The following is a 72,089-nucleotide window of genomic DNA, read 5'->3' on the forward strand; positions in this document are numbered from 1 at the left end:
TAATTCACCTCAGTTTCACTTATTTTGAAGGAATTGCAACAAAAGCTTGGAAGGGAACTAAAACTTAAATTCTAAAGGGGAACTTTAAATAAAGTTTTAAATCCAAACTTCCATGGCCTTTGGAGAAATCTGGATTTGCATTGACTATTATTTCTTTGGTGGCAAACTCAGAATTCTGTTCTATCTCATAGAAAAATATATAACACTGGTGGGATTTTATTATGGTTTTTTTTTTTTTTTTTTTTTTTTCTGGTTGGTTGATTCGGATTTTTTTTGTCTTTTTGTTTAATTTTGTTTTGTTTCTTCAATTGTATTATCTAAGATGTGTCTAATTTCTGGGGGCTTTCTTTCCTGGTTCTTCAAAAAGATTTCCAATCTACTTTCTTGAGTTTCCATTTAAAGCAATGTAAGTATTAAGACAATAGAAATCTGTTGACATTACTGAAATAACTTGAAGACTGGAAAAATTAGTGTTTTACTTCATGTTCTTTCAGACAAGGAGTGTATTTCTTTCTCAGTTCAGTGGGAAGGCCTAAAAAGACTTCATTTTCCCAGGATGGAGGCAGGGTTTTTGCTGTGATCAGATTTTTCTCACTGTTCTCCAACATTTTTTCGTATTTAGGTAAAGCTGTCAGTAGTCATTTAAACTCTTCCAGGTGACTTTTCATTAGAGAAAATGAGAAATTATTGCACAATTCTTATGGCTCATGATATGTGGCATTTTGATGTGTTTCTGTCCCTCAGGTGAGGATGGTAACAAACACCTGGGGGTAAAAACAGCTCCGTAGTTTTTGCCATTTATTGCTCCAACTGGAGATAGAATGCATAAATAGCAAACTGTGACTTGTGGTGCAAGACTAGTGGGTGGACATTTTTTATTAACAAAACACTGATGCTCGTTAAGTTCACAAGTTCACATGTGTTCTGCTTGTGCTATAGGTATTAGTGAAAGTGTTTCAGGTTTTTGGATTTTTTTTAAACAACCAAGCACTTTTGTTTATGATTTTAGTGTTACTAAGGTGATAAAAGATTTATTACAGGATAACTGCTATATATGTAAGAAAATTGAGAGCTTTGATGCTGAAAAATTACTAAACATGAGAATTTCTTAAAATATCTTTTATAAACTACAGATCAAATAATGAGGAAATTGATTTATTTTTTTGCATCCAGGATAATTTCTAACCCATTTTAAACCCAAACATTTTTATCATTTGTTTCAACTCGTAATTAATTGTGCTCTAGCCTAGTGTGAATTAAAGTCACAGATGTAACCAACAGGATGTAAATTGCGGCCACAGATATGGGACTTTAAAGTGCTAAGCACCACAGGCATGCTCCTAACTTGTTATAACATTTTTAATTTTAAACAGAGAGAGGAATGAAAACCATCCATTTGACTGTCAGGACTGGATTTGGAGTATTTTGCAGATTTCATGTCTCAGCCCTCAGACTGCATGCATTATGTTGTAAAAACAGGAAAAGTACTTTTTCTGGTAAAATGTGCACATTGCAGTGTGCTTTATGCTGTAGTGCAGTTACCCAGGATGGGAATGCATGTGACAGTTCTGCTTATGGCTTTACTGTACCTTGTCAATAAAGGCATGCTGTTTGTTTATTTGGTCTTAAACCTTTCCATTATAAAGTTCTCAAGTAACTAAACACAGACTGCATAGTACTGAAATCGTGTTGAAGGTTACTTGTGTAATAAATAGCAAACCTGTTAAAAGAATTAGAAATTATTCTACATTCCACCACACATGCCATCCAGTAACTCTAGTTCTGGTTATAGGTACCATGTTTGCCCTTGAATAAGTGGGAAGGTCTTTTTTGCTATTGAACAGTTGCAATTTCCTCATCAAACTACCTCATCCAATCCCTCAGCTTTTCCCTGCCTAAGAGATCCAGGGTTTTGTGGTTTTTAACTTTCTTCAACTTACCCATAACTTCTTCATCACTTCTATTTGCACTTGGAGCATGGTAATAACATAACCTCTGGTATGAAATGTATTTGGATTAATTGTTTAGGCTAGTGAAGGGTAAAGGGAGCAGTCTGGGTACTCTTTTGTTACACTCTTTCCTACCTTAAAGAGACATCCTTGGGAAGGGCCATTCACTAGCAACATGAGATGCATGCATTACTGTTTCTTTGTAATAAATAACATCTGGTTGTGTTATAGAAAGGATGCAGAATTAACCTCCTACTTTAGTTTTTTTTAAAAGGCATGGCTGACTTGATGACTAATATTTGTCCAGTAGTTCATATGTAAGCCAAGCTAAGTGAGCTATAATTCATACTAGAAATATTGCCCAAAAAGTGGTGTGAATACCTGGTGAAAATCACAGTAGCATCAGCTATGGTCACTAAGCTTGAGAAATTGCAAATTTCTGTGGTGGTAATATTCATGCTATTGATACATGTTGAGAAAAATTTCAGTATACTTTTCAGAATGCCTTTGGTTCTTCTACCAAGGAAAGGTGAAGAATTTGTACAAGAAGGAGTGGATGGCAGCCAAAGTCCCTGGGGTCTGTAGCTACTTCCCAGGAAAAAAACAACAGCCATGGGCTACTCTGATCTCTTGTCAAGCAGACAGAAAAGAACAAGCCTTGACTCAAAGAAATGTAGAAAGCTTGCATTGGCTCCTCCTCAAATTCCCTGGGTTAAAAATGAAATGTTCTAAAGCTTGATAGTTTTTGGTTTTCTTTTTAAATAATTTTTCAAAGTTTATGGTCATTTGAGAAATCCTAAGTTTACTCACTACATTGACTTTTTTTAATCATAGACTCATTAAGGTCCCCCTAACCCTCCTTTTCTCCAGGCTAAACACCCCCAGCTCCCTCAGCTGCTTCTTACAGGATCTGTACTCCACACCCTTCTACAGTTACATTGCTCTTCTCAGGACTTACTACTGTTTCTAACGGAAAATACATTTGTTGTGTGTAATTTTGTTTGCATTAGTTTTTTTGTTTTTTTTTTTTTGTTTGTTTGCTTTTCTGCTTCCTAGCTCTGAACTGTCACTCTGAATTGGACAGCTATTCCCCAGGGAAAGTTATTCGTCTCAAGTAAACAGCATTTGTACTTGACCCGTAAGTGTTATTTTCTTCACTGTGAAAATGAGTAAGAAAAAGAAGTAATTCATAGCTATTTCATTATTTATTTTTGGAGTTGTAGCAGAAATGCAAATTGCATTTCTGAACACAACATTTTAAAAATACTGTAGAATATAGAATACAGCTGTGACGACTTTTTTTTTTTTTCACATGCAGTTGTGCATTTTACCTCAGAACGCAGATTTATACAAAGCAAACATGGTAACATATCTAGGGTTGGGTGCCTGTTTTCAAAAAAATTCCTACACTGATTAACTAACCATTCTTATTTCTGAAATAAATCACTCAAGTCACTGTAGCAAATAATTGGAACAGTTTAGCAGCATTCTTTGAAGTACTATTTCATCAAGCATGTAAAGCTAATGATTCTGTCTCCTAAAAAATACATTTGTAGTGGCTGGGGGAGCACCACTTGGGTTTTTTAAACTTTTTTCTGCTCTGCAATTGATATTTTCCAGGCTAATGGTACCAGCAAGTGAATAGCTGAGTTTCTAGTGTGTTCAAACAATCTTAAGGTCTAAAGATCACAAGAAAAGCAAGTATCACAACTTTTATAATTACAATTTCACAGACGGGCAGGTTTTTTTTTTTTGTATTGGGTGCATCTTAGAACTAACCTTTGTAATTTTCCTTGAATTAGTGTTTTGATAAGCTTGGAAACTGAATATCCAGATTTATTCATAGGAAGAGTTATCCTGCTGTCTTTTACTGCTAACTTTGGAGGAAAGAGCATCCTTTGATTCTTGAATTGATTTCTGTTCACAAATGTGCTGTGATGTGTGGGGGGATAGAATAGAGATGGTATGGAAGGAAATCTTACCCCTAAGGAGTTGCATCTGGGCCAATTATCAAAAATGAGGAGAAGGCCTAACTTAACAGGCCACAGCTGTAACTAATAAGAACACCAAGAGCTATAAAAGAGTGGGTTGGTTTGTTAAGAGGACATGCCCCAAAGTAGGAGCAGAACTGGAGTCAGCTGGTTACCTGGTGAGAGAGAGAGGGTGTGCTCAGAGGAGCTGCTCACCAGAAAACACCGAAAAGGTACAAAACTTTTATAATAAAGAGATGATAGTATAAAATTCTGTTGGAACCCAGAATGTCCCTCAGACATTCTTGGATGGTCCAGGCCCAGGTCAGAAGCATTTGAGACCCTGGCATGCAGCCAGAAACCCCTGTAGCTTTGAATCTGACCCATGGAACAATTTACCAACCTTGCAGGAAGAACAAGAAGTCACAAAAGTTTAGGTATTGTAGTAGAAGTAGTCACAAGGTGAAGGGAAGAGTTTTTGATTGCTGTACAGGGGTGTTTTGGGCCTTGTACACAGGGGTCCAAGTTTTGTACATGGGGGTCAGAGGTTATAAGATGGAGGAATTTGTGTGTGCCCTGTCCTCCTTCTTTCTCCTTCCTAACCTCCATGTTCATGGTGATGTTGGCACTCACAGATTGGTTTAGAGTAGAAAGTCACCAGTCAATATAGGTAAATAGGCATTGGGGAAAATCCATAAACATTTGATATGTAATGTATGATATAAAAGATGGCACCAGCCCCCTGGGAGGGCAGTGTGCCTTTGTCTGAGCTGCTGAACAGACTGCAGCAGCTCAGGAAGAAAATCTTTTAGATAACTTACAATAAACTACCTTGAGACTGGACGACTGAAGACTACTGAGTCCTTCTTTGAAGGCATGGGTTGGAGGAGAGACTTTTCCATCTTTCGGGGTCATCCCAACTAGGGGTGAGCCCTGAAAAAATCCTTGTTACATATAGGCATATATGGCAACAGTGATGTGATGGCAGATGACCAAATCAAAATCATCATAAAATTAAGACATAATGTACAATAGCTCAACAAAAATGTACAGATTTATTCCATGTAATAAGTATGTAGCTGCTAACCCTTCGGTAAACCCAGCTGGTCTCAAGCAAAACAACACCTAGAAACTTATAGGCAAATCTACATATGAATCATCTGAATGAAAAAGCAGAACATTTTGCAAAGATTGCATTTGCAAAAAATCCACCAAAACCCAAAAAAACCAAAAAACCCCAGTAGAGAGTACAAAATGTATGTGGAATGTATGTCAAGTCACAGCTGTAAAGTAGACTCTATGTGTGGTCTGAGTTGAAGTAGAAACACAAAATACAGTGACAAAGAAGGCAACATTGCTTTGCGTTTATTTTTTAATCCTTCCAAAACTTCTGAATGTGTAGCAATGCTAAAGATTAGCGGCTGCTAGAGTATCTCTTGAGATGACTCAAAAGACATAGCATGGAATTTTAGATGCAAAACAGAAACAGGGGAAAACCTGAGCTTCCTTCTCACATCCTTGTCTCCTCCAGTGGTCTGTTCATGAAATCTTGGATTGCCTGGTGTAGGGGTAGCCATTTATTAATTGAAGCTTTCAAAGCTGTAATCCACCTAGAAGAAACGAAAGACCAACAATTGTCCCTTTTCAAGTGTTATGTGTGCATTTCTCTGCCCTTTGAGACACACCTTTAATAAGTGGAATTCAATTCTGTTACTATGTGTACTCATAATCAGTGGATTGGAGAGATGCAGAAGGTGGAGAAGTTGGCTACAAAACCAATATTGCCTAACAGCAAATTTCCAACGTACTGAAAAGCTTTGTCTTCTGTTCATTAAATTAAAGGCCAGGTAGTGTAATTAATAGGCTTTAGGTAAAAACTCCCACAGATGTGGGAATTTGACTGGATTATGGTGAGGGAATTTACCTTCAGAATGTGTTTCAATTGTCCAATTTGCTTAAATTAATTAAATTACAATGGCCATTGTTCAAAGTCAATAATTCTTGGGAATGAGAAGGATATACACTCTACTTTCATTAATGAGAAGTGCCACAGCTTTTGTGTTCAGTATAATCACCCACACATAATTGTGAAAGACACCTTATCCAGGTTGATTTCCAAACCTCTGCAAGTTGGCCCTGCTGTTCCAGCATTGAAAAGAACAGAACTGATGACTCACATGTTACAGGTTATGTTTTACTGCAGTTTGACGAAGGCTACTGCTAAAGGGAAATCTAGGGGGAAAAGTAAAAACAGGCTGCAAAGATCACTAGATCTTCCCAAGCTACAGAGTTCCTGGTCTCCTAAAGTCTGGTAAATAAACTGGAAAAAAAAAAGACAAATTAAAAATACTCGATTTACCTTTTGTTTTCATTTACATTCTCTGCACATAAGTAAAAAGTTTTAAATTCTTCAGATGGAGGTTTGAGTTCAATGACAGATCTCTTGGACCCCAGGGACTGTTCACTCACAATATAGCCCTGCAGGTAAAGGCCACCTGGATAGAATAAAATAGTATGCATTATGTATATTGCAGATATCATTTATAGAATTACTGCCAATTACAAGCATACCAACAAATCTGGCAGATTGGATTTTCAGATTGGTGTCTTCACAGAGTTTTATATACTTTATCTTTAAAAATCTGAAAGTTCTGTTTCTTTTATGAAAATTGATTTCAACAATGTTAAACAGGATTCCTATCTATCAAATGATGACCAATAAAGATTTATTTGGCTTTTCATTAAATAAGACATGGCAAAATATTTTTCCTAGTTTTTGACTGACATTAATGAGGCTGCCTCTAGCTACTGTAAAGTTCTTTGGAAGGGGGGCTCTTGTCACTGATACTTTCTTTTTCATTCCTTTAAAAACTAAAGGGATATGAATTTCACCATGAAAAAAAAAGCCTAAAATCAGGTTTGGTTACTATTGCTGCTGTTAGTTCCTGAAGTGTCACTGCAGGCCACATTACCCAGCTGTGAAGGAGAGGTATTAGACAGAATTTGATCTTCTGGACATTTTGATTTTACCTGTTTTTTGTTTTGTTCTTCTTATTTATTTTTTTCCTTTAGACTTTACTTCAGTGCAACTTAAGGTGTAAGTTCACTTTATACATACATGGTGAATAGTCAGAAAGATCTGCAGAACAGGGTCTTTATTTTTGGGGAGTCTCACATTTAGGCACAACAGCACCAAATTAATGTTCTAGAATTGAGAATGATATAACAAAATGAGAATATGTGGTGAAAATGGAAAAGAAATGCACTAGGAAAAGAAAAAATACTAACATGTAGAAGAATTTTTATATGGTAGGATATTTAAACACCAAAATAATATATTTGGCAGTAGGAACATAAGCTCCAGAGTCATAAATCCATAAAACTTAATTTCTGGATTTCTGATAATTCATTGTTTTTCTCCATGAAAACCTTAGCTTTGGTTTAATGTCAAGAGGAAATCCTTAGTCATTTTGTAAGTATGGCCTTTGGCAGATGAAGAGTGTTATGCAAATGATAGAAAGTGGAGTACCTTCTGCCTGATCATAATAGCATAAGTGCTAAGAAAAGTTTTTCCCTTTTGGTCTGAAGACTGGCTAGCAAGTAAAAAGAAAAGTATTTTTTTTTCTGGTTCTTCTGACTGCCACCTCCCTTAGCACAGGGAGGAAGCACTTGCAGGTCCTCATCCATCCCCTCTGTGTGTGTGAAGTGAGCTCTGATTCCAACTGACCCCAGTAGCATCATTTTGCTGCTTTGAGAGTAGGCAGCCACCCTCTCCTGCTGTGGCAGGAGAGATGGCAGCTTTAGCTGCAAATGACTGTGGCCACATCCTTGACCACAGGCTCTCCAGCACTAGGAAACATCTGCATATTGAGAGATGGAAGCGCTTTAACAACATCATGTGAAAACCTGGTAGTTTCAGGGCAGTCAGTCAGAGCTCATGATATCTGTGGATACTTCCTAACATGCAGGATTTGACAGCTTTCAGGAGACTGCCATCAGTGGGACTGCCTCAACCCATCATAAAGAAGGGTGGATCTTGTTTCTGATAACTGCTCCTAAGGTAATGTGTGCAGAATAACTCCATTTCAGACAGAAAAAATAAAAATGTAGGAGGAAAAGGAAAAAATACTAGGGTTAGGAATTAGGTGGCTAGTGAATACATAGAGACTGAGTCTGGTTTTCCTTCATTCACCTTCATGGAACAGCATGAATTTCCTTATAAGAAACTCCCATTAATGGTAAAAGTTCTACTTGGAAACTGCAGTGAAACATTTCTACTTCAATAATAAATCAAAATCTAGTAGCCATCCCTACCTTGGGCAGGTGTAGACCGGAGAGTGGCATAAAAGTACAAACATCCATCCTTCAGAATGCAGTAGTGCTGAATCCAGGCATCTTTACTCCTGTCCAGCTGGTGGAGAAGCCCCAGGCACTCAGGGTTCTTGATAGCCAGTGGTGGGAGTGCAGTGTTATGCAGTGTGACATCTACCCAAACATGGTTCTGTAAAGTAAGTATGTAATGAAATGTTCTGGTAAGAAATTAAGGAGGACATGCCAGTATGAAAAGACAGAAGCTCTAGTCTTCTGCTAAGAAATAAGCTTTTGCTGTGAAAATCTTCTGAAAAGTTGTGCTGGCTTTTGCTGGAATAGAGTTAATTTTCTTCACAGTAGCTAGTATGGGCTGTGTTTGGGTTTTGTGCTGAAAACAGTGTTGACAACATGGGGATGTTTTAGTTATTGCTGAGGAGGGCTTGAATGGAGCCAAGGGCTTTCTGCCCTTCACCTCACCAGTGAGGAGGCGGGGGATGCACAAGGAGTAGGGAGGGAACTCAGCTAGGACAGGTGACCCTAACCAACCACAAGGATATCCTAGAACTTACAACATGCTCAGCATATGAAACCTGGGGAAGAACAAGGAATTGGGGTAACTTTTGAGTGGTGGTTATTCTTTTCCTGAGTACTCCTTACATGTGATGAGGCCCTACTCTCCTGGGGATGGCTGAACACCTGTCCAGCCATGGAAAGGGGTGAATGAATCCCTTGGTTTGCTCTTCCTCTGTGTGTGGGTTTTGCTTTATTTGTTAAAATGCCCTTATCTCAACCCACTAGTCTTCTCACTTTCAGTCTTCTGATTCTTTCCCCCTCTCACACTGCGAGCTAGTGAGTGGGCAGCTGTCTGGGGCTGAACTGCTACTGGGGTTAAGTTACAACAAAATTCAATGCTGAAAATGAAATTACATAACTGTGTATGTGATAGAAAATATCCAAATGTCTACTCTCCTCTTAAAACAATGATTTGTCTTTTCTGCACCTATTTTATTTTTCAGTACATGTTTTGTAGGTACAAACAGGACTACTTCACAGCTGTATGAAGTTTTTTTAAAAAAAATTTCAGTGTTGATTGCTTGACCTCAGTAGGTATTGATTGCGTGACCTTCACTCTATATAATCTGGCAAGAGAAAACTCACCATCTGCTCTCTGGGTTTCAGAGAAAATGTTGTGATGTCTGTCAGTGGGATACTGCATTCAGACTTCGATGGACGCACTACCACACACAAAATGTTTCCCTTCCCTCCCCTTCCCTTCCCTTCCCTTCCCTTCCCTTCCCTTCCCTTCCCTTCCCTTCCCTTCCCTTCCCTTCCCTTCCCTTCCCTTCCCTTCCCTTCCCTTCCCTTCCCTTCCCTTCCCTTCCCTTCCCTTCCCTTCCCTTCCCTTCCCTTCCCTTCCCTTCCCTTCCCTTCCCTTCCCTTCCCTTCCCTTTTTTTTACTGTGTTGTTAATGGATGAATGCATGAATGATTTTTCTGCACATCTAATGTTGGAAATTTTATATAACGGGTTTATGCATGTTACACTAAAGATTGACTCTTTTGATGTGTTTTGTCTATGTAAGCCTTTATTATCATTTTTGGCTCAGGTTGTTATATTGTTTCTTTAGGTTAGGATAGATACTTTCAAAATTATTTGATCTATTTTTGCTGTTTTCAAGTGTGTGGATTCCTTCATATTCTGTTGAGAAGTGCTCAGGAAGAATGTACTTGGAAACAAGTTTGGTTTTGCACTTATAACCTCATGTGAAAGCTAAAGCCGAAATAAATATATGTTTGATCAATTTTACTTCAGTGCAAAAGGTATTAAAGCAACAAGAAACACTATTCACTGTTTTTAAACCTATCATTAAACACTGCTGAAGGAATCACTCATATAATTTTTTTCACTCATTAATGAAGGTTTTAATTTGCACCTTGCAATTTTCATATTTTTATAAAGGTGGTCTGTCTATAGCAGGAGAGGAAAGAGCAGACTAAAATGTCTTTGACCTCTATGGTTCAAAGTCTGGAAACACTAAAATTAGCTTTTCAATTCCCAGTTCAGGGGTCAGTGACCATTGATACTGAATTATGCTGGGCTGAGTAAGGTCTCCAAGTAGCAGCTCAAGATCAATTATGGCTGTATTTTTCCCAGCCACAGAGGCCAGCAAAGAACATAACAGTGAAAAGAGACAGTTAAGTCAATTTTTATCAACATACATACTTTATCTCTGAAAACACAGAAAATAAGAACTCAGCAATCATGTCTCATTGCCACCCCATATTCTGTTGGACAAAGTGGGTTGCCTGCAATCAAGGCAGCACTGTGGGGAATGCTTAGGAAGATATGGCCCTTTTCTTCTTTTACTCCGAACAGTACTACCTAAGGCTTAACACAAGCTTGTGAGAGTCATCTCTACCCTTGCTTTCTGCCTGCTACACTAATTTCATGTTATGTTTCCAAACCAGCCTAAAGCTGCTCATATCTGGAGAGGAAGCGTTTTGATTAATTCCACCATATCGCAGCAAAGCATATAAGCTGAGTCATAATTCTGTATATGGCTCTTAGATTGGGAGTGCTTCACAGCCTAACAGAACAGAAGTGTGCAGCTTCCATTTTGTTGTCTGCATCTGACCATGTACAAACACAGCTACTCTCTCTCTCTCAGTCTTCTGCACAATCTGCTGTACACATGCTTTTCACCTACATACAGCATTACCTGATGAATGGGATGCACTGCTTTATCCATAGCTTCCAGCCACCTGTAATATGACAAAAAGTGAGAATAGATTAGTTTGGTAGATCAGAACAAATATGCTTCACTGCCTCTTCTAATTCTTGCTGACATACAGCATCTAAAGGGATGCACAATTTTCAGAACATATTTAAGGCTTTAAGTCAGAAAACTAATGGATTAAATCTAAATAAACATTGCTCTCAAAAATTTAAGTCTCAGAGCTTGCTGTATAACACATTGTAATAAAAAAAGGCAATATTGCAGACAAGGGAATCTATATATCAAAATGTATAGTTCAAATATAGTTCAGCTTGTCAGGCTAAATGATTACTCTCCTTGTCTTTGTTATAATGCAGACAATGAATTAGTGGGAAACGTAAAAACCCCTTACAAGGGAAACTACAGAATATAGCTATTTGTTGCTAATATAAGCTATTTGTTGGCAAAGTTATTCTGTTGGGCTATGGATGATACAAAATTTGGCAATGGAAAATGCTTTGCTATTACAATGGTGGGTTATGTTAAGTAGTAAGATGATATTAAAAAATGGGTGTATGAATACCAAATTATCAACTTAATTCACAGCTTTATTTTTCTGACAATTCACAATAAAACAAAGAGGAAAATAAGACTTGATTTTAGTTCTTTTTGAAAGTAATTACTCCATTGCTTGTATTACGGGTGATTTTAGTCTCTTTTTGTCACCTGTCATCTTTGGGAAAAGCAAAACATTATTTTAAAATTCTAACTCTGTGTCAAACCTGAAGACATTGCCTCTTATCAGAACCAACATGTTTTTGTGGCACATTTGCATTTCAAAATACTAAAATGAAAATGCAACAGAAAGACAGAAAAGGAGATGAAGATGGGATTGTATTTATTCCTAGTGCTATCCTTGTTGGGCAGAAGAGAGACTGATAAGCAAGTTTACATCCACAAGAAAATTTACATTTCCATTTGATATAAAAGTGGGAGAGAAGGCATGAGAATAGAGGTGAAGTTTTTGTTCTCAGGATAAATCAAGGAATCAGGATGGTAAAAAAACAGGAACGTTAAAGATTTTATTTAAAGAAAAAAGCAATGAAACTGAAAAATAATTTTTGAAGCTTCTGCAATTTACAAATAGAAACATTATCTTTCTTTAAGTTGCTGATAGATTTTTAATTTTTTCCCCTAAGGATCAAGGTAGGTATTGCAAACATCCTCCAAAGATTCAACCTCCTTCTTCCCATGCTGGAGTAACAAAACAGAAGCCATTAAAATGAAAGATACTTACCTCTTCATTTCTTGATTGGAAGTTGCACAGAAGTAGAAAATCCTGTTTCCAGCTTGAGGTATACATTTAAAAACAAATGGTTTACCCAGACTGGTGTCGACACCAATTTCTGCTCCTTCCAGTTTTGTTACTTCCAGGGGTCTGCACTTCCCTTCATCCTGCAATTAGAAAGAAAGAGTGCCCAAAGTTCAGAGCAAATATGAAACTAATCAAACACCCTCTAAACTTGCGTCTCTGTTTTTGCTCTCTTAATTGATTTTGGTTCATCAGAAGCCATATCTGCATGCAAATAAAGTTTCTAGGTATATGAATATATTCCAAACATTGAGGGTGCAGCTGAGTGACACCAGGATTTTCAAAGTGCACTTAAGAATTTAGGATCCTGGGTCTCTCTGATAATAAGTGCAGTGGTTGCAGTTTGGTTTATGCAGAAACACTCACCTTACATGCATAGATACAGGCAAAAAATGCTTATATTTGAAAATAGTGAGCATAATTTCAGTTCCTTTCAGTTCCTTGCTGTAAATATCATTATGTTCATAAACCTTCCCACACAATTCAGACAACCTTCAATGCAGAGCCCTTCAAAACCCTTTTGCTCGTTTCTGATTGTATCAAAGCTCTTTGAGACTGAAGAGCACTGCAAATGTCTTCCCCTGTGGTTAGCAATCAAGAGCCATTCAGCTCCTTCATGCACATGGGTAGGTGAAGGAGTTTATTCCCACAATTCCCCAGCCCAGCTCTCCTTAAATACATGTCATAACTAAAAACAAAGGTGCACACATCTGGATAGTGAACTCTGTCTGTGTTTTAAAAAATATTCTCAGCCCCTTTTCCTTGATGACCTGTGACTGGCGTTATAACAATTGGATAGTGAACTCTGTCTGTGTTTTAAAAAATATTCTCAGCCCCTTTTCCTTGACGACCTGTGACTGGAGTTATAACAATTGCATCAAATTTGGTGAGAATAAAATGAAAAAAGAAAGTTAATGCTGGGGCCTCTGAAGAGCATGAGTGCAATCTGCAAAATACACAGATGGCAGAGTCTCATAGAATAAAACTGGTTGATTGTTGGGAATTAATTAAATTTAGTCAGAAGGAGCTGAACTGTGTTTGCCTCATGTAATTTTTTCTCAGCCTAAAAATAAACATAAAGAGCTTTTCATGAAAAAAAAAATGCACTTGTGGGAAGTAAATAGTTAAATACTTGATTGTATTATCACTGGCACATGTAATTATCACTTTGTTACACATAATTCTTCTGTAGGAACAAAACAGTCCCTAATAATGACAACAGTCATTTTGCCTTTTATTAAACCTTTTTGTTTCCAACACTGCAACAGAAGCCATCCTGCTGATTTTTATGCCTCCAAGGGTAGCTGAGCTGTCTTGGATGTGTTACTGGCCTCCTAGAGTTTATTAGACCTGGCTCAAGGAGGCTACTATAACACAGTGTGACTGCTTTACTTATAATGCCTTCAGACACAAAATAACATTGCAAAGACAGCATAACCACAATGTGTATTAAGGTTCCAATCCTGTTCCTACAGGGAAGCACAGCCTGTGCTGCAACGAGGAGGCATTATTCAGTAGGATCCTGTCCATGGTCCTGAAGGCAATGGTCTCTTTGTATACCGAAATGACTGATCACTATTACTGCACATTCCTATAAACCTATTTTGTAAAAACTTTCTGTGGTGGCTAGAATGAATGTAAATAGAAGTTTTGTGGCACCAAGAAATATTTATGTCCACTGTGTTTCAAATACAACGAGGAATGGACTAAGATGGATTGGAGGCATTTAAAGGGAGACCAAATTCCCTTCACTGAATGATAGAGAGCTGCGCTCCCCTAATTCTGATGATCTAGACCAGAAAATCATAGAATTTTTAAGCTTGGAAAAGACCTTAATAATGATCATGTCAAACCATTAGCCCAGCATCACCTTGTTCCCAGCTAACACCATGTCTGTGTGTCACATCCACGTGTTTGTAAGGGGTGTTTTTTCACTCATGTGGCTTTCATGAATAAGAGATCATTCCTTTGGAAAATATCCCTTTGCTGCAAGAAGTGCCAAAGGTATATTGCCAAAAAAAAAAAAAAATTGTAGAAGTAATTTCTTACACCTGAGACTTAAGTTCAACCCATTGATGATACTGCCATTATGGAACCTCATATACCTATGTGATGCTGCCTGAGATGATCATATATTTGGTACAGATTTTAAATGAACTAACTCAGATTTTAGCTACTACTGTTCCATCCTGTGTAAACTATGTTTTTTTTTCTTTCCTCAAGGTTGTGGTCATCTAGTTTATGAATTCTAGGCAGTCTTAAGTATCAAACATGGATGAAGTTTTCTAGGTTGAAGGCAGGAAGCAGGTGCTTCTTTGGTACATGCTATTCTGTGAACCGGAGAAACACCTGAAGTAACTGTTCCTATACTGCTGGTTTTCCTAAGATGGTCTGAGTTTTAGGTTAAATGTTTCTGCAAAAAAAAAACAACTTAGAGTACTGGACAATGTATAATGATGAGAAACTGAAATCAGAAAGAAATAAAAACAGAAAGTTAGGTGTTTCCTTCCTATATTGTATCAAATGCTCATTAAGGTAGTACATGTAGTGCCATTTAATTTGGTACAAGTAACTCCAGAATTCCAATTAATGCCATTCATAGTATTTCCTGAGTGATTCACTACATTCAAACTTTGTTCAAGCACAGTTAGTTTCTTCATGTATCATTAAGAAGTAGCTGAGAAAATATATGCACATTTCATGCTATTAGCAGTAAAAAAACATAAAAAGTAATGACGCAAGTAACTATGAAATGAACTTGAAAGTAATATACAAAATACTCTGCAGCTACTAGTAAGAGGGAATGAAAGTAACTTTACAGAAAACAGTATCAAATCCTAGAAGGAATCTGAAAGACAATGTGAAAACTGAGCGGAGCTAGAAAGCAGGAAAGGAAATCTTCGCTAGCCTGGCAGTAGGAAGTGTGAGGCAGTTGCCCTGAGGTCAGTGGTTCAGATTAGTTTCAGGTCAGTAGTGGCATGACCAAATTTTGACTGTCTTTCAAAAATATCTTCCTGGATGTCCCTCAGTGTTCTTAAAACAGACATCTCTTAACTGAGACAGGAAACTGAACTTGTTTTTTTTGCTTATTTCTTATTTGCCTAGCTTTCACCATCATAGCTGACATGTCCCCAACCCTCCCTGGAATTTTCACCATCTATTATTTTCTGGTTTTCTCTGACCAGCTTCTCCTTGAGGTTTGGTGCTGCTTGCTTAGTGTATCACTAAAATCTTCTTCTCCCTATGTCTTTTTTTCTAATCACTGTATTTGTGGTAGGCTCATTTTTTGTTTCTTTAGGGAAACTACAGCTGAAATTTGTTTACACTTACTCCTTCTTTGAGCTGGGCACATCAATGCAGAGAAAAGACTAATTTTTTTAATGTCTTTTTTCCTTACATCTATTTCCTTTGTCCTTGAGCAAAGGGCTTGTGTATGTCAGTGAACAGGGAGCTCTAGACTCCAGAACAGTTTGTATGGCATTTTTTGCCAATAGAGATAATTTTACGTAGTTTTTAATTTTGTTTTGCTTTAAATAATTTACGTATTATCTAAAGAGAACAGAAATATACTGAAGAACAAAACAATATGGAAAAACATTTAAAAGCTTCTCTGATTTGAAGCACCTAATTATCCTACACCAACCAGTACTATCTGTCTGATGCAGTACAATCAAACGGTCTCATGGAATGGTTAATCTTCTCATTCCAGTTGGTCCAGTTGGTTCTTTCTTGAGGTTGAGTAATTTGTTGCAATTAATTCCACAAAAGGTAATGAACAGTTTTCAAGCCCAAGTCTCACAGAAAGAAATATTCAGTTAAAATTTTGAACTTGAATCAGATCAAATAATGTATCTGTGTATGACCTTCTCTTGGTCAGGGTATGCAATCTTTTAAGCCAAAATTAACATGTATATCATCAGCTAGCATTATTTCTAATTTCTCAATAGAAATAATACAGAGGATGTATTGGAGACAATGGATTCATCAGGTTCTTAAATGTCAACTGAAAAACATATTCTAGAGCCATGGGACTCATGGTAAATGTTAAGAAATTAGATTATACACAGGCTCTATATAAAGTGGCACCTTCCAGACTATGGTGATACAGCTCCAAGCAAGAATGAAGAACAAATAGAAGTGATACCTCTATAAGCAATGCCTTAGACCTAAATCTATTTCTATCTAAGCCACTTATATAAAGTGATTAGGCTTAGCAATGAACACACAGGCTTGTTCAAGAGAACAAAGGACTGAATATTTGTCATAGATTGAAATGCTCTGAACGCTCTGCACATGACAGGCAGGGAATTTTTTTCTTGGTGTAATAATTCGACTCCATATACTACAGAAATGAAAATAATTTAAAAGCATTTTTTCCCTTCTCTATTCTATTCTAATGGAAACAGGCATAAGACCTAACATCTAATGATTTAAGTGATGTAATAGCTATTTACCAGGTTGGGGTGTAATTGTTTTGGATGATAAGAAATGCATGCCTTTGTTATCACTGACCTCCCCTCAGCTTTGAGATACTTTGTCTCAGTCACTCACACTATGCCTAAGGGCTTCCTAGAGGCATTAAACTTGGGAGCTTAAGAAATGCAAATCACAATTCTCTTTTTAAAAGTGACATTATTATATATGATTACAAAAAAGCACATTCCTGTCCTTCAATGCTGGCACAGGAAGAGTGCTTTTCAAGAGTATATTTTGTAGTTTTCTTATAACATATTTTAGAGCATTACCAGCATGAACTATCATGAAGGCCATTTCTCTGAGACTTGGGGCTACACAGGAAAGATGGTTTTCTCTTTATTCACAGTTCAGTCTCTCACTACAGCTGAATCTCTAAAGCATGCTATTTTCTATTGTCAGGGCAATAGTTTCCAACTTGACTAGTCCTTCCAATGTAACTGCTCCTACTTCCTTCCTATTACAGCTTCTTCTTTTGACTTTCCTACTTGGAGTCCATACAAAATGCTGGCAACAAACCCATATTCTTTAGATCTTTATTTCTAACTACTATAGCTCTACATCATTCTTAGCTGAGGGAATTGGACAGTGAAATGGAATAAATTACAGAAGTAATACAAGGACTTGATAGAGCTGGTTTGACTAGAATTAATCAATCTCTGACATCTGGAAAGGGAGTCTACATGGAGATATATTGATAAAGCTTTCCTGTTGCAGAGACTTCTTTAGAGCTTCTCCTAGACGATAACCACAATTATATTTACTTCTTCATTACCTTTGAGGGGCTAGATTAGTTATCTGTCTCACTATCCTCTTTACCAGGGTCTACCTATGTCCAAAGACTGAAAACAATTCCTAGAAACACTGCAAGATAAAAACCAGATAGAAGCTTGTTATAAATGTTTTTTTAGGAAATTCTCACTTTCACTGGCACTTTTAGCAGTTTTGTAAAAACCAGTAGTAAATTTGTTGAACTCCTTACATGACAGATATTTGTAATGAGGAATTTTAGGAAACAAGTTTTTGACTATAATGCCTTCTTAATCCTTGTGTTTTCCTATTAAGCCTCAAACACTGTTAGCATTCTAGCAGATATTTTCCCATGATAAATGAATGCATCCTCCACAGTCTTTAAATTCCTTAATGACCCATTTGTTCCTGGGTCCTGGAAACTATATTCTTTTTCTTTAATGAAGTCACAAGACCACTATTTTTTTATCCTGAAGACTGCTACCAATTTTAAGGTTTTCAAGCTAGCTGTCATGTTCTAAAAGTGACTTGCTGATGATAGCTCAGAGATGTTGAAGTGATGCTCTGCTGCTGTGAGGTAGATTGTTTTTTCTATCTTATTGGTCTCATGTAAAGCTGATTAAGACTTATTTTTCCCATACTGAAGTCTTCACTACAAACATTTTGTGGTGACTTTGCAGCCCCTTTGCTGTGATGAGCAGCAAATGGTACTTTTAAAGGAGCAAACTTTGCCGTCTGTAAAGAAAGTGTGTGACTATATTGGTGTGTTTTCAGCTTTCCCTGAAAAAATGTGTTAAGTTCAAGCACAAGAAACTTGTTTGCTTGTACTTGCCTTAGGGAAGGATTTAAGTGTACATTCATGTCTGTCTCCTCATAATTTCCAGATATCTTTCCTTTAAGAGAAAAACCGGGCATGTTGAGAAATAAGGATTTAGCATGTTTAAGAAGATCCAGTGTTCTGGACAACCGAGGATCAGATCTGTAGAATATATAGTGGAACTCCATGATTGCCAAGTATAGGCAAAAGTATTATAAATAATTTATTTCTGCAGATCTCAGTAATTTACCAAAACCAAGGTTCTAACACAAAAATATCTTGGCTCAGAGGTGGCAAACACAGCTACAATCACTGAGGTGAAAAATATGTTTTAGCTATTGATACGGATTGCAGAGTCAAGGATATCTGTTGGCAGCATCTGTTTGAGGGAAAAGAAAGTAACCTTTTGTGGGAAGTGACTGAATATTTTCCAACAGCTATCACTTCACCACTGTGTGACTGGCTAGAGATGACTCAAAAAGAGCAGCAATTACATGGGAGAGTCAAATGTAAAAAACTCTAGGAATCTTCTTTTTAAGGTAGGCTGGAAGAGAAAAATTCAAGATGGATAATTTCTATCTGTAGGTTACAATGATGAGGAAATCTAGCTCCCTGTGGTTTTTTGATATGGACTGAAGCAGAGATGAATCACCCTTTCCTTTCTTCACTACAAAACATTATATGCTGCATTTCAGGCTTAAATAAAAAGCCAAGTTGTCTTCTTACACAACTGGAGAGCAGGCATGGCCTTGCTGGAGTCACTGGAAATACACCAATGTAAGCTGATGTTCTTAACAATAGAATGAAGATGAGTAAATTGATTACCCTGGCTATTTTACTGGATAGTGACAGCTTTTCCTGAAGTTTTTTTATTCCTGAATTATTCTTGCTTTTAATTAACTATTTCAAAGAACTTCCTAGATACAGCAAGCGAATTTTTTTTCCTCCAGAATAAGGCAAGACCAGGAACATAATCTTGCCAATTTAATCATGCAGCTGGCATAAAATATAAAAAGTTGTGTTAAACGAAAAATATAATTTGTGCTTCCTGTAAAAAAAAAAAAGTGGGATGAGCAGTCCTCTTTCCACATCCTGAGAGAAATCATACCAAAAGAAAGAAGTGCCAATGAATACACTTGAGATCCCTCTGATTTCATTTGGACATTAGATCTCTCAGTAGTGAAGAACTGCATTTATTTTAAGTATCTTGCTCTCTCTCTCTCTCTTACTAATTGACTCTTCAGAACATCCTGTAAGCACATGAGGCAGTAAAGAAAATCCTTGTGTTTTCATCTGCTAAAATAGCACCTCAATATTTCAGTATTCTGAAATGTATTCTTTGCAATCCAGGGACAGTTAGCAAAAAACGAGCATGAAATAATTTAAAAAGTAATTGAAGGGCATTAGTCTTGGATAACGCAAGAAAATTAGCAGTAGTTAGCTACTTCTATAAAATATTTATGCAATGCTTTAAATGTATTTACTCTTTTTAAGAAAAAAGCAAATGCACGTAGTTTGCATGATTGAAATATTTATTTTCTTAGTGCAACAAGTAAGGTAGTTGAGGAACAAATGAATTAAAAGAAACCTACTAGTTAAAAGGAAGAAGTAAAAATGTAATTAAATCTTAGTGAATGTAAGATTATGGGGCACCTTCTAATCCTCACTTGAATTTATCTAACAGTCTGTGGTATTTAATTGATCAAAACTGGAAAGTGTTTAAAAGTATAACTAGATATGCATTTTTACATTTCAAGAGTTTGATGATGGATCTGGTTATGATAAAATGAAATCTCTTCAAAAGAATGTTTCCTACATGTTTGCATCTTTTTAGTGTGAAGTTTTTTACTTGGTTTTGTTTTGACAAATAGCTAGTGCTGAAATAAAGCACTGGCCAGACTGTTTTGTTGCATACCCAGAGGTTCTGCAGCATATTCATGATTAGATGGCTCATGTGTCTACCATGACAGATGCAAAGAAACAAGACTACCAGCTATTCTGCTGGAAATATAAGATGCATAGAGAACTGTGTAGGAATCCAGGATGTCTCTCTGATGTTCCTGGATGATTTGAGCCCTGGCCAGGGGCGTCGGAGACCCTGACGTGCAGCCAAAGACCCCTGTGGCTTTGAGTGTGACCCATGGAATCAGCTACCAACTTTACATGAATAATTGCAAGTCACAAAGGTTTAGATAGCACAGTAGTAATGATCACAGGGTGAAGGGAAAAACTAAGATTTTGTACATGTGGGTTTGGGACTTTGTACATGGGGGTCTGAGGCTCCAAGATGGAGGAATTAGGGCATGCCCTGTGCTTCTTCCTTCTTCTTCATAGCCTCCATGATTTGGGTGATGTTGGCACTTTCAGATTGGTCTAGAGTAGAAAGTCACTGTCTAACATAGGTGATAGGTATTGGACTATAATAGTAAATATCAAATACGTAGCTTATAGTATAAAAGACAACAGTGGCCTCTTGGGCAGGCAGTGTGCCTCCAAGTGACCTGCTGAACAGATCACGGCAGGCCAGACAGAAAATGTTCGGGATAACAATTAATAAACAACCCTGAGAACAACAGCCAAAGACTTCTGAATCCTTCTTGGACAGACGAGTTGGAAAAAGGACTTTTGCAACACAATCTCAGGATCACTCTGATAGCAGCGACTGGCACAAATTGTAGAAGAACACTCAACAAGCCTCCTTTATACACTTCATGCAAAACCCTGTAGCATTGAGGTTATGCTCCAAATACCATAAGTCACGATAATGATCTGTAAATTTGAATACAGAACTGCTACACTTCATAATTCAGGACACAGTCTGACTCCTCACCAGCCACTCTCCTTACCTTCTTGTGTTTGTAATACTGTAGGTAACCATTATGTTTCAGCACAAACCACCTCTTTCTCCAGCCCTTCAGTATTGCTGATTGTGTTCGTTTGTGCAGATATCCTCGGCAGGTAGGTTTGGGGGTGTTGGGGTAACGGCTGATGTCTGATCCCACTATCATAGTCAGGATATCCGGACCTAAAATATTACATGTGAAAACATAAGTCAAAACTATAAATGTGTCAATATTTCTGAATACCCATGTAGGGTAGGGAGAAGGAAGGCGGTATTCTATACCACGCCCATGTCCTCCCAATGTATCTTCCAGAAGTAAAAAGAAACAGAGCAGCCAAGGAAGCATATTAAATCAAGTGATATTTGGCCTTCTTTTAATACAAATTCAGGAATTAAACTAATTTTGTGTTGAGAACTAGTAGTGGAGCCAGCTATCTGAAGACACATCTAAAAAAATTTTTGTGACCTATCTTTGCAAGCAGCATCTTTGGCACTTGTCTATTTTATCAGTTAGGAGAAGTAATTGAATTTCATTGCTCAAATGGGTGTACATAAATTGAAGTTTAATGAAAAATTGCTGAAAATGCTCTTAGGGGCACCTTCAATCTCTGTCATTTTACATATGCTCTTGAGAATTCTTCATTTTCCATGCCTTGGATTATTGTAACCTTTTCTGTGCCCCTCACTGAGGAGGGCGGCTGTTGGAAACTAACCTGTGCTAAAGCATCTAGTTATCATTTGCAAAAGGTAAGCGCTCGGAAGAGATGATAGGTTGCAAGATTAAAGAAAAAATGTTATCTTCATCATCAATGAGATGCAACACCACAATATTTGCTGACAGTATCAATACATCTACGATTTTGAACCTAAAGGCCTGAAATTCTGATTGTATCAACACTAAAGAGCAGGTGGTAATGCCTGAAAGCAGATTGAGAAATGTGACTGTGACACAATTTCATCTGCAAAACATTTGCTGGGTTTCTTTTTGGGGGACGCTTGACTCTGGAAATGCTGTTGGTGTGCCAAGATTCAATCCGGGGGGTGTTCTCTGAGGAGTTGAAAATACCAATAATCAGAGATTTATCTGCTAAAACACTCAACATTCTCTTAAATACAACAGTATGAATGGCAGCTCTATAGTTAAAGAACATGGTATGTGTCAAGTCAAATTTGTCATTACCTTGTAAAAGTATTTTAATTTACTGAATTTTCCATGATCATTTGTCAAAGTTTTTTTTTGGGATAAATAAGGGAATAACAGTAAATTACTTTTCAGCATGTAAACATGGCTATCTTTGGGTTTCAGTCATCACAATTCTGGGAAGGATGTACTGGACTAATGTCCCTGACTGTTTCTGTGGTGGTGCAAAAGAATGCCTAATGAAATTAACTCTCTGATCTCCCGACTAGACTTCAGATCTTGGCAACAGAGAAACAGAAGGAAGATGTGAAGTCTCTCCCTGAGGAAGTATAAGGCATAAATAAGGCATTTGTGTCTCTCCAGTCACTTTCAGGACTTTCTGAGTCACTTTCGTTGTAACAGGAGAGCCAAAACCATTACAGTTACATGCTCCTTGGGGAATAATTTTCTAAAGTGTCTAAAAAACAAAGTCTAGATACAAAAATTATCTCGGCAATACTACTGTATGAAATAGTAAAGCATTAAACTATTAATTGAGATTTCTGTTGCATACATCACCCCATTTCTCTGGATATACTTGGAGCATTCAGCAGAAAACCTGACCCATTCATTTAATTTATTGTGATCTCAGAATTACCTTTTCTTGCCAGATTTGCAGCTTCTGAATGTGGCATACTGGTAACATCAGTTCCATTTACTGCTATCAGAATATCCCCAACTTGAAGCCCTGCTTCTTCAGCTGCACTGTCTGGAAGAAAAAGAAAAACAAAAGAAAAAGAAAAAGAAAAAGAGAAAAAAAGAAAAAGAGAAAAAAAGAAAAAGAAAAAAGAAATAAAACCAAAGACAAACAAAAGAAAACCACCAAAACCAAAAAAACAAGCACAAAAAATTATTTAGTGCTAAGATATCAAGCATGCCTATATGATCATGCTTTTCTAGCTAAACAAGTATCTCTTCAACCAACCAAGGAGTATGTTTTAAGGCATTCATGATGCCAACTTGGATGTGGAACAAGTTTTACTGACCAACCTGTTACTCATCTGTTAATGAAGTTTCAGGATTTGGATACGGGTGCAACTCTAGTTAATCACTTGCAATGGAGAAATTCCATTTAAAATACCATTAGGATTTAAATGCTTTAACATTCAATTAGACATTTCAGTATCTGAGAGTTTTTTGGACTGAAGTGCAAAGAAAGATCTGATGCACTGCTCAATAAAGTCACTAAAAAAAAAAATCTGTTATTCTGATAAACTTTGAATTTAACCCCAAAGAGTACCTTCTGTACTGATATTTATCTTTGCTGGTTAATAGAATTTGGATATAGCATTTTGAGGATTTTTGGTTTTAGGAAGAAATTACATGTTAAGTTGAAAAGGTCCCAGTGAAGGAAAAACTGAATCCGATTTTTAATGCATCACCTTTTGTTTATTTGTTAACCATTGTAAAGCACGTGCATTCGTAATAAAAACCCTGCTCAGGCACATGCCAGCCAGGAATGGAAACAAACTAGGGAGGTGATAAATATGCTCTATTTATGGGCACCAATACACAGTTACTTAAATCCCAGTAACAAATTTCTCAGACACAGTATTTATCTTCTCATTTATAAATAAGCGTTCCTAATGTACTGTGAAATAATAGTTTTAGAAAATATTATTTCATGTACTTAACTGTACGTGACTGTACATTTACTGTGTGCTTTTAAAGACTTTGCACCCTATGATGCAGTAAATGTGATCCTTCAGTGTATTTCTGAGAATGCTTAGAAATTGTAGGGATAAGATTAGGAAAAGCTTAATAATAAACAGGCACAATAAAGCCCCGGTCCACCCTCATGTGTATTAAAAACAATTTGTAAATGTCATAACATTTTGTCATAACATTTTGAGCATGCCATACCAGACTTTACGACCTTAAGTGGACTGTAAAATTATTACTAAAATATTCATTATAGAACATAGAATGATTTCAGCTGAAAGGGACCATAAAGATCACCTAGTTCTAATCCCTTTCCACTAGACCAAGTTGTTCAAAGTCCCATTTAACCCTGCCTTGAACTTTTGAAGGGATGTGGCATCCACAGCCTCGCTGGACAACCTGTGTGAGTGCCTCACCACTTTCACAGGGAAGAATTTTTTCCCAATGAAATGAGTTATATTTGGAGAAAACATAATTTTACTACAAGCTTATCTGAAAAATCTCTATTTTTTAATGTTGCCACTGTTTTAAAGCAACTGCATTTGAAAACAACATACAAATAAAAGAGTGATATAAAATGTGAGTTGTTATACCTAATTTTAACTAGTAGGGATAAACTGGTAAGTATCAGAGCTAATGTATGTAAGATGTATGATTTTATTTGTACTTAGGTAAAGAACTTACAAACTCACAGGCTCCTGAATTCACAGGCTTTCTCAGTGTTGTCAGGATGATGGACAATCTAATACATAAGGCTGGTAATAGTGACAGAGCTATTCTCAGATGCCATGCCAGAAGGCATGCATGAGCCTTTTCTGTATGGGATGACATTTTGCATAGTATCTGCTATTTTTAGTAAGGATCTATCATAGTCTCCTGTATCTTCTGCTCTTTTCCTAATTCTACTGTGCCTGTCCTGAGATGCAGAGCAGTAGAGCAAGCAGCGCTCTAGATTTGGATGAGCCAAGGTCTTAGGCAGCAGTAAAACGACAAACTGCCTGCTTCTCATTCTCTCTGCTGTTACTGACTGAGTCAACTTTTAGCCAGATTTCTAAGTTGACATTAGGCACAGAGCCAATGACTTCAGAGACCTTACAGTGGTGACTCCCAAGATCTCATTCCTGAGCGCAAGTGCCAACACCATTATTAAGGCATGGTACAGCTAGGTCTTTCTTCTATAGAGGAAGTATCTTACATTTCATCTTTGCTGAAAATCATCTGCCATTCTTTGCTCACTCACTTGGGTTTTGGAGTTTCTTTTGGAGTTTCTTTTCTTACAATCATCATAATTCCCAGAAGAAGTTAACAATCCACGCATCAAGACCAACAGATGGCTCGATGGATCCAAGCAGAAGTGTCCCTAGCCAATAAGATTTTTGGAAATACTAGAAGGATCACCGTATCCTCATTTTAATTTTTAATGACCTATTGTCATTCATTGATGTCAACCCACAAAAGTTTTAGACTTTACATCTTGAGGGAAGCAAAATGCAGGCACTTGCACAAGGTATGAACTGACATGGAAGAAGACAGGGCAGTGGGGTTTGATTTACTGCTAGGGATAGTGGAGCTCTAAGACAGTTGCTTATGAGCAGTTTTTGCTCTCAAACACCTTGCATTCACTAATTATGGAAATTATTGTGCACATCAATATTATAAATTAATATAAAACATGTTCAATACTATGTAGATCATATTATATAATGTAGATATATATATAAAATCATTATATCAGTGTATCTAATATTATGTATTTATTTCTTATTTATTTCCACAGGAGAAATTAACTAGTACAAACACAACTTACTTGTGTCAACTTCAGTCACAAGGATAGGCTTTGAGAACTGGATCCTGAAACCCCAAGGGTAATTGCCAGTTCCTTTAGCGATCTTCACTGTTCTTTCTCGAACTGGAAGTAGGAAGAAAGAGACCTTTTTTCTTGACACAGTCAATTTAATAAGCAGCAGTCTGTTTTTAAAACTTTTTGTAGGTACTGAGCATTACTGATTTTACAAATGATTGGGGTGCTTTCCCTATCACTCCTGGCTGTTTAGTGCTGGTCCTAAGGCGGTGACACTACTCACACTGCAACAAATCAAGTTTCATTCATATTAGCGCAAAGGCAGACAGTAATTTAAATTACAAGCCTGGACTTTGTAATGAAGAGCTGAAGTATTCAGGTATTCCACTTTACTGATGGTGTTTTGGGAGAGAAAAAACACTCATGCCCTCTGAGTCAAACCTCTATGCTGCAAATACAAAATACACTCTAATTTCTCAAATGAGTTTAAATCTGTTGCTTGTAGTTTCGTTCTTTTTATATTTCAGAAGGCCTCTATCTTTTGGATAGTTGTTTCTTCTTCTTTTGTTTTTCTTTCCTCTCCACACTCTCAGAATGCCTCCCAGTCCCGTAGTCCAGCCTCCCCAACCACAGTGGGCCCCTTTGTGCCAAGGGGGGTTTAAATATCTTTCAACTCATCAAAATTTAACACTTACAGAAGGGATCAGCCTCCGTAAAAAGGAAGATCAGGGTCTAATTGCCTACTTCCATCTTTTTCTTAGGATCTATTAGTATTATTATTCTGACTTAAATGGCCTGGCTCTTTAGCAAATATGCTTAAGAATGATTTCGGTGTAAATTTGATTTCTTGGAGTGTCTGGTTTTGATCATTTGACTACCTTACTGTGTTTTTTTTCTTAATGGAGGCCAATTCAATAGTAATTTATGACAGTTGTTTTGTCTTCAAATTGCATACTACTTGGAAGACAGAAATTGCTTTCATGGTTACTTTAATAGCAGGCCAATTGATGTTATTTGTCCAAAATAGATACTTCAATACTGACTTTAACAATAATGCTGAAGTTCTGAGCTCTCCCCTGGGAGAAGAAGCAACCAAAATGGTTTTCCAGAGTATTCTCATCTGTGTTAAGGGAAATTTTTCATATGAGAAGATTTATAGTGGACATTTGTTTTCTCTTATATTCTGCATGATTTATGAGCTCCAACAAAGGACAATTTCCTGGAAAGCTATAGGGGTGTTTCAGCTTGTCTTACTTCTTTGAACTCTGTTACTTTTGAGTGACTTAACATCTAAGAACAGAAGGAAAACCTCCCCTCCCACAGAAAAACTTGTTCACTATATTTGTTTGCACAGATTTAAACTACAAATAGAACAATCCTCCATACACCTAGCAAATGACTATTTTCTTTCTGGATAAACTATGCCTGAAAGTTTGATGTAAAACAGATTTTATGTCCATTATAATACTTTATGACCATAGATATCTCTATGATTTTGTCATGCTTGAAGAAGTCATGGCATTTGCCTCTACCCTCATCTCATGAGGTTTAGTTATGAACTTTAACCAGTTTATCAAGTAATGATGATATTTTGCAAGACAATAGCAAAATAAGAATTATTTATTTTTTAACTAAGCTTTTAGATTCTTGGGTTGCTCCTTTTCCTGTCTTTAGCATAAAAGACCAGCATCTGCTCCAAAATGTCATTCCCCTGAAATTCTCAGAGTGCCCAAAATGAATAAATTTTTATGACATTTATTACCTGTTGCTCTAGCCAACTTACTTGCCACTGGTCTAGGTCTTTTGCTGAGACATCTAGGACTGTTATCTGGAGAGACATCATCTCCTCTGAAAACCCAGGAAGCAGAATGAAAGTTTTCTGTATAAAAACCTCCATCTTCATTTTCAGAACACAGTCCCAGATCTACTGATCGAGCATCCTCTGAATTTACTGTCATGATGATAAAACAAGTAAAAGTTATGTCAGGAGGGAAAATGTATGAAGAATAAGAGACCTCAGCCACCCAGCATACAAGAAGTGCCACAAACTCCTTAATTAACTGTTTGTAATGTTTGTACTGAGTTCCTCAATTTTGTTGCTGTTAAAGGAGAAGTCTACAAGGATTTCCAAATATAAGATCATAATACTGGAGGCTAATGCACGTTGGACTTGAGTAAGAAGTGAAGTCTTAATGCAAGTGGTCAAAACGGGAGCTGCAACTCTTTAAGACAAATCTGGCTTTAGCTAGTTCTTAAGCTATCTAATGTGACCTATTTGATTAGGAAATCAAACAAATCTAGAAATTTAGTATGAGTTCAGTTCCTATCAGAAGACAAAAGGGAAAAGTATCTTCCATGACAGGGGCATTGATGACCATATTTTCTGTTTGCTTACTCTTAGCTCTTCAAGACATTAAGTTTTTTTAAAAAGGAGGTGAGGAAGTAATAGTTTGATAGTGGTTTTTTTTTTCTTTTACCACAGAATTCCTGGCTAGTTCCTTCATTGGCTGTTGAATATGTGTATGATGTGTTATCCTGAGGATTTTCAGATTCATACTTTAAAATAATTTACATTCACAATGTCTTGCAATGAGTTCACATGGAGATGGAGGAGAACTCTAGTTCTCTGCTAAAGCTGAGGCTCTCAAGGCAATAGGATGTCAGGCAGCTGATTGTGACAGGTCATAAATAGCAAGTTGAATGTAAATAAATAGTCTAACAACATCACAAGCAGACCAGGAGCTGGAGCTTCAAAGTTAAGACTGGATGGTGAAAGTCATATATAAGTATACATCATCAGATGTTCTGCTAATGTATAGGCTGAAAATATAAATTTTCTGAGAGGAAAAAACCATCACATACCTTTCAGTATGAAATGCCTGGTATAATGAACCTAGATTTAATGCAGCTGGATGAATGATCTGTTTGCTTTGTTTATCCTGTGTTTGATGTAAAATGATTCCCAGTTTAAAAACAGAGAAGATAAAAATATACCTTTATTTAAAGTTTTATTTTTTCAGGAAGTCACTTCCTCAATACATCCAAGTGGCAGTCCTTTCTACTCTTAGAAAATGTGCTCATTTTCTAAGAAATGTCTATCTAGACAAATACTCCAGGTCCACTGGCTCCTCTCTTATTATGCAGAAAGTGTGAGATTACATGCTTAACTGTTTAAGAAGCTACTAGCAAATAGACAAATAAATAAATATTACTATGCTGATATGTTTAAAGATCATTTTACCTTGAATCCATAAATTAAAACCTAGACTAGCACCAAACAACTCAGAACAGCATAGTATTTTGCCAGTTTAGTGCTGAATTTTTATAATTTTAGTAGAGTTAGAGTAGGTTAAAATGTCACAAATAGGCAAAACTATATACACTGCCATGCTGACAGTATGGAATTATGCCAAAACATTTCCTTTCTCTTCTCCTTGAGTTTTTGGAACAGATGTCAAATTGGAAAGTCAAACAAACAAGAACACTTAATTTATTCCCAGATGCTGGAAATAAGAATGTAAGGAGCTGCTGCTTCCATATGTCAATCAGAGTTGTCTGCCAACAGAGGGTAACAGTCAAGCTACCAAACCAAAAGGGACAGAAGTCTCAGGCCTGTGGCATATTATCCAAAATGATTAAATGTGAGAATCTGTGACAGAATTGTCTGCCCAGTCACCTGTTCTTGAGACTACTCTGGGTCTATGCCATATGCTACACAAAACCTTGTCTCAGGGAAAGCAATTCTAGTTCTTCCAACTTGCTCTTTTTTGACTTGTTTGATTTCTTAAAGATATATATATATATGTTTTCTCTATGAAACCAATACATGCCCAACTTAGTAAAATTTATGGTCCAGTTTTATATTCAAGAGACATCACTGTTGAAATCAAAGAATAGTTTAGCCTGGTGTGTATAGCGTCTGGTAAGTTTTTTTGAGTGCAGGTGGTTTGACATGGTAACTTTCTAGTCGATGGCATAGAACTTGTTTTAGGGGCAAGCAATGAAAATTGCCACCAATAAAGACCCTCTTTATTTCCATGTGAAATGTTAGTCATGCCTTCTCCTTGGTTAACAGGCATTAAAACCTTAGGGATTGGCTCAATTACCTGAACAGAGGTGGCTTGTACGATATTAGATACCTCAGGGTATCCTGCTTGCTCTTCAATTACTACTTCAAAAAGGCTTGGGTTCCCTTCTGGTTCACATATCTCAGGTCCCTCTTGGTAACCCACCTGGCAACTGAAATCTATGTATGAGCAGTGAATTAATGTGGGATTTAACTCTTTGGTAAGGGCATGCAACATATTTATAGTTTATTATCTATTGGTCTTGCACTGAAAACTCAGAGTTCAGAGTCTTCTATATGCTCATATTTTCCATTCTTCAAAGAGGAGGCTATACACCTAGAAATGAAATTTCATGCACCAAAAGTACTCATAGCACAAAATATTTCCACAGAGAAGTGCCCATTTCTTCATTCCCACAAAGTATTTTTTTATATTACTAAAATAGCAAAACAGGAGGTAAGGCAGTGTAAAGTAAGAAGTACCACATATCCACATATGTTCTCCCTAGACTGTGCAATCCTTACTTGGTGGCTCCATCTGCATGCAATGCAAATTTACTAAGCAGTTCATCTTAAAAATTCCTTCCCATGAAGTTTAAGCTGATGAATTTGCATGTGGCAAGGTGACAGATTTCTTAAAGAGACGGTTATGAGTCACAGTGAATAACAATCTAGGCAACAAGGGTAGATTAAATTTGGAGCAGGTGGTTACCTTTGTGAGGAGGAAAGACTTCCAGCTCAGCATGCTTTGACATAAGTAGATATCAGGATGATGATTTTTGTTATAACCTCAAACCTGCTGCCATGTAATTACATGTTTTTGCCTAAAGTTTGTCTTAATATTATTTGTGCATATTATTAGAACATGTCATACTATGAACATGCATGGTAGAATCAACTTTTTTTTAGTAAGATTGTTTGCTTAACCAAGGAGAAAGGATGTTTCATGTTACTCATGACAATGACTAACACAGACACTAATTCAGATAGTGAACTGGAGATCAATTTCCTTAGCTGAAAAGCCTGAAAGCCTGTCATATTACCAATTACACAAACAGGAAAGATACCGAGTGTAATACTAATGCACTCACTTGATCCCTCAGTGATTGTGCTGTTTATGGAGCTTCCTCCAGTTGAACTGCACTTTTTGCTGTCTTTGAACTGTTTCCGTCTTCTGGCCCACTGATCTATTGCATCTTCCTGGGAACTGTCACTTGCTCTGGTGTCTTTCTTCAAAGGCAATTTTCTGGTTTTATTCATTTCTGATTTCAAGTCTAAGTTATAACCAGATGTTGTTTGTGAGAAATATGTGACACAACTTGTATAAGTAATTTTATGTGTAATATTTCCACATTCTAAACACAAGAATAATCTAACCAATATATAAATGAAAATATCAAATAATACTGAAAATATTCTGAAAATGCACATTTTAGACTAATTGAGGCCTATATGCAGCAAGAAGTAGAAGTATCTCTAGTTAAATACTCTCATAGCATAGTACATCACTATTTTAATGCAGAAACTTGTAAATTGCTCAGGAATCTTGTTAACATCATACATTTCTGAAGTGGCCAATAGGTAGCTATATAACCTCCTATTTGAATACTAATAATCTTGCAAGATATGCATTGAGATTTTCCTGGTTTAGACTTCTTTTTAGCCAAGGCAGAATAAACATAATATTTGCATTATTATTTCAGATAAAACAACAATGGTAAAACAGATCTTGTATTATATTCTGTATTGAAAATGTGACTGTGGCCACTGGCAAGGACAGACAGGGAGAAAGTCCAATCTTCACAGGCTCCCTGGAGGAATGTGTAGATACACTCATGGCTGTACAGCCTTTTTCTGGCTTCAGCCAGATCTTCATCACATGTAACTCAGCAAGGGCATTTCAGGGCACTATTCCAGACCTTGCTGAGACTCAGGAAACCTATCTCTTGCAATGCCCTTCTAGCGCCATTTGCAGGGGTCTTTTCCTCTATGATACAATCATGAAGTCCCCAGAACACTAGAGACTCCTAGATTGCCTTTCCCTCATCCTATTTACCACAGTGGCATCTCCTCTCCTCTGTTGAAGATGTTCTCATTCTTTGCTGAAAAATGACATTTGCTTTCCAGTGTCACTGGATTACTAAGCTCCGTAAGTCCCACACTGCCCAATGTCTTGGCAAAGTAGGCTGTAAAATTTATTCTGGGTGTACACATTCATTCATTTAAGGGAGGACCTCCACAGCATTGCTGGTACTGAAGGAAAATCAAAATATGACTCTGGATCAAAAGAGGGCCAAAGCAAGATGACAGGTATGAGAAAGAACACACGTAGATAATTCTTAGCAAGGGGCAAAAGGGAAGAGAGAATAAATGAAGAGAAAAGAAAATAAAAATGAAAAACATAGCTATATCTCACTTCTGTGTTGTGTCCTTAACCATTTAGGTCTAATGTCTGAGAAGTCAAGGATTTTGGCATGCAGTTTCCTCAAGTATCTTAATTCTATACCTTGCTCTATAGAGATTTCCATTTCATCAGTTCTCTGGTATTGAGATACTGATCTTGAGATACTAGTCTATACAGCAATATGAATCAATGTAGTATATCTATATAGTGTCTAAAATACTTCAGTTTTTTTTTTTTTATATCCATTACAATGCTAAACAAGACAGCCATGGAGGTCATGCCAGTCTTTCTACAGGTATAGTGAACTAAAAAAATTTTTTAAAACTTCAGCTGCTTTGAATTAGGATTATATAAGACATTTTCCATAAGAAAATGTATATTTTTCAATGATATAAAACTCTTAGCCTCCAAATCTGCTGGAAACATCATCTTCTGGAGAGGTAAAACTGAGATATATTTGCATATAACCTGATTAATATTTAAAAAATAAAATGAAAGTGTTTGGAGTGATATTTTAACAACACATACACACATATTCATAATGTAAAATGCTCACATTGTAGTGTGCAATATCCCAGGATGGCTTAAAATTTTTATACTTCAAAACACTCATTTTAGAAGAACAGTTATGGATATGGGTAGATGGATTACAAAAAGGAAGACAAGAAATTTTGTAAAATACTAGCTATTAAAAACAAGCCTTTTTCATATGCAGTTTCTTCAAACATATAAAAGAGAGGAGAAAAGCAGGTTAAAGGATCCCTTATGGTCATTTTATGAAAATATTCTGCCAGAATTAAGACCAATATGCATTCATACATACAGTATTCATGTCAATCACATGGACTTGAAAGCCAGATTTATGTGGTTTTAAACACAGACTTGCACTCTGAGCTCATATTACATGGCAACTGCTTTTACTATCACTTCCTGCAATGCTATTTTCTTCTCTCACTAGATGTACACAATAGGGGGCAGATTAATGTAGGAAAACTGCTTCTTGATCAAAGCTGCATTAATTTTTTTTTGTGTTTTTTTTTTTTTTTTTAATTTAGATTTCTTGGCTCTGCAAGATGGTTCCTAGAATCCTCAGCAGAATAACTGCATATTATAACCCCATGGCCAAACATATACCATAATAATATCATTGTAAACTATAAATATACATTTACGTTCCAAGAAAACAGATGTCACAAAAGCTCATAAGCAGAAGATGTGTAAGTGATATTACCTTGAAAAGCCTTGTAACACCTACCTTTCTGACTAATGTGTCTTACTGATGATGACATATCTGCAGTCTCATAATTATATTCTTTAATTTCAAAATTTGATTTAATTTCTTCAAAGTTGGACTTGACTAACAGAGGTAGTTGATTTACTCCAGGCTCTCTCCTTAAACTGTCATCAATTGACTGTTTACTGTGAAAGTTCTCCAAGCTTTGCTTAATGTTTAAATATTCTGTGAAATTATCTTTCTTTTCTGTGCACAGTGAAGAGGTAGATAAAATGGAGACCTGTGCTGAATTATTATGGCAATCAGATTCAACAAGGACATCTCCAGATACATCCTGTACCTCAGAAAGGCTTTCCAATGCTTTATTCATGTCATTCTCTTTGCGATCTAACAACAAGGATGACAGCAAGGATTTTTCTTGTATACTGCAGGTAAGGTTAGGTTCTTTCTTTACTGCAGAGCCAAAATATTCAGGTATCAATGTAGTGTTGCCTTGGACAAGTCTTCCTTCTACTTCTCCAGTTATCACTGGAGGGTCAGTCAGTACTGACTCTCTCCTTTTATTTGTAACCTCAGACTCTGCATAAGGTGGGTGAACATTTAACTGTAAAACTGAACATTGTTTTGGGATGCTTTCTGTAGATGCATAATTAGTATTTTCTTTATCATTAATGAATTCACCTGAAGGGCTTGTAGAAAGTGGAGAGGCTTGTACCAGGTGAGCTTTGTTTTGCCATTCAACATGCTTTTCTACAGAGTTGTACTCTGATTTCTCTTTATCTAAAGCTTCAGTAGACTCTGAGTCTTCTTCCCACATGGATAAGTTTCCCAGAGGCTCTTCATGGTCATTTTCTCTTTTGTCAGGTACAGTACCACTGGAAGGAAGACTCTCCATTAATGTTTCTTCTGTTTCTTCATCTTGCCCCACACAGTCTGCACAGTCTTTCAGTAAACAAGTGCCATCTAGACAGACACCTTCTTCAGGCTCAGATGGATAAATGGTAATATTATGATCAAATGATGTGAAAGCATACTGATACGAGGACTTAAGACTTCTCAAATTCCTCAAATTCCTTAGAGAGGAGGTCAAGTTGGGATACTTGCAAAGCTCTGTCAGAGAGGAGGTCAAGTCAGGATACTTACAAAGTTCCTTATATTTGATAGGAATATGTGAGTTCCTGCTATGGATATCTCCTGCTTTGGTCTCCTTAAGCAATACGTTTAAGGATGGCAGTGAGTAAAAGCCAGAATCCCTTCTAGGGTGAACTGGTGATGGTACCTCCAGGGTAGTATCCGGGAAAGACTTTCTTCTTGCTGTTTTTGGCCCTCTGTCTCTGTGTTTGTCACAGTTATTTCTTTCTTGACATAATACATTGCTTTTACTAACACATTCTTTCCCATTGTTTGGATTATGCAAGGTATTAATAGCTACAAGACAATTAGTATTATTTATTTTTGAGAAAAGTATTTTATCCTTAGAAAAGTCTTCCTTTTCATTCGAATGGTCTTCATAGTCCTCTGTGTCAAGTTTACAGAAATAATTTTCGTCCTCCCAAATACTCAAGGCTGTAGTGAGTCCGTCAGATTTCTTTCTGCTATTAACAGGGTACGAAGATATGCCTTCTGCAATTGTATCCAGGTGCATTCTGTCACAGTCAGCAAATTCTTTAGGTGGAGGAAGAAGTGTATATCCATCTGGGAATGTATAATCTGCATTTTCATGAAAGCTAAACAATGACTCACAGTCTGTGTTACACAGTGCCTCTGTGACAGGATAATCTGTTTCACTCCAGTACGTATCTTCACGTTCCCTGTTGAGTGGTCTGCTCTGTGCCTGCTCACCAGCTTTAATGTTAACTTTCAGATTTTTATTTCTATTGGTATATTCCACCTGAATGTCTTTCGTTTCAATGTTCATTTCCAGGGAGGGACTTTCATTGATGGCAGTTTGAATTTTATGTATAGAGGATCCCTTATATTTCCCCCTGTGTTCTGATGAATGTTCAGTTAAAGGGCACTCGTACTTCGAACATTTTGAACAATGACTTTTCTGGCATTGTCTTTCATGACGTTTCTTGTTCTTTGAACTCTTCCTTTTTTCATCCCCAACTTTTGTTCCAGAATCAAACAAAGAAATATTCTTAATTTCTACTTCAATATTAAAAGAGCCATATTTTACTTCTGCAGAAATTTTTCCAGTGGCCAAGCTAACAGAGTTTGAAGTATCTGGCTTGCCCCTCAGTGTAATTTTTCCTTTGGATGAGCCCTCTGACTCACCAAAAGTTACTGTAGCTAGGATTTGATCTTGCTGAGGTGAGATCATTTTAGGAGTACAGTTCTTTTCCTTCTTCCCTTCTTTTTCAATGTCTGATACATTATCAAAGTCTCTGTCTTCAGAAGCATCTGAGCTATTCTGATTCTTGTTTTCATGATCTTTTCCAGCTTCTTCAGCACCCTTTACATCCAGTGGCTCTGTGAAGTGAGACAGAGCCTCATGTGCTTTATTTTCAAGGCTTCCTACACTGTGCTGGCATTTACAAATGGGTGACAACTGTGCATCTAATTTAAGGTTAAAAAAAGAAAGAAAAAACATTTTCCCATGATTTGGTAAGCAGGATCACAAATACATTATTAGCTTTGAGACAGTTTTCATAGAAAATGCCTACACTATCTTTAAGATCTAGTGTATTTTCCACATTATTATTTTTTAATTTCAGTATTAACTAGTTTTGTCATAGTTATCTGATAAGTAATGTGAAATAAGATAATGGGGGGGGGGCACATTAATTCACTCTGATCTGAGAAATTAAATATATTGGCAAATTTTTAAAATAAATTTTTGTTTTTGTTTGGGGATATTCTATTTGCTTATAATAAGAGCTACATTTTAAATTTTATTACTCCTCCTGATGTTTACTTTGTTGCTGTGAACACACTGAGTCAATCAACATTCCACTGCCTGCTTGCAGTCTGGGAAAACTCTATGGAAGTTGGCTTTTATAATCCTTTTACAGATGAGCAAACAAAGGGATTAATTAATGCAATCACACAGCAGGTCAGTGCACATTGCCAGGAGATGTGAGTCACAGCTACCTAATTTAAGTAGAATAAAATAATGTTTCCTGGCTGTACTAGGCAAGATTTCATGGCATTCACACAATGACATAAAATTCTACATTGCTTTGGTTTTTTGTTTTTTTTTTTAGAAAAGGTCATGTGCACTACAGGGTAACAGTTTAATAGTGACATCTACTTAAACAGGATTAGAACAAGCTATTAAACTAAGACAACATTGAGATTTACACCAAGAATGATGACATTTTGAGGCAACTGAACAACAATATATTTGGAAAGTTTTTGCCAGAAATAAACAGGATAGCAGCTTAACTAAAATAAAAGAAATAGCCTCACCATTATGTAACACATTACCTGTATGTATCCACACTAAAGTGTAAATATTTTCAATCTGACAAACAGCTATGGGCAGAAAAAGTGAATTTTCGTCTTGATGAGTAAATTAAGAATAGCCACATATGTTTCTGTTGATTTATTTTATATTAAATATTTCTGTAAACTTACATTCTCTGGAATCTGAGGTCTTTCTGCTCTTGCAGCTTTTTCTTTTCTTTCTTCTCATTTCTAAGAACCAAGGGCATCTGTGTTCTAGTTTTCTGTGTGGGAGGGAAAACATTGGATAATGAGAAAGATTCTCTGGAATAGTTTTGCCCTCTAACTCTCAGGTTTACTAACTTGTTTTATTATAACTTGTTATACTAAAAAATAGAAAAGTTCTAGAGCAGGTACTAATGCATTTATTTCTTCTTTTAGTTATTTAGGAACAGCTTTTGAAGATGTTCAAATACTATCTTAAAATCAAGATCACATTGTCTCAGTTATAGGGCCTGAACCTACATCCTTTAAAATCTGTGGAATTTTTGAGCAGTGGGTGATCTTTTACAGTCTATGATTTTATCTGATTCAGATTTTTAGAGATTAATACTTTGTTTAAGCAATCATTTTAAAATCAATCTTATTTATATGTGTAACAAAATACTTAATAATAATTGTATTCTTGAGAAGGGAATCTTTGAAGTGAGAAGTATTTGAACAACTAATACATCATAGGCATGGTCTGGGAAATCCAGATAGTTATTGTTGGGAAAAATCAACTAATGACAAGTGTTATTAGTCATAATAGTCTTTTGATGTTTGTTTATCAGAACATGCAATACATCATCGTGGAAGGAGTGTGAGTGAATTTTTAAGGCCACAAACTTACCTGGAATAATGAGAATATATGAATCTTACAAGGATACAAGGATAAAACTTTTAAAATAATTACACTGACATTTTAAAACTCATGTTACATGTCACCGTATGCCATGAAGCATTGCTAGCCAAACAACTGGCATGAAATTTTTTCAAGACACAGTCATTTCTACTTCTGAAAAATGTTAAGTTTGCGTGAGGCTGGAATGACTGAATATGCCAGTATACATTCATTAACTGGCTGCAAAATGCAGGCAATTCTCCTCTTTCTGGAAGACACTACAGGCAGACTGTGAAAATGGTGTACTCATTTTACAGCAGGCACTTTGGAATGTTTACACTGTTTCAATTTGAAGATATACCTGTTTTTTTTTCCAGGAATTTTTAGTCTTTAGTCTTTTGGCTTGAAGGCCAAACCCACCAACTGAGCTCTGTTCTCAGAAGGAAGAATGAGCTTAAAATCAAATACAAGGCTTTAAAGGACACAGAGGCAAGAACAAGGACTGGCACCTACAATAGGTGGTACCTATTTGTAGTGTAGCACAGGAGGGAGTTCCCACCAGTTTCAGATAAAAGTCAATATTGTCTTTTAGAGTTACATATGCAAGTATGCCATTAGTAGCAACCTCATATTTGAGGAGTCATATGTAAGATCTGCAGATGACACACATATTCATGACCTTAGGAACTAAGAGAACCCTAATGTGACTTTGACAGCTGAGGTTTCAGTTATATTTCATTAAGGTGAAACTGGGAAAATGTCTTTACGTCTAGGAACTTCCTCAATTCAGCTAAAGGAAGATGTTACACACTCAATTCCTTCCCTTCACCTTCCTGACCTTAATGGTTATATTTCCAAAATACTTGCATTTGCTATACTACTTTCACTTGTTCCCCGGGAATTCCATTTCATGGAATTCCATTCATGGGGTTTTTTTTCCCTGTTCTATAGTAAGTAATGAAATGGTTAACCTCAATATAGGAAACATGATGTGTCATTACTAAAACGATGTTAAAAACTGTCTGCAGATCAAAAACAGCTGCCTTTCTCTTTATATTTGATGGTTACTTTTACAGTTGTATGCACCACAGTTTACTCTTTAAACAAATTCTGAATTATACTAAATGCTGAATGCAAGATAAGGCCAGAGACACATTTTAATATGAAGTGTTTAAGGCCTCATTTTTAGGAAAGAATAATAGGCATATCTGTAATCAGTTAGCAACGAATTTGAATTATGATGGCTTTGGGGATGAGGTTTGCTTGGTTGAAGATGGATTGAAGAATAAAAAAGTACCTGAAGTACCCAAAATAATCTGCAAGAAAGATGCTTGAATATTAAGGAGATAGGAATCCTCAGGGATTGTGGATCAGTTATGAAGAAAATCATATTCATTTCAGTTTCTCCTCATAGTTGAAATGTCCAGTTTTGCCAGGTTTTGTAATGATAAAATATAATTTGACTTTGCAGAACAAATTCTGTGTCTGAGATGATCAACGGTTCTACTACGACTCAAATTTATGTGTATTTGGTGTCATGGGACACTCTGAAAGTACTGAAGGCAGATAGTGCTGATTCTCTGCATGTCAGGGTTTTGGGAAATGGTCTGATACCTTCTAAAATTTAAAACTCTGAGCAAGCAGCTGTGAAATCAGCAGTAGAAACAGCCACAGGTCACAGTTGTTTACAAAGATAGGATTACAGATTTTGCCTTATTGTTGAAAATGAGATTTATGATACAAGTTAACAGGATGATGAGGCTGTATTTTTTTAAATAATTTTTGTATTTGGCAGTAAGCAGATAAAAATTTTAATAATTATTTGCACTGTTCACTTGTGATTAGTTTCACCAACTCTAATGTTTTTATTATTCAGTGTATCAGCTCTTGGATATTAATTATGGAATTTACATATTACTTTTATTGTACCTGCAGTGTGTTAAATTGTTGATACTTAAATTTAAAAAAAACACTGGAAAGAACTTCATGATGCAAATAGTTTTGCTGCACATACTACATTTCCGTATGTTAATTTATCCTTTCTTCTCTAAGGCCTACCATATCAGAAGAGGCTCCCATTCTTTGCTTTTTGTTTATTCTACCCATGTGTTGTCTTGGTCTATTTTTGTCTCATTGGTGCTGGGGCTGAGATGTATTAAGAGAATTAAGAATCTCATCAACTTGAATCCTACTCATGAGTAGACCTATCGACTTGAGCAAGGATTAGTTGTATGCATCAGGACTGCAGGGTAAAACCTTGTCTTAGGAACTGTTTTGTCCTCTGCTGGACACTAGATGAACAAGAGACAAATTAGCTTAACTGGGAATAGAGGCATTCAGCATTTGCCTGGATGGAAGCCAAAGTCCATTGACACAGTTTCTTACATGATAGGTTACTCTTACTACATAGATTAGTGCTTGGGTTAGCTCAAAATAACAACATCCTAATTTCAAGTAAAAGATCAATCTAGAAATGTTTGTACTTATATCTATATACCACTATAAATACAAGTAAATCTCTGTCTAGAACGTATTTATTTTCATTGTTGATAACATCCGTAATGCTGTTTCCTTCAGTTTAATGCAGATGATGACGAGCTCTGTGATAATGAAAGCAAAAAAAAAAAAACCCTACAAACCAAAGCCAATGGAATGAGTCACTTTGAGTTCATCTTGTTATGCAGGAAAAGTTGCCTTAAAAACACTGATTGGAAGTAAATTTGAAAACACAGGAGCTATTTTACTTGAGTTCTTTCAGGATAATATAAACTATCCTTTGAGGCTGTAACTCTCTTTCTTATAATTCAGAATCTTATGCTATCCATAGCCAAAACCTTCAGAGGTTTTGGCTATGAATAATTTAGTGGCACCTCACTGAATACCTCCCTACTGGATTCTACAGTGGTCACAGACTTCAGAACAATGATGTCACAGCATACCAAAACAAGCTTTTCTCAAACAAGAGTATTTTACTTCTCTTTCCTTCTGTGTTTCAACATTAAACCCTTCTTTCTGTTTCCTCCCTTTTGATACAGAATCATAATTTTTGTTCTTGTTTCCCTAGATGAACTTAGTAACAGTGAATTTAATTCCCATTTATTTCCATTGTGTCTCTTTGTATTTCACAATATTCTTCTATTCTATACTAATCATTGCTTTGACTTTGCTTCTCAAGTTACTAGCTATGTGTGGTCCAGTCTCTCACTGCTTAGTTCCTCTTCACTAAAGTTAGAATTTTCCAGTGTGAATTAGACAATCACAGTATGGCTCAGGCTGGAAGGGAACTTAAAGATCATCTCATCCCAACACCGGTGCCATGGACAGGGACATCTTCCACTAGACCAGGTTGCTCAAAGCTCCATCCAGTTTGGCCTTGAACACCTCCAGGGATGGGGCATCCCCAGCTTCTCTGAGTGACCTGTTTCAGCGCCTCACAGTGAAGTAACTGATCCAGTTAAAACCATGGAAACTTTAAACAGAACTATCCAAAGCCATCTGAGATTCTCAAATATGTCAGGCAAATGCTGAAGTTTAGTACTTGATTTCTTCTTTTTATTTTCTGTACTGATTGTGGTTTGTGGCGTTTTCCCGACTTTAGATTTCATACACTGGGGTAGATGCTCCACATATAATTTACAATGTCATTAGAATGAGTAGTATAGGAGAATCTTGAGTTCCACTGCGAGTAGGCAAAAAGATTTTACCTTTTACTTATCTCATTGAAACACATCTTATTGAACTACGTTCCAGTTTTGATTTTTTCTCTTTATCAAGCTTCCACTAGAATTTTTTTTGAATAATTTTTCAACACACATTTCTGAAGTACTGTAGAACATATTTCATTTCAAAGAACGTTTATGTCACACACATACAAAATGTGTCATCAAAAATGACTGTCTTAGCAATGTTTCTCACTCTTTGCCTCAGGTGGAATGGATTCTGTCTTCACTTGCTTAGTTTCACCTGTGTATTTTCCTGAAAAAACTAACCTTTTCAAAAGTGTCTGCAAAATGTCTAGGAAAAAGGAAGAAGGCAGCCATTTACAGGGACCATAACAATACCATATAGCACTTTGTAAAATTAATAAAAACGTGAACTCCATGTCTGAAAATAATCAGGTTTCAATCAAATGGAACTCAGTGGGTATATGGCAGTATCCACTTAGCTCTTGAGAATGGAGCATCCAAAGGAAACACACAAAAACACGGATCATTGAGTGAACTCAATCTGCAACAGGTTTTGTACTGGGACCCACAGATCAATCATTTTATGCCATGAACTGTACTGTTGTTGAGTGTGCCCAAAAAACATTAAAATCCTTGCTTGAAAAACAAAGAGGGGGTGAGTTGGGGTGCCCTCATGAGCTAAAGCCCTGTAGGTTCTCAATTTTTAAAATCGTTATGAGACAGGACAAACTGCATGTGAAAGACAGTATCCTTTTGACACAAAGGCTCATCTAAAACCTCCTGTGATGGCAAAGGACTTAGTGACTGCAGAATGGTAAGGACCTCTGGACTTGTTGACATAGGGGAGGGGCAATGCCTGCATCTCCACAGGCCAACATGTGGAGTGGATTCCATCATGGTGTGTGTGGCTTTTTGTCACGCCATCCCGAATTAATGTGTATGTAGTTACTATGTTATAAGCCTATGTTACAGTTTTTCAAAAGTTGTTATAGTTATTATTGTTGTCACTGTTATTAATGCCTTACGAGTCGTTTAGGTTTTTCCTAGTAGGTTTTCGTTGCTTAATAAAAAAATAAAAGATTTTATGGGGTTATATATTTTTATGGACTAATATAGGATATGGGGTTATAATTATTAAGTTGCTAAGACTTATGTTCACCAGAAGGCCCATGGGAAAGGCACAGCTGCAGGCTGGACAGATGGAAGTTGGTTGAGAGGCGAGAGGTAGTAGTTATGAGTGAGGAGAGAGTCAGCTGGAAGTGAGATTGCGATTGGCTGGAGGAATGCGTGGACAGTGTATGAGCAGGAAGATGATTGGCTGGAGGAATACACGGACAGCTTATGAGCAGGAAGATGATTGGATGATAGGATGCATGGACAGCCGCACTGCAGCTGAGCCAGCCAATGGGTGCCTTCTTTCTGTTAAGTCTCGGTTTGGGTACAGTTATGTCAGGTAGAGACTAAAAGCATAAAAAGGGTGTGATTTTTTACAATGAAGGGAGCTCCTTTGGATGCATAAGGGGGTCTGTAAGAACCGTGTCTCTGGACGGGCTGTTTGGATTCAATCTTTAGTGCAATACAACAGGGGTCCCTTTGTTGCTCACTGCTACAGTGGTACTTTAATGAGCACACCAAATCAGGATCCTTTTTTTTTTCAGACCACAAAAAGATTGCAAAAACCAGTCAGTCTATCTTCAGTTCTGATTCAGATGGAAGGTTACTGTCTAAACAACTAAGACTATCACATACGCCATAAATCCACACATTTAGGAAACCCAAACCCCATGTAATCAGATTTTGCATTATTTTTGACTTTTCTGCAGGCAGAAATGGACACAATATAATTGGCTGAATAGATTTTGACCAATATTTTGAAAAGAAATTATATTTTTCTCACCAATATATTAAAACTGTCTCCCTGCAGGCTCTTGACTTTAGATTCAGAAAATGCTACTACAATTGCAGTCAGTCAAATGTTTTCAAGATTATTTTAACTCAGCACTAAGAATGCAAGTGCCAGCAAAGTTGTAGTGAAATACAGATTAGTAATCATGGGCTATATATACCCAGGCCTTTCTGCTTTTTTTATGGAAAAGTGAAGTCAGTTGTTTTTCTTTTTTTTTTTAATTCTGCTAAATCATATGTAAAACTCATGTCCTGTAAAGCTCAGGTCTACTTATTAAGTAATCTTACTTTTTGATTAATTATTTTGAGCTTCTGCAACAAAAGACAAAATAATGTATTAACAAAGATAAGCATTTATTTTAAATGTTGGAGATATTTAATTTCTGCAACAGCATTTTTCATTTTTACCTTCATTTAAAAATGTGCACTGCCTTACACTGCAACAGTCTACTAGGTAGCCTCTGTGCTGTAAATGGTCTATTAAACATTCCATCATGATTTTAACACAATTACTAATAATTATTATTTCTACACTTTACTACAATGGATGTTCATGTATTCATTATCATATAAGCAAAAACATATTTATAAATAGAGAACAGAATTTGCTGTGCATGACCTGTCTTTTCTACTGCATAAAATAACTTCCCTTCATCAAAAGCTCTGAAAATGTGTTTTAAAAATCACATAAACTGCCATTTCTGTTTACATTGTTGGACATCTGCTATTCCTGTTTTAGAGACCAAAGGAAAACCTCCTAAACTGAGTATCAGCTGGATTAGCCTGTTCATGTCAGTGAGTTTGTCATCCTGATATTTAGAGCGCTATCTAGGGAATTCATCCTTTGTCAGCACCAAAAATGACTGCAGGTATGGGAAATACTCTCCAGATGTGCTGCAACAATTGATAGTGAAAGCAGCAGCAATCTCACTATAACATAAATGAACAATAACAACTATGACAACCATTTCCGATAATGAAATGTAGTTTCTATACTGAAAGATGTTACTGTCAGTGTAATACTATAATTCTTTCTCAGTCTCTGAATTACTCAAATTTATTTGAGCTACAGAATTCCTCGTCCCTCTTAACAGAAATCAGGTCAATTTAAAGTATTTGCTTATACTTGAAACTTAGCCCACCAAAAAAACCCTGCAGAGTAACTGCACACTATAAAAAATTTATCTGAAAATTAGGTGGGGTTTTTTTTTATTATTTTCGAAATGTCTGGGAGTATAAAATATAAATTATCGTGACGTATGAAAAATATTCCAATGTTCATAGAATGCAATATGGGCAAAATCTGTCACCCTATCCTAACTCCTAGGATTTGATTTCTGGTGTCTAAAATGGGAACAATATTTTCTAACCATGCAGTTTCCAGGGTCACTTTCTCCAGACAAGCAATTCACACAAAATAAGTAAGGAGCAATTTACACTTAAGAGTGACAAAAGAATTTGAGACGCTTATTTCATACACTCTTTTTTAGCTTTAGCAGAGGTCTTGAGAAAATACCTACATTTCTTAGGTGAATGTTAGAATGCTTCTCTCCTTAGAAAGAAACAGGGATGTACTTTACCAAAGCTAGCTTAGTTTGCAGGACGATGAAATTACAGGAGGAAAAAAATTACAGGATGATGAAATTATTGCAGGAGGAAAAAAATTACTATCCAGCTTATTAAAGTGCTGAAAAATTAAAATGCAAAATCAACAGCATCTTCTTCTCTCAACTCAACTCTCAATATTCCTTCTTGACTACTAATTCTGTAGTCTCTCCATAGCACTCCTCATATTCCAATGTGAAATGTTGGTTGCAGAAAGGGAATACTTCTAATAAATGCAAGTTCATACAAATAGGCTATAATTTCCGAAATTATATACCACTGAAAGTACTAATAGTACTTATATGCTAAAATAAGATAACCAATACAGATTTAGGAATCAAATATCCATCTTAAAAATCTATCATTTAGGAAAACAGTCCTATTTTATTACTGTGAAAAAAATCTGCCAAATTCCTATATAACAAAATCTATGATGAATTGTAACAATTAGTAACTACAGAATACTAACTGAAATAGTCTAATTTACTGGGAAAAGTTTATACTTACCATTGCCAAGAGCCAATATTCATTTTTCTCAGATACTTGCTGTTACAGACTGTCTGTGAACAGTTTGCTTTTCTAAGCTCATGAAGGATGGGTTGGCTGTCTTGCTAAGGCTTAACAGGATAACAAGCAAAATTTTTTCCTTTACACTTACCCCCGTCAGTACCATCAAACCCAGTCAGCCATGATATACAGTATATCCATATCCTTCAAATCAATGAAGCAATAAAGGACTACCACTCATTTAACTCTTTACAGCTAAAGCAGTTGTTATAAAAATAACAACTAAACTACCCAGCAGCTACAAAACGCCAGCTCCATCTGAAAAGTCTTAATCAATTAGATTACCTAATTAAAATGAAAGATAAAAGAGGGAGCAATGCTCACAGCCTTGTTCCACTTCTTTTTCTATTTCTGTCTGCTAAGCTCAGAATCTGATTAGTATATTTAATTCCATGAAGCATCATGACTGGTCTACCTTTAATCAGCCTGTTGACATCCACCCATTTTTCCCTCACATCTTGCAGACTTCAATGTAATCATATACTGACTTGCCAATGCTCCTATAGAAAATATAATGTTCAAATTATAGAATCAACACTGGAATGATTCTACTTTTCATGTGTTTACATATATCCAGAATAAAAAATGAGTTAAAAGAATTATGTTTATTAGGACAAATGCAAAGTCTGTAAAAATATCATAACCAGTATTATACATACATAAAATGTCATTACATTGCATGAGATTACAGTTTCATTAGAAGTATCAATTTGGTTTGTGTTCAAAGACCTAATTATCTCTTCCTGCTTTATTAAGCTAATATTTCTATTATCTGTAAATTATTATAAAAATAGATAAAATACGTAATATTTTCAAATTATGTAATGAATAGAAGGTAGTTCTCTTTAGTACACAGGCAAACTGGGATAAAAGGCATCTCCAGAATTTTCTGCCTCTGATATCATGAGTCTGATACCACTTTTGGTCTGATACCATTGTACAAGCAAGGGAGAAGAGAGATCATTACTCACAGTGCAGAAAAAAACCCACTCTTTTTAGTAAGTAACACTATTCTCTTAATCTACCGCATTAACTTCGTGGCAAGAAACAGCCTGCTTCCAAAGCTGCTGCTGTCTTTTGATTAAGTTGAACTACTGAGATCTTCTGGAGGGGTTGCCTATGCAATACTCCAGTCAGAACCTGTTCAACTACACTCTGTTCAACTGCATCTAAATTTAATTTGGCACTTTCTTGAACTGCTGTAGTTGCCAGAAAATCACAGCATTTGACTCTTCAATGTGACGTTTTCTATGTAAACTGCAAACAGTAACTGTCCTTCAAAAAATGTACAGGTAATTTTGAAATAAATTCACACCCTGACCTACAAATAGGGCAAATTAAGCAATAAAAAGCCAAGAAAAATATTTTCTTAAATAGATTAAATTTATCTAGCTAATTTTCTTTGATTTGTCTTCTTTCCTGCAAATGGAATTCTTCTCTTGGTAAGGAAAAAAGGAAAAGCAAGCTTCAAAACCTTTTTCAAAAGCTTGGCTTAGATTTTGAAAACCTATAAAGACTAAAAATCATTGACACACTTAAGTAACTAGACTTGAAAGATCATTAAAAGATTACTCTCAAAATAAGAGATTACTTAAGTGTTGTTCCTTTTGTCATGTAATTATTTTTTCTGTTTTTCTTCATACAGAAAAGTACACAATTTCAATTTACTTATCAGCATTGTAACTGCACATATATACTTGTATATAGATTCTCAAAAAACAATTAGGCAGATTATTAACATCAGTATTGGTTAGGGATACTGTGTTTGGAGTTTCACTTTTAGAAGCACATCTCTATAGCCTCTCACCATAATTTTCTACACAAGAAACTATTCCAATAGTTCCAAAAGTATTCCTATGGGTCTTAGTCATGTACATTTAGCTACCTCAAAGCCATAAACTACTTATTTTTATGCTACCTATATTTGCTTTACGCTTTATCCTCCCTCTTCCATCTGGCTCCTCATTCCTTTGTTGTTCATCTGTCTGAATGTAATCGCCACAGCACTAGTTGAAACTTCCTTCCATTGCTTAGCTTCCGCCACTTTCTGCATACCTTCCAATATTCTCCTTTACTCTATGAGCAACTTGCAACTGATAATTGCCATTACCATGCCGTTACCATGCAGTCTTGCTGGTCTGTGTCACCTAAGACAGCTTTCCATAACTTGCTTTCTCTGTAAAAGCAATTTTTAAGGGAAGCAGTTTATTTTTTCCTTCTCCTTGCCAGGCAAGTGATAACCTGTATTTATTTTTACGTATGGCTAAAACAAGGAAGAGAATGAAGCAACATAATATGTCAAATACTCCAAATCTGTCAGGAAGGCTTCTTGCTTTAAAGTTTCTTAGGTACTGCCTTACAAAAAAAACATGAAAACTGATGAGCATAGTGTGATATGGATGGGGAAAACAAAGAACAATCAGGATTTTTACAACAGTTTTACTGATTCCAGGTTGCTGAGAATTTTGGAAAAAATGTGACACCATTCACTGTTAAAAACAACTTAAATTACTCCAGATAAACAAATCATAAAATATTAAGTTTACATTTATCACTACAATTTCCTCGGGTCATTTGCATTTCTTTTGATATCATGCAATGACTGCAGAATGACAGACTCTGAACTATTACATAATGAAATTAATATTAAACCAGTAAACTTTTATTTTTAGAATACCAACACTATCTTAAATAACTTGATAATTTAAGGCACAAATCTAAACTGTAGCATTAAAAACACATTAATGTTTTAATTAACATATAGCTATCCCTGCAGTCTTATAGCTGCAGTTAATATACTTCTTCCAACTATAAGATTCTTAATAGCAGTAACAATCTTAGCATCTCTATTTCCATATGAACTTTGTGCATATTTTGAGATATGTCTTGTTCCTCCTTCTCCATTATTCTATAATTTCATTTCTAACTATCAGAGAATGAAATTACTCACTACCTAGCATCAATAAGTACATCATTATCTTATAAAAACACTAATACTTAGGCATTCGGGGATGGCTCTCCAACGCCTTGATCAAAAACCAAGTATTGTGTTATGCCTTTAAATTCAGGCTGACATACAATTGGGTAAGTGCAGGACAGGTCAGAATAGACGTAAATAGAGGTAAATGCTCTGCTTTGAGTAATACCATAAATCAGGTTATTAATGTAAAAGGTAAAAAGTACCACATATTCACTAGTTACATATGCTATTAACTTTTAACATAACCATACTTGGTAAGGCTTTCAGCATTGAAGTTAGATTTTTGTGACAGGTCAAATTAAAAAAAGGGAGATAGGCAAAAAATGAGAAAGAAACAATTAAGGCCAAAAAGGAGGATGTAAGTAGAGAATTTAAACAGCGGGCAAGGTCAGACAGCCCTCTTTGAAATGCTGTGACTCCTTCCAGTGGGGGAAGACCAAATAAAACATAAAAAGTGTAACGAAAAAGGCATAATAATTTCATTCCAGAACAAGAAACACCACAGCCTGTACTCAACAAGGTACCAATTCTACTTATTTGGAGCTTGCTTGCTTGGGATAATTATTGGGTTTTGTCCAAATCTAATTCAGGTCTGAAAACACCTACAAAGATTTGCATAGTTTAGCTCTGGAACCAACTAAAGGCTCAGAAAACCACTTAGTTACACTTTCACTAGACAAACAGTTCTAATTTATTCCTAATTAAGTACTCAATAGAAGAAGTAACCTAAAGAAACCAATGATTTGAACTAAAGATTAGCATTCATTCCAATCCAATGTTTCATCAACTGGTGTGCAATAGCTCGACTTGGTGGCACAAAGAATGAACGCTGGTTTCCTTTAATGAGAACTTCCACAACCTGCAATAAAAGCAGATTTTTTTTTTATCTTGAGAAGATAGCACTACAAACTACATAGAATCTAATATTGTATTAATGCAGAAATTATCTTCCTATAATGATCAGCAATCTGCCATTGCTACACCTATTAAAGAGCTACTAAGAGATTCCCCAAGGTAAATGCAGAGAAAGTCCAGTATTGTGTGAATTATGACATTTTTGAGCTTAATGTACTCCAAAGGATACCTTCTTCCTAACAGAATTGTGGAGACCACTAGTATACTATTTAAGGTGTCTGTGAAGCCTTTTAGTGGCAAGGACCACCAGATGGTGCTCTACACTATGACAAAAATAATTCTTTTTATGCTTACATGTGGTGCCACAGAGATGTGTTTTCTCAGACTTCTGAAGCAGTTGCAAGTAACATGTGAATACACTTTCAGAACATTTTTGAAGCATATTTCCAGCTATACGCCAATCTGCATGTGACCAGTTGTATTCAGAACTGATACTCCTCTAAAATAATGCTCCCAGTGTTAACAGAAACACACTGAAATTGTAGGTGACTAACTTTACCTTCAAGGTGACTTACAGTCAAAATGCTTTGAACTGCTAGGCAGATGTGCAGTGTTATTAAAAGCTTAGCTCCTAAGTTGCCTATAGGAGAACCTGTGAAACCTAAGTTGTGCAAGCAATCTTTCCTTTTACTCATGAACTGAAATACTTCTGTGAAAGTCTTTTCTGCCTCACTTTTATTTGACTATATTTTACCTACTGATGGAAGCTAAGTGTAAGATGTCTTATTAATGCAGAGTAAGCTGCATTTAATAACAAAGTATTAAAAGAGTACTGCATGAAAAAAAAGATATTCAATCTAATGAATTCCCAGAGTCCTTACTTTAACTTCCACCCTCACAGCAAATCTGGTAGCATGCCTGTTTGGAGAAACTGTAATGAATAATGCTATTAAATACTACTACTGCATGAAAAGCACAGGCTTGCAAAGGACATGGGCTAAAATAACTTGACTATCTCACAGAAGGGAAAGGTGAAGAGCAAACTGGCAAAAATGTCATAAAATGAGCTTGCAAGTAACTCAGACATTACTGTGAATACCTGTCTTTTTCTGGTTGGTCTAACCTACAATGACAATATAATGCAACTGCAGTATGATAAAATGAAGAGTACACATGCTTATTTGACTTGCTGAAAAAGCAAGTGTCTGTTGTATGACAGAACCAATACAGTCACAGACTAATCAATAGAAGAAGAAAACGAAATTGAACTTTACCTCTTCTCTAGTGAACCAGCGGGCATCCTCTATTTCATTCTTGTCAACTTTAATTTCTGTGGACACAGCAACAGCTAAGCAGCCAATCATTAGGGAGGAGGGCATTGGCCACGGCTGACAAGAGACGTACTGAACATGGGCAACTTTGACTCCAGCCTCCTCCTCTACTTCTCTTCGAACAGCATTTTCTATGGTTTCACCTAATCAAAAAGGGCAAAGAACAAGCAGCTCATGAAAATACTCCCAAGCAATGATCACATGCTGTGCTTTGAACTGACTCAAAAGATTTGAAACTGCCCAAGGCAATTATCTATAAGATCTAGTTCACAGATCAGGGCAAGGACCTCAGCACAAGACACATAAGGTAAAACAGCCACAAAAGCAAAATGGAATTTTGAAAATAAAGTGTAATAATATTTATTTCCTGAATTCATTATACACAGAAACCATTATCACTATACCTAAAATGTCAAAAATTAAGTAGAAAATACATCATTCCTATAATTATTCTTGAAATATTCATTTGTAACCAGCACTGTGTTAATTTCTGGATTTTCAGTATGATTTCAACAGCATGTACTACAAGTTGAAAAATCAGTATTCAGAATTACAATAGTAAGAAAACAGATACAGAATACTTGCTCACATTTCTACATTGTATTATTCCCATTGCCTGATTCATTCTTCATTGTCTCAACACACGCAGACAATACCGTAAATTGAAACTGCAACGGAAAGCTTTGCTTCCATATCCATAGACAACCATAGATGCATGTGTGTGGAATGCTGATGGTCACCAGCCTACATAGGCACACTTGTACTGTGCTGTAACCACTGATTACAGGTTCATTAAAGGACACGGTCCATCCATCAGAAATAAGTATCTTGACTTCTTTCAAATGATACCTAAATAACCTTGTTCATGCTGTCACTGTATGTCAACCTGCACATGTTTACTGAATATATTTATTCACTATAATTTCACTGGTGATAAAAATCTATTCACAATACAAGAATATTTTACAAGTTGTTCAGCAGGTACTTATAATTGTAACTAATTTCAACTATTATTGCTTGACATAGCTATTGGAAAATCTCTTTATCTTTCTTTCAGAATTATGTAATTTCTACTTATCTTCCATAGAATCAATCAGGCCCCAATCACGTAAGTATATACCTAACTTCATGTTAGCTTTAACTTACACTTTAACACTTACTTTTTCTATTCTAAAATCCTTTGCTAAATATCACCAGCCAAGGTGATGTATTTTGAATTTTTTTTATTTAAGTAGTGATTTAAGACTACATAATTAGAAAACTGTTCAGTATTTTTATTTACTCAAGTTGCTCTTTGCTTTTTTTTAAATAAATCAGCAGCTGCAAGGTACAGAATGAGTGCATTTATTGTAACAACTCATCTATCAGGAAGCAAAAAACCTTCAATTTGAGATAACACAAATTATATTTCTCTGTAATTGTAACAGTATAATACTTTCATTGAGAAAATACATTTGGTGAAGGAAAACGAAATTACTCACCAGGTTCTACAAATCCAGCAAGGCAGGTAAACATTCCTGGGGGAAACCTCTTCTGCCTACCTAAAAGGCAATGGTTGCCATCTGGATGGATGACTTGCATTATCACAACAGGATCTGCAAAGGACATGAAATTAATATATTTCAACATTTGAGAGACTTAATGCAGTAGTCGATTGCATACCAATGCATATAAAGACAGAAATTATATTGAAATCATAATTGTGTCTGTGCCCAGAGTAAGCTGTTATTTCATTTCACTTAGGGGTTACCCTCCATGCAAGACACCTCTTCATCTGGTTGTGCAACATACATGCTTAGTAGAAGCAGCTTACCCACCAAGGCTTGAAATGCAGGACAGAAATTACTACCTACCAAAGGACACAATCTGCTAAGAGTATTAGCAGTACTAACCTTTGCATTCAGCATAAATCAACAGTTTCTGCAACAAACTCATTTATTATCATCTTCTCTTCACCACAGAAGTCTGAAGAATGTCTTTTTGACTAAACACCAAATAACTAGACACTTTGCTGACAACGTTAATACTGACTAAATACTGACTACTTTCAACCTTTGACTTTGTTTACTCTTTGCTATCAGTTTCTCATATGATGTTGCACTTTGACAAATTTTCTCACTTCAGGTGATTGCATCTGTCTTTTTCTTTCTAACTTAATATTTTCTCCTATTGGTCTAAGCAACTCTATCAACTTGTGACCTTTTCTCCTATTTACTATCATCTAATTTTAAGTAAAAAATTAAAATGTGACCCTTTATACTGCCGATATCTCATTTATACTGCTGGAACTTCTAACTGGTATTACTTGTTGAAGTAAGGTTTGCATTGTCACAGCAATTCTGTGACAATTCTGTATCACAGACTAGTGCAAGAAAGAGAACTTGAACTACTTAATCCTAAATAGAGCTGAGACACACATTGTCTGTGGAAAAACAAGTATGGAAGACCTAGGACAGAAGGAAGCAGCTGAAATAACTAGAAATAAATTGATATATATGCATAGCAATTTACAAGCAACTGATTTACAAGCAAGCCACTTTTGAGTGAGTAGTCTCACCAACTCTTGGATATGATGTGTTGTGAACCCCTTGGAGACTGGGACAATCTTCTTTTAAGCAAGTTTTCTTGTAACCCCCTTCTTCAATCTTGGTTGCGCTCCCACATGTCGGGCAGAATCGGTAACGGTGGTGCCATGCTAGAACAGATCTTGCCTGGGCTATTACTCCTTTAAAACAATACATTGAGGATACACAAAATCAAGTAGTAATTCATGTTAAGCTTTTAGCATCATAGCAAAATCAAGTACTGAGGTTTAACACAAAAAATCAGAGTGTGGCTTGAATCACAATCATAGCTACAAGAGAAGTTGAGCCGTATGAGTTATGCAGACCTTTTTCTTTGCAGCACAGCAAATGCAAAAGAACATAGTACTAAAGAGCTACAGGGCAATTTGCACACATTCAGAAACAAATTCATCCAGATCAATATACCCTGTTTCTCACAGAATTCACTTTGTGTAGGCAAACTGCCAAAATTACATGCATCAAGTCTTTTTCAGATGACCATTTTAGGGCTACAGCAGGTATTGACACAATAATGCATTGTTCCATTTAAACTTAAGGTTCGAGTAGAGCTTTCCTTTTATCCTTATGTAAAAACAAAACTGCTACAACAGCAGTCATAAACAACATTTGTTGTTAATGTCCTTACTAACACTAATTCACTTTGGCATCCTGACTTTTCAACACTTCCTTGTCATATGAGTATCCAACACACTGTTATGAAGGACTTAGGTTCTCATTTCTTGTAATTAATAATTTTGCAATTATTAATTTTAATTAACAATTTCATTACTGAAAACTCAGTAATGACACATTTTTTCCTTTATGTTTATAATGTTTGCACATTAATAGTTAAATAGTACTGCTTAAAACCCATGATGATCAATAGGTTTTACAGTCTAATATTGTCATTGCAGAAATTAGTCCTTTGCAAATGCACATGTTCTTACATACAAAATTCTTCACAAAACCACTACCATTTCTAAAGCCACTGCAAACACAATTTCTTTGCAGTGTTTTGTCTTTTCTTTGAATTATACCTCAGGGAATACCAAAGTGTATCTTTATGATTACATTTTGTACTTGCTGCATTTTATGCATCTTACCGGCTTCTTTTTCAGGTAACTGTAATAGTGCTGGCATCGGTGGGTGAAGAAAGTAACAGTCCTCATGCTTCTGTTTAAATTTTTCAGCAGAAGCAGAATCTATGCTAAGAGCAAACCAAGCAACTAACCCATCTTCTTCATCTTCTTGCTGAACTCTTCCATTGCAAGCAGCCATCAGGTTCGTGTCAAACTGAAGGTCCACTCCAAGAAAAATCAAGGTACATTCTCCAGTTTGGTTCATGCACTGTTCCACATCCTTGTGGTGCAACCTGCAAAGCTTTACTTCTGGTTGCTGTGAGCTCTCTCTTCCCCCACCCAAAGTAACCAAGGGACTTAGATTTGAGAAGAGGATGTACACTGTAGCTGGATGGCTTTGTTTTTCACTTAGCCACTTAGAATCTGTTCTTTTATCACTCCTTCTGTCCAGAAGTGTCGCGCCAAAATAATTTTCATATTCTTTCACATCATTTGACAAAAAATTCGGTTTCTGATCACCTTTCACATTAGCCAACAAATTAGCTATGTGTTTGTATCCCCAAAATTTAGCAATGTCCAGAGCTGTCTGCCTTGATTTATTAACGATGGATCTGTCACACCTGAATAAAGAGAAAAGAACTGAGGTTATCAGAGTAAATATGCTTAGGAAGAGTCCTGTTGCTGTATTATTCTTACAGCATATGCATCTGACACTATCAAGGTACAAGAACTTCTAGACACTCTGTCTCCACTGGGATAATCTTTAGGCAAAATGTTTAGCATCATGGTAATAAAATATAATTTACTTCTTCTTCTTCTTTTGCCGAAGCTGTATTTCACATTTTGTTGATCCTTTCTTGTTGATCCTTTCCAGATTATCATTCACCAAAATTCATTAAGTAGTACAAAGGCAGTGAATTTACTGAAATTCCACATACTGTATCATTAAAAAAAAGGCTCAAAACCAGAGCTTCGAAAGTCAGGCTATAGGTCTGTTTCTCATAATCAGTAATCAAAATGGGAAAAAAAAAAGAAAAAAGGAAGCCTAACAAGCATTACTTTCTAGAAGCTACTGGAAGCAGCAACAAAACATTTACAATAAAATATTTTATTGAAGTTAATTGGCTTGTTCGGCCTGGAGAAAAGAAGACTGAGGACAGACCTCACTGGAGTGTCCAACATCCTCACAAGGGAAAGCAGAGGTGCAGGTACTAATCTTTCCACTCTGATGAGTGTCTTTTCACTCTGACCAGTGACAGGACACAAAGCCAGAGTTCAAGGAATGTTTAGACAATGCTCTCAAACACATGGGCACATGGCGGGATTCTTGGGATGACCTGCGCAGCTGCAGGAGTTGATCCTTGTGGGTCCCTTCTAACTCTGGATGATTTACAATAAAATTAGAATTAAGAATACAGCCTCTCATTAGTGACAAAAGCTGGTCCCTGCAGGGATCTTTTAGTTACCCAGATGTCCGTAAAGGGAAACAGGTAAGGGAATGTTGTCTCATCACATACATTAAATCCTAAAACCAAAAAGACACCCAAACTTTAAATAGGTTGAGGTTGACTGGGAGGTCAAAATAGTATTAATTTCATTATTTGCTAATCTTAAATTGATAAATAAAACAGAAATGACACTGTAAACTACAAATTATGTAATAAATACTAGATTCATCAGTTTTTAAAACCAGAAGATGCCAGTAATATTAATGTTGCTGATACACATTTAACTGTACCACAGGCAAGATCATTCTGAGATTTTATATTAAACTCAGTAGTTTTTGAGGGAGTTTGAGTATACTGTTTAGAAAACTATTCAAAACTTAAATTACAAGTTTTTGCTGCCAAACCAACTCCTCGCATGACCAGTAACAGGACTCATGTGAATGACATTAATCTCTCTCAGGAGAGGATTCGGTTGGCTATCAGGAAAATGTTCTTCACCCAGAAGAACAGGGCACTGGAACAGACTCCCCAGGGCAGTGCTCACAGCACCAAGGCTGACAGAGTTCAAGAAGTGTTTGGACAATGCACTCAGGCACATGGTGTGATCCTTGGAGACAGTGCTGTGCAGGACTATGAGTTGGACTTAATCCTTGTCGGTCCCTTTCAACTTAGGACGTTCTATGATGCTACAATTCCGTGAGAAAAAAACAACTGACTGGATTTCTAGAATTATTCTCTGTAATGTTATGAAATACTATCTTCATAAACATTCATGTTTGTATAACCAGCAACTATGACTGTCAAAATAATTACTCTAAGCATTAACTAAAAGAAGACCAATAAGGATACAGCATCATCTCATAAACTATATTCAACTGCCTAACAAAGCAACCACGAAAAGGACGCTTAAAAGCGATATTCCCTTTTTTTTTTTTGTTAAAGAAAAGTTTAAGTTAAAAAACTGTTATCCTATTTACCAACTGATAAATTTCCCAGCATCTCAAAAGATTCCTCAATACACAAAATCTTGCATCAAGATACCCTCTAAATACTGGAATGTACCGATTATAGTAGAAACCAGTGGTTCATTTAATGCCCCACTCTGAGCCCCAGCAGAGGCTACAGGTCTTGGATATGACTGAAAAAAAAAAAAATCAAGAATGGGTGGGATGATTACTGGAGGATGTGGAATGTTGTGCCTGAAGTTAGTAATTAACTACAGAATGAACTAAACTTGCTTTTTGTTCTGTAACTAGGAGTTCAGAACACAACAGCCTGGGCTTGATTAATGTTAAACTCAGCTAAAGGCATTTGATTCTAACTTAGTTTTAAAGCATTTTCCACTTGACGTAACTTTGGAAAAGGTGAATCTGTGATGTCCTACTGAAGAGTCAGCAAACATTCTACATTAACAAAGATTCAAGTGGTTTACAAGTCGAGTTTAGAGAAAAAATTTAAGTGGAACAATCAAATACACCCAATTTATGTTCAATACAGTGGTTGGAATTAGGGTGCAAACTCTGTTCTATTCTGTTGGCCTCTGTGAAAAGTGACGACATATCCTTGAATATCAAAGGAGTCACTTTAGAGATGCCTGTAACTTTTACACTTTCTTAGCAAATATGAAAAGTGTGATGCAACAGCAGAACCCAGTCATAAACTGACACAGAATACATTTTCCTCAGTTTCAGCCCTGAAAATTCTGCCATTACCTGTCTGGTAAATTTACTTCTGAGACAAAACTGATTAGGGCAAAAAGGGGGTGCAAAACAGAGCTCTTGAATGGGGTCTACTAAACAGCTTACCCCTCTTGAAGAAGAACCTGCACAACCTCGAGGTGTCCATTTCTAGCACCGTACATGAGGGCTGTCCAGCCATTCCCTGTGGCTGCATTGACCAGTGATGGGAAGCGCCTGAGCAGCACCTTCAGCCTGGCTGCGTCTCCAGCAGCAGCAAAGTCATGCAGCTGAGAAACCATGTCCTGATGCAGGTTCTTTTCAAAATCAGTCATTGTGCCTTCTAAGATTAAAAAAAAGAAAATAAAAATGCAAGAGAGCATACCTCTCACTACTAAGATGATTTAAGCAAAAGATCTAACTCTAATGCTGTACAGAAAACCAGTATTATTACCAAAAATACAGACACAAGAAATTATTCCGATTGGTGTGATATTGTTATTGCTAATCTTCATCCCACCCATCTCCAAACATAGTGAAACTTTACCAGAAGAATTCAAATGGAATGTGGAAATGAATATTCTGAGTGTGAAAAAAAAAAAATCGTAGTTTCTAAACCAAAAGCACACAGGCACACAGAGAGACAGAGAGACAGAGACAGAGAGACAGAGACAGACACAGAGACAGACACAGAGACAGACACAGACACACACACTGCTGCCGGGACCGCTGCGCAACACAGCGACAGCTTCTATTTCCGCACGTCCCGCTGCCCTCCCTTCCCCAAGCCCGCGCCCCGGCCTCAGCAGCGCGGCCCCGTTACCGTGCGCAGCCCCCGCGGGCGGCCAGGCCCCGTGCGCGCCCCCACCGCGCCGGCAGCGCTGAGGGGAAGCCCCGCGGCAGCGCGAGCCCGAGAGAGACGGAGCGGGGCCGAGCGGGGCCCAGCGGGACCCAGCGCGATTACCACGCCCGGCCCTGCAGGCGGGTGCCGGGATTGAGACTCTGCCAGTCGTTCCCTGAGCGCCGCTGCCGGCGGGGTCGGGTCGATGCACAGGGTTAAAGGGCAAACAGCCATTTTGTGCGCCGGGCAGGAATCTCGGTGGTTATAGGGAAATGGTCAGATTGATTTTTAGCATTGCTTTACCGCGCTAGCAGAAGGCAAAGGTCGGTGGCATCAGAATGCAGAACTAGTTGAGAAAAAGGTGGAGCAACTGACATGGCAAGGGAGAACAGTTAGCGGCGAAATCGGAATGATGTAATCAGCCAGAAGTGTGTCCTGACTAATGTCAGGAATATTCCACAAACGCCAGAGGTCCAAAAAGAGGAGTCCTTCAACTTTTCCTCGAATAAAGGGGGAGACTCCACAGGGGCACATGGCCTCGGGATTTTCTCTCTCCAAGTTTCAGAGGGCACAGCCTCATTTTATTTCAGACTCTCAGCCACATGTTTCCCTCTTCCTTTTGCATTGCTGAGGTACTAGGAAGGTACAGCCTTCCCGAACCACCTACCACATAGACCCCCTTGAACCTACTGTCATTTTACCCCAAAGATCAGAATTCAGGCTTGTGCAGACCCTTGCGTATCTCAGGAACCAAGCTGCTTGGGCTCTGCAACAAACCTGCTGCCCAAAGTTAGTAGAGACAGTAAGACCCATTTCAAAGATGTCAACACCCACACCTTCACCTGTCAAATTGTTTGTAAAGATGTTAGCTTTGGTCTCACTAAGAAAAACCTTGGAAAATTGAGGCTATATCAGTTCTATAGAAACGAACATGGAACTGTTGTCCTAATGCATTTGAACCTGGAGAGTGTGGAAAAAAAAGTGTAGCTTTTGAAAGGTCAAAATAAAAGTTTTGTACTGTACAGGGTAATCATGCAAAACAGATTGCAGTTATTCCCATTGCCTAAAGTTGGAATGCAAAGGTTAAGCTAAATCCAGTTCTGACATGCAGAGAAAAGACTCCACAACCAGCAAGGTTGTAAAGTAGGTATTTTATTCTGCACACTGGACGTATAGGGGATCACTCCACCACAAATATGTGTGTCCATTGTCATGATTTACCTCTCTTTTATAAACAAAGACATTTCATAGTCAAGATAATTGTGAAAAGCCTATATATATTCAAACCTTTCCCCAAAAAGGCAGGTTTTATTATAATGACTCCTGGGAAATAATTTTTGTAGTCCCCGCGTTTGGCTCCTCTTGGTTGTGCCTATGCAGTGCCTCCTGGTGGTCATGGGCTGAGGGCTTTAGGATGAAGTAAGCTCCTCTTCTTTCTCCTGAACTTTTCACCTCTTTTCTTCATGCATGCTCCTTGGACCCTTGGCATTTCTCCAGACCACAAAGCCAGTTTTGGCCAGTTTAAGATGTTCCAAGCAGCTAGTCCTTACTCTTACTGGGGACCAGTGCTTGTTTTTATCAGGAACTGTCCATAACAGGCCTTTCTAGCCCCTTTATCAATATAACATACCTTCTTAGTCCCTTCACCAGTTCTTCCATCACTATTACATTAATGGTCTTCCCACTTGGATTTGTATTAAACATTAATAACTAACTCATATGAATCTTTGTGAGATATTCACCACTGTATTCAAATAATAAAATGATTGGTCATCAGCTTGTTTTTAAATGTGGCTCTCAGAAGCTCCATAAAGTTTCTGTTTTAGCAATAGAGTTTTAGCTGGAGATAGCTACATATATAAAAGTATGTATATATAGAGGTATATGTATGTATCTACATAACCTATTACTCAAGAGCAGTGTCATTTTTTGATTCAAGAGCATTTCAGTAGTTTAGTAATGTATGAACAGGAAGAAATAGTAAAAGGAAGCAGGTTTTATGTCTTGCCTGTGGTAGGATACACTCTCTGTGTCCTGACATCTTGTCAGCAGTTCCCAAGGTCCATGATTTTAAGTACCTCTGGTGAATTTGTGCCATTTTCCAGTGTATCCTTGCAAAAGCAATGTAGTACCCCTTATTTAAAATACCAGTAACTATAACAAATTCAATGTGACTTTAAAATAATAACAGTAAAAAATGGGTCACTATTTAAAATTTTTTAATAAAAGTTTAATAAGGGATAAAAGGGACAATACCCAGTGCTGAGGTGCTTGACAGTCTGCCAGAAGCATACCTTTAGCGTCAAACAATTTTCTTACATATGTTTCATTACATTGGTTAAATGCTTATTAATGAGGGTTATACATATTCAAACATACCTGTGAGTTTACACGTCCTAGAAACTCTTTTGCTTGGTTTTAACCTTTGACATGCCATCCTGTAGACTAAATCAATATCTTTTATTTCTTCTTGAGGCTCCATTCTGTTGTTTTGACATTTCCTAATAACCGGAGAGTCAGTAGTAAATTTTTCTCTTAGTGTCCTGGTCCTTGTCACTGTTATAATTCAGATAAGATAGTCCACAACTGTGAGAAACAACAAAGCTATTTCACACCACTATCTGAGATAGTTACACAAATAAAAACATATTAACATTACATAATCTCTATTTCAGTATTATGATAAGGCCTAAGATATATGTTTATTCACTACTATTTATATAAGCTATATAGTGCATACATAAGATGACAGATTATATTTTACCAAAAAGCATTTTAAAGGAATTACAAATTGTACCTGTCATGGTTTGACGCTGGCCCAATGCCAGTGCCCCCATGAAAACCCATTCTCCCCTGGTGTCCACTGTGAGATGCGATCAGAGACAGAGCAAAGCAGGCCTCCACTTGTGAACAAGGAGAAAAAAAAACTTTATTATCATACAATTATAAAATGAACACACAGAGCAGAATGGAAACCTTTCAAACATTTCTCCTCCCCCCACTCAATTTCCCACAGAATAACACAAAACCTTAGATCTTTATCCAGTCCATCACCCTTCAAATAATCAACTCAGTCCATCTCCACCCTTCCGACAATCACCTCTCATTTCATCAAGGAGAGAGGAGCCCTCCTTGTGCTACCACAGGCAAATTCCCCTGGAGACACAGCCAAGACCAGCTGTGTTTCCCTGTCACTCAGCACCACATGTCGTGACTTCTTCCTTCCATGTTCAGTGCTCTCACCACTGCACATGGACCAGAGCTGCTTTTAGGGTTTCCCCTTTTCAAGGATGCTTTGCCCAGTTCCAGGAGAAAACGACAGTCTCTCACCTTTTCGGGACACTAGTCCCCCCCAATATTTCACCCCCTGGGGCCGAGGGGTCTCACCATCACTTTATCACCTGTCGTCTCCGCTCACATCACTCCTTTTGCACCAAGCCACCGCCTCCCCCTAAAATGCAGTCTCTGTATTATAGGAAAGATTCTGTCCATGGCTATACAAGAAAAGTCCAGCCAAAAGCCACTCCATCATCTCCTCCACCTAGGATTTTCTCAACATCTCCCAGTCCTTCTTCACTTGCACAACTCTGCATCACACTTGCGCATTTCTTCTTATCCGTCTCTCTCCTCCTTCGACTCCCGGAGGATCAGCATTTGCAAGGTTTCCATCATCCCACAGAAGGGTTAAAATCACAGTCTCTGCTCATCTCGAACTCCCACACTGGCTCCACGACGGGCACTCTTCCCTTGCCCCCCTTCTCTTCCTCGGCCAAGCCGGTGCAATCAAGTTTCAAGATAGCACTGGCAACTCTCTCTTTCTCTCCCTCTCCTGAGAAAGGGGGGGGCTGCCCGCTGCCTCTCCGAGTTCTTTCACCCTTCCATCTCTGTGGGGAACTCACTCTTATCTAAGCCATCGCCTCCCGTCCTCTGCCCAAGGCTCCGGCCCACCTCCCTCGGCCTCGTGGCTTCCCAGCTGCGGGCTGGGCGGGGGAGGTCTGAACTCTTCTATCCACTGGAACCAAGAGAGCGTTCCCCTGGGAGCGCCTCGCTTTAACCCCTGTGTTCTCAGAGGCGTATCCATATCCTCAATGGTCAAACCAGGTGTCAATATCCACATCTGAGCACCTATTGGTTTGACCACCACCACCTCCCAAAAACTCACTTCCTCTCAAACCACGACAGTACCATATCATATCTTTGTGGTTAATAATAACAAGCAAAAGTCAATACATAAATGCAAATGCCAATACTATTTTGTCATTTGCAACAGTAACATACAAACTTGTGAGTTTGAAAATATTTTGTTTTTACTAACAGATGTAGTTACTTTGCTGGATAAAAGGTTTCAAATTCTTGTGAATATGTCGATCTCTATTTATTAATAACTGAGCTGAATTTTCTAAGAGCAATTTAATGTTTCTTTAGAATGGAAATATGTGATAGTAACTTGCTTTAAATGCTGTTTTTACCTCTGGTGTAGTCAAGAACTAAGTAAAACTCATTGAGGAGGTCAAAACAGTGCTAGATTTAGCTGCGCCATGGCTCTTGAATTTTGTAGAAAATAAAGCCTGTGCTGGCCAATTTGATTCGACTTCACTGAATCTGCTAGCTCTTCAGTAGTGAAGAACATGGTTGTAGAGGTGTATTGCATGGCTTCTGAGATTGTCAGTATAAGAATAGAAATGAATGCAGCATCACTAATTTACTCTGATCCTGAAAGAAATGGTTCCGTGTTGATAGTGACTAATGATAGTCTTTTCAAAATGCTTGCTGATTGCTGTGGACAGCAGTCAGGGAGTAATGTCTGAATGCCCTGATGCCCTATTCATTTGGTGCTACAGCCTTTAGAAAAAAATTGCATGTGCTGTAAAGAATTTACCTAAGTGCCATTGGGAGCACTGCAGTGATTGGGAAAAATAGGTGTTGGAGTGCCTGCAAGAAGTGAGACAATTGTGCTTCTGTCTGATCTGAGTTATCTTCTAAATCTCTTATTTGAGTCAATAAACTGTGCTGAGGTGGATGTCTGAAAAACACACCAATAACTCTCATTTAGGTTAATAGAATTATTAAAAAGAATGTAAAAAGTCATTATTTTATATTTATATTATCTAGATTCTTTCGAGCGAGAATCTGGATTGTACCCATTTTAGTGTAGAAGCTAGGTTACATACAAGAATTATCTATTTTTAATGCTTTTCAGTAAAACAGTAACAATATGACAGAAGGTTTGTTAGTTCTTCATTTGGACTTGCACTTCATTCTTAACCTCTCAGTTCCACCTGGGCTTCATGAAGGCTGTGTTCAGAGTTGATGTGCTAGGTAAAGTTTAAAAGAAGCTCTGATTTTAAGTTGTTCATTGTAAGTAAAAAAAGTGAGACACTGGCTGTGTGAAAGGAATGTGTTGTCAAATATTTTAGTTTATGTACATTGTGATTAATGCATTGTAATTTACTATGCTTTTCATACTTCTTAGTATCAAAATAAAATTTTGATTTGTCTTAAGGAGTCAAAGTTGTTATGAGGGAAGCAGAAATCAGTATTATCTGGAATAGTATGCTTTGAAGTTGTAAACAAGGACTTTTGGACTATACAACTAATGTCTTTCCTAAGCATCTCTCTGATTAGTTTCCAAGCAGTCTTCCCTGGGAAACAATTGGGCAAATACTAACGGGCCTGATCCAAAGCATACATTGGTCTAAATATGAGTTTCTTGGTATTGAAGAGATGGAATCCTTTTGGTGGGAGCTTTTACTTTCTTGTAGGAAAGAGCTAAATAAAGCTGTATGACAGTATTTTTTATGAAAAAAAATCCATTTACACATATCAGTTAATTTAAAAATACTGTTTTTAATACTAACTCTGGACTCAGTAGTCTAGAGAATAGGGAGAATAGGAATTCTTTCAACTCAAAATGCTTCCAGTCAGCTGAACAAGAAGCTCCTTACAGCTGTGGAATGTACTGCAATACATGCGCTGTCTGACAAGATAAAAGGCATGTAGAATCTGCCCAAACATGTTCCTGAAAAGTGAATGGTTTGTCATATGATGGTTATGAAACAAATTTTCCCCAAGCAGCTGTGTGAGGGTGGGACGTCATGAGTGCTGAAGCTTAATAAATGTGCCTGAATTAAATTTGTGGGGACAGTATGCACAATATGGAGAGCTGGAAGGCAGAAGCACAAACAGCTTACATTTTCTGCAAGTGACTTTTCAGAAAGGGCCACTGCTGTGAAAGGTCCCAGCTGCTATGAAGGAACCCAGCTGCTTCCTCTGTAAGATTGAATGCCTGACCACTGCCCCATTTTCCGTTTCTGCACCTTGTTTAACTTGCTTAATCTTGATTCATTGGGGAAAAATGAAGGCACTAAAAATGCAGCTGTTCAATGACCTAGCCCAAGGTACAGTCCAAGTTGGGAGTGTTTATAGTGTAGTAATCTGTTGGGGTCTCCAGAACCTGAAAAACTGTGAAGGCTACAGGAAGAGAAGTAGTGTGTCTAGAGTGGGCATGAGACAAGAGTATTATAGTATGGGTAAGATTATTATATGTGCTTTGTGACTGATTAAGATTTTCTGGTTCTTCTCCAAATTTTCTTGGATTTTCAGTTTTTTCCATAATCTAATTTGGTTCCATTTGTTAAGAGCTTGTGTTTATCTGACTGCTTATGCATTTGGAAGCATAGCTCCCTGAGTTCTAGACAGGTTAATTTAGTTTCTCCAATTTCTTAGGTGATGGCTGAGCTGGTATTTGAATTGTTTAATAAGGGTTTATTAATAAAAGTGGGTTTGATAATCTCTCAATGTCTGGCTTCCAAGTTCCTTCTCATGATCAATGAAGTCATATTTGCAGCAAATTTGAGTTGAAATAGCTGTTACTCTTCCTGTTCTGTAGATTCTCTGAGTCCCAGAGTTGACATAAAAATATCTGATAACATTCTTTTTCAAACTGAAATTATATGATACCTGCAAATTATTTTTTCCTTTAATCATAATTATCTTCATGCAGCTTGTTTCAAGCTCAAAGGATGATTTCCTTTGAAGTCAAATTAAAGTGTATTTGAAAACTAGGAAACTAGTTTTGCTTGTTTTGGAAAAAAAAAAAAGAGACTTTCAATATATCTGTGGGAAATAGTGGAACCAATTCAGGGATAAAGATTTAGATCTTCAGAGCAGGTTTCATAAAACTGTTCCTTCTCTGGGTTAATTCTTTGTTGTTATCATATTAACCTTCTATCTCCTGTGATCTGTGATCCTGCCTAAGACGCTCAAAGTGTTGACTTTGCTCACTCTCACCAGTGCCACCCACTGTATATTTTGGAAACAAGCATTATTCCTGCCTATGATGGGAGAGGCCCCTTCTTGCTCTCTGCAGCTTGTGCTGGGATCCCCCTCCTCACTCCAGTCTCTGATGCCACAGGCCAGGAACACCCACATTCCCAGGTTTACTCCAATGGCTGGCACCACATTCCATTCACACACAGACATGTGCAGATGCCCCCAGGTACCTGGCACTGAGTTCTTGCAGCATGCATATAAATGGGACAGTGCAAGCAATTATGTAGAGAGGAAGATAAGAGAGTTTTTAATAAGATGCAAGAAGATGAGACACACTGTGGCCATCAGGCACAGGACTAAGCCAGATGAATGTACTGAGTGACACTTCTTTACAGACAACTGGACCCCTTTTTGTCTATCTTACCTCTGTTCTTCCTTGCTCTCCCTTCCTCTGCTTTTCCCTCCACAGTTCTATTGATTTCCTCACTCCACATGGTTCAGGGCCTCTGGATTTGCAGAATGACCGGAGGACCCCTGAGTTTGCAGACTGTCTAGCTGAAAACTCCAGGTGAGTTTTCATCAAAGTAGTGGCCAGAGTTGCATGATTGCTCAGCAGCTGTTGTGACTGGCAAGGTTAGTTTACTGTCACTGTTGACATATTTGTTTAGTCAGATGTGCGTCAGTATATTTTGCTTCCTGGTTTACCACTGTTCCTTTGGTTTGCCAGCTGACCAAGTTCCCAATTAAGATAACCTTGCTGGAATAAACATTCCTTTGCCTTCACATGTCTCTTCATCAATTTGTGTGGCTGACCAGACCTGGTTGTCATCACCACCTTCCTTATAATTTTGTGGTCAGGTTTGTGCCCCTGTATGTTCCTGTGTATGGCTTCCTCCTTTTCTCATTGGCTGCACTGAAAAAGGTCCTTTACCAGATATCCTTGAAATCCACTCATTTCTGTATACCCTTGCTGCAGCCATGGTGGAATATCTTGTATCTGCCAGCCTAAACTATTTGCCCATCTCCTGGAACTGCTTATGTCTGCAGTCTTGATTCCTATGATAGATTTCAAGCTCATTACACTGCTTTCTCTTTCTCACTATTCATAATTTTACACATTTTCCATAATTTTGTCCCACACAATCACAACTATGTCTTCAATATCACTACTCCAATTGCTACATACATACTCCAATTGCTGTTGTTCAATTGTCATTTCCCATTCTTCTACTTTTCTCAAGATAGTTTAGCATGCTTTCTGGCTGGTGTTTGCTCAATTTTTAAAGTCCAAGATATCTATGACTTCTTTGGCAGTGATTAAAAACATATCTCATGGTGTTAAAGATTGCAAGAGTTCTTCCTTAGACCCTCTTTCAATAATTTGCAGAATACTTTGAAGGTGGCATTCATTGTTATTAACAGTCAATGATCTTTCCTAGAAAGGGTTTAAAAAATAGTTTTTTTCAAAACAATTGATTTCTAGCATCTGCAGTATTCAATTGCAAGGAATGCCATAGCTTAATTGCAGGCTGTTTGGAACAAACCATGCTTTTTTTGTTGGTATTTTTTTTGCTTTGAACCTGCCATGTAGTATGCTCTTTTGATTCTTACTGTATTGGAATAGAGTGAGCAGTCATTTCTCACCTATTTTATGTCACTCGTAGTACAGCTCTGTCGGATTCTGCTCTGTCTTTTCTCCAAACGAAACAGTTGAACCTAATTATTGTTATCACCATATGACTGCTTATTGTACTCTTTTCTTAACATGTAATTTATATTCCCATACTGCCTTAATGTTGCAAATGTCCTTGTTCTGTCAGCCCAGTCCCTCTGCTATCCATGTTATATATCTACACTTCCTTGTCTATATAGGGGCAGTCATGTTGCTAAGAGATTCTTTATAGTCAGCATAGCGGGAAGAAGAAAGAATTCCCATAAAAAGTATGTGGTGGGTTGACTTTGCCTGAATGCCAGATGCCCACCAAATTCACTTTGTCCCTCTCCACATCAGCTGGACAGAGGAGACAATATACAAGGAAAGGCTTCATGTGGTGAGATAAAGATAGGTACAGATCACTCACTGGTTATTGTCATGGGTAAAACAGACTTGGGGAAGTTAATTTAATTTATTACCATTCTAACTAGAGTAGGATAATGAAAAGTAAACCCAAATCTTAAAAATAGCTTTCTCCTGTCCCTCCCTGCTTAATTTCTTAACTTTATTCTGAGTCTATACTCCTGTCTCTAGTAGTGCAAGTGAGACAGTAATGGGAGCTATGGTCTCTGCTACTGCATCTTCCTTAGGGAAGGAAATCTTTCCCCTCTTCCATGCACTTCTCCAGTATGAGTTCTTCCCACAGGCTGCAGTTATTGATGGACTGCTCGAACATGAGTCCCTTCCATGGTCTGTAGTCCTTCGGGAATGCAGTGCTCCAGCCTGGGTCCCCTTTGAGGTCACAAGTCCTGCCCACAAACCTGCTCCAGCCTGGGCACCTCTCTCCATGGGGCCAGAAGTCCTGTTAGGTCCTTCTAGTCTTCCCACAAGGTCACAGCCTGATTCAGACATCTACCTGCTCTGGCATAGGGTTGTTCTTGGGCTGCAGGTGGATATGTGCTCCACCATGGCCCACCATAGGCTGCATGGGCACAGGTGCCTCACCATGGGCTACACCTTGGACTGCAGATGGAATCCAGTGCCTGGAGAATTTTCTACTCCTCCTTCTCCACTGATATGGGTATCTGCAGAATTGCTTCTCTCACATATGCTTACTGCTCTCTCTGGCTGCAATTGCTTTGGTGCAGTAACTTTTTCACTTTCTTAAATCAGGTATCCCAGAGGCACTACCACTGTCACTGATGGGCTTAGCCTTGGCCGGTGGTGGGTCTGTCTTAGAGATGGTTGGCACCAGCTCTGTTGGATAATTTCCTATAGAAACTACTACTAACAGACTACTTTCTAATAGAAACCACCGCTGTATCCCCCCCCTGCCCCCCTGCTATGAAAACCTTGCTCTGGAAATCCACTGCAGAGCAGAAACAAGTCCTCAGTTTGAAGCTTCACATCTGCCCCTAAAGATTGTCAGTGCTTTTTATCCTACAATCCACTCTCTTCATTTTAGTAATTTAGCAATAAACTTTTTTGGAATTCAGCCTTCAAGACCAGGCAGTGGAAAGGAACATTCTTCTTCAAACATGATACTCTGAGCAGCAAAATAAGGCAACCAGCATGATAGCATGGCTTACTTACTACCCCTGAAATTTAGTAGTAGATTTAGGACAGTGTTATATGCTTTAACAGATAAACATGTAATTAAATAAATTTAAAAATTTCCCCACAAACATACATCTCATCTTTCTCTCTCTTTCTTTCTTTGTCTATACAAACTTACAAGAATAAAGTATGTACATATACCAAGTTTCAGTTTCAGAAATAAAATTAATTTTCAATTTGTCGGCACTTTTGTCTGTACAGAAACCTAGGCTAGTTCTAAAGAGAGTTGCAAAGGAAACGTAATAATTTCATTGTTTCTTTCATTGTTTAATAGCCCCCTCTGATTAAATTCACAGAAGCGTATTGATACCATAGAGCTAAAGGCCTAACTTATATGATCCCACAACAAGTTACTAAGTCTATTTTCTAAAGAATAAAACTTACTTCTTTAATATCTAACATCTGAATTTCTGTGCTAGGTTTGTTGGCTTAAAAATTAAACAACAAAATTTAATAATTTTTTAAATTAGATTGTTGACTTCTTATTTTTTTACTATGTGGAAACATCTTAAGAAACACATACAGAAGCCTAAACAAACACTTCCAAAAAGCAGGCAGGAAGTCTTGCTTTTTTAGTGTGATTATTCTGTGCGTTAAGAAAGCATGAGAAGAAGAAAATTATGCATCAGCTGCCAAAAGAAACTGAAATAATGAGCAGTGTTTAAAATGGTTTTAAAAAATCAATGTTGATTGTATAACTTTCTAATAGATAAGGTGAAATTAGCTGTACAAAGTCAGTAGTTAAAAGCTATTGAGCAAGAAACAAAATTAAGATGAACAGCAGGTGGCAGTGCTATCAAGAGCAATGGTTCTGATGCGCGTCATCAGCTACTGTTTGTATACTGCCAGCACTTCTACAAGAGTTAAACTAAATACCCCAAAATCAGCTATGCCTTGTGCTTTTGGGGTAAACAATAATGAGATATTGGCCAGATGGAAACGAATCTCTTGTTTCAATTGGTCTCTCTGGCTGCAAATGTGAAATTACTTTCATAAGAAAGGTTGTATTTTGTTCTATAAAATGACAAGCTTATTCTGCTTCCTTCTTGATGGAATTATGAGTGATTATATACAGTTTATATAAGAATAAACACAGAAAATCCACAAAAGTAAAATTTGATAAAATAAGTTTGGTTGCAAAATTTCAGACATGCAAACATCTCAGTCCATAATTCTGTGACTTTAATTACTGACTTGTTATATCTTTGCTAATGCAATGTTCTTTGTCAAAGCTGATAAATGTGTTGATATTTTAGAGAGCATTTTAAAAAACATTACTGAAACATTTTATCTTAAAGACCGTATTTTAGCATCCTCTCATATAAAAGTGCTAAATCACATTTATACATTTTATTACAGAACAAATTGATAAGCTTATTAATTTTTTACTTAATTGATCCTTTATGCAATTTGCAGTTATTTGTGACAGCTTAACCTTTTGCCAATGGTTAGCATCTTGCAAGGAGCTTCACAGCTAGAGATTACATCACTGAGGTTCAGTGCTTCTTCTATTGGTTAGCCTAAAAATCATTCCAGCAGTAGAGAATGCCAGGATCCCAAGTGCAGAAAGCATGAGACCAGTTACTGCTGAGGATTGTCCCCAGGGACACTTCTCAAGCACGGTTGTGAGGTTCCTCTACAAGTCTCCTTAATGTTGAGAGTACTCTCACTGTGCTTCTTAAAAGAGAAATTGCTAAAAAAATCAAAGGTAATCTAAAGGGAGGTTAGAACAATAACTTTAGGACTTAGAGGCCATTTTATGAGATCAGTGCAGTCTGTGGGTGTTACCACAAACTTTTTTGCATGTAGTATCATTGTAGAAAAATTAATCAGGTCATGTTGTTTCTGGTAAGTCTAATTATGACTTCCCGCTGCTTTCAACTGTATGGACCATGGCCTGTCTTAATTATACCTTACATACTAAGAGGGAGAAGGTTGAAAAAATTCAGAAGAAAGACGTAATACAAAAACATAAATGTGTTTAAAATATGTTTTTTCAATATTTTAGTAGGGTGTCAGGTGATCCTTAATATTCTACTTTGAATTCAAATTGTCAAAGTTTTCAATAGATGACATATTAATATAGTTAGCATTAGGACTTTAAGCAACTCTAGCAGTTGTGTCAGTTAGGGAAGAAGAAAAAAGGATTTAATGAAGTGTGTTGTAGATGATCTGTTTTTCAGTAAAGCTTTACCCACAGGAATATAGGGCTTTATCAACTCTGGTTTCAGTAATCTAGGTATTAAAGCACAGCTCTTTTCAAATCACTGCAAAGAATTGATTTGTGCACATTTCAGGCAAGGCTGTTTTCTTTGAATTTTTGGTACTGAATTTGTCTTGCAGTTAAACCATCTTTTCCATATAATTAAATATATATTGGCTGTTTCACTGTGTTGAAACTGCATTTAAAAGTCAGAAATATAAGTTAAAAATACAAAAATGCCTTTTTTCCCTTTTTTTTTGTTTGTTTTGCTTTTTGGGTTTTTTTTATATAAAAAGATACTGGGATCCTCTTTTCTTGCATGAAATACAGCAAATGAGAAGGCATTTCAAAACACTCTGTGTTTTGATTTAAGCTATTTCAGTTGATTTGACTAAATATCTGAAGAAAAATTGATGTTGTCTTTAAGGAATTTCAGTGTCTTCACAGAAATACTGAATTTATTTTACCAATTTCTTTAGTATGGTTTTCGCCAGGTGAAGAGTGTACCTAAACTGCCTGCTAAGTATTCCTGAGCTTTAAAAATAGTTGACTCTTTAGTAAACTCATTATTGTAGCAGTAAAGCCCACCTGAGAGCTAGGTTAAACTGCCTGGTTATGAGCAAGGCTTCAGTTAACTGCTAGTGCCTGAACCAGCTGATGTGGAATGGTATAGTGTGTCCCATCAACAGGGCACATGTGACAGTGCTATGCCATGCATATTGCAATATGCATTCAAAGTGTTCTTTGGAATCCATGGAAGATTGTAATGTTAGTATGTATTTTCCTCAAAGGGATCACAGCAACACTTGGTGTATATGAATCAGTGGGAGACAAAAACCCCAATTAATAATGTGATTTTGTCTGAGTGCTGACAAATTGCTGAGTGCTTCCCTGATTTGTCTGACAAATTAGGGAAGATGTTACAAACATGAATAATTGGTCTGAGAACCTCAGTTCTAATGAAACATGAGAGAGTACAAACCAGGGGA

The 72,089-nt window shown here is 37.0% G+C and overlaps 2 protein-coding genes across 6 annotated transcripts; both read right to left on the reverse strand.

The window, feature by feature from the left end:
* Positions 1-5,251: 5,251 nt before the first annotated feature.
* On the reverse strand, positions 5,252-46,811 carry LOC119695532. 3 transcript variants are annotated; one of them, XM_038124240.1, is made up of 13 exons: positions 45,672-46,811; positions 37,127-37,218; positions 33,569-36,106; positions 31,001-31,183; positions 27,627-27,794; positions 25,850-25,951; positions 22,979-23,089; positions 21,205-21,383; positions 12,244-12,401; positions 10,950-10,992; positions 8,234-8,420; positions 6,279-6,414; positions 5,252-5,529 (listed from the first exon to the last, which is right to left on the reverse strand). In XM_038124240.1, exons 2-13 carry the CDS (start codon positions 37,182-37,184, stop codon positions 5,430-5,432), a joined length of 3,963 nt encoding a protein of 1,320 aa, XP_037980168.1. In that variant the 5' UTR covers positions 37,185-37,218; positions 45,672-46,811; the 3' UTR covers positions 5,252-5,429. The 3 variants fall into 3 exon arrangements, with proteins under 3 accessions (XP_037980168.1, XP_037980169.1, XP_037980167.1); XM_038124241.1 differs by having other exon boundaries at positions 34,229-36,106; positions 45,521-46,811; XM_038124239.1 differs by having other exon boundaries at positions 45,521-46,811.
* A 973-nt stretch (positions 46,812-47,784) lies between these two features.
* NUDT12 (nudix hydrolase 12) lies at positions 47,785-58,543 on the reverse strand. 3 transcript variants are annotated; one of them, XM_038124242.1, is made up of 7 exons: positions 58,337-58,543; positions 57,643-57,856; positions 54,414-55,009; positions 53,304-53,471; positions 52,228-52,341; positions 50,690-50,889; positions 47,785-49,419 (listed from the first exon to the last, which is right to left on the reverse strand). In XM_038124242.1, the coding sequence occupies exons 2-7, from the start codon at positions 57,846-57,848 to the stop codon at positions 49,309-49,311; spliced, it is 1,395 nt and encodes a 464-aa protein (XP_037980170.1). In that variant the 5' UTR covers positions 57,849-57,856; positions 58,337-58,543; the 3' UTR covers positions 47,785-49,308. The 3 variants fall into 3 exon arrangements, with proteins under 3 accessions (XP_037980170.1, XP_037980172.1, XP_037980171.1); XM_038124244.1 differs by lacking the exon at positions 58,337-58,543 and adding an exon at positions 58,225-58,244; XM_038124243.1 differs by lacking the exon at positions 58,337-58,543 and adding an exon at positions 58,061-58,179.
* Positions 58,544-72,089: the final 13,546 nt, after the last annotated feature.

Source organism: Motacilla alba, chromosome Z (genome assembly GCF_015832195.1).
Source record: "Motacilla alba alba isolate MOTALB_02 chromosome Z, Motacilla_alba_V1.0_pri, whole genome shotgun sequence".
In the NCBI taxonomy this organism is placed as follows: domain Eukaryota; kingdom Metazoa; phylum Chordata; class Aves; order Passeriformes; family Motacillidae; genus Motacilla; species Motacilla alba.

Bases quoted from the DNA above. Each gene is read 5' to 3' on its own strand.
- LOC119695532 (XM_038124240.1), bottom strand. From the start codon at position 37,184: ATGAGAAGAAAGAAAAGAAAAAGCTGCAAGAGCAGAAAGACCTCAGAT. The intron at 21,384-22,978 runs GTAATTCTGAGA...GTAATATTTTAG, and splicing joins TGCAAATCTGGCAAGAAAAG to GTCCGGATATCCTGACTATG. The intron at 12,402-21,204 runs GTAAGGAGAGTG...TTCTAATTGCAG, and splicing joins AGTATTACAAACACAAGAAG to GATGAAGGGAAGTGCAGACC.
- NUDT12 (XM_038124242.1), bottom strand. From the start codon at position 57,848: ATGACTGATTTTGAAAAGAACCTGCATCAGGACATGGTTTCTCAGCTG. The intron at 52,342-53,303 runs GTGAGACTACTC...TGTCCTTTGCAG, and splicing joins CACATCATATCCAAGAGTTG to ATCCTGTTGTGATAATGCAA. The intron at 50,890-52,227 runs GTGAGTAATTTC...CTTTTTGATTAG, and splicing joins TGCTGGATTTGTAGAACCTG to GTGAAACCATAGAAAATGCT.